The following is a 72089-nucleotide window of genomic DNA, read 5'->3' as shown; positions in this document are numbered from 1 at the left end:
GGGAAACTCCTTATTTTACCTTCAATTTTAATTGAGAGCCTTGCTGGGTAGAGTAGTCTTGGCTGCAGGCCCTTGCTTTTCATTATTTGGAATATTTCTTGCCATTCCCTTCTGGCTTGCAGTGTTTCGTTGAGAAGCCAGCTGCTAGCTGTATTGGGGCTCCCTTGTATGTTATTACCTGTTTCTCCCTTGCTGCCTTTAGGATTCTCTGCTTGTCTTTGATATTTGCAATTTTAATGATGATGTGTCTTGGAATGGGCCTCATTGGGTCCTCTTGCATGGGACCCTCTGTGCTTCCTAGACTTGTATGACTTTGTGTCTCCTCAAATTAGTGAAATTTTCCATCATTACTTTTTCAAACAGACTCTCTATCCTGTGTTACTCTTCTTCTGGTATCCCTACTATACAGATATTATTACATTTCAGGTTGTTCTGCATTTCCCTGAATGCCTCTTCATTCTTTTTGAGTCCTTTTTCAATTTCTTGCTCTTTCTGGAAGCTTTTTTTCTACCTTGTCCTCCAGTTCACTGATTTGATCCTCTGCTTCATTGAGCTGCTTTTGATTCCTTCTACTGCGTTCTCCAATTCAGAAACTGTATTCTTCATTTCTTTTTGCCTCTTGTTGATAGTTTCTATGCCTTTTTTTCATGCTGATATAGTTTGCAAAAAAGTTTCTCATAGTTTCCCTGTAGTTTTTGGTAATTGTCATTGACCGCTCTGAGCTCACTGAGCTTCCTTAGGACTGTTGTTTTGAATTGAATATCTGAGAGTTTACTTGTCTCTATTTCATTTAGTTCTCTTTGTGGGGATTCCTCTTTTCCCTTCAGTTGAGGAGTGTTTATTTTTCTTCCCATTTTTGTGAGACTCTTCTTTCTTGCTTCTGCTTCTTAAATGGATCTGCCTTGACTTCCTGACTTTGTGGTGTGAACTTCTATGGTAGGAGACCACTTTTTTTTCTTTCTTTCTTTCTGGATCTGCCTCTGATGATGTCAGCTGTTGACCACATCTGACCTTAGGCAGTCTTTAAGAAACTTCCAGGAATCTACTGTCTGTGTCTGTCTTCTCCAGTTGTTTATCTAGTCACTCTGCCCTCAGCAGTCAGGGCTAGGCAGAGTCCCTCCTGTGGGTCGGGCTATTGTGTCCTTTCACTTTGCTGCCACTCAGGGGATTAGTCTGCCTGAGCAAGATGGCTGCTGCTGTATGGGGGAGCAATCAGCACTGGGATCTCCCAGCTACTCCCTCAGTTCTCTCCCCAATGCCTCCATCTCCAGAATTTCCTCAATTGTCTCTAGATCACTCGGCATCCCCTTTAGACAGGGATCTACTATCTGTGACTGCTGGTCTATACTCAGTAGTCAGTCTTGCCCAACACTGGGTGGGGTCCGAGCCTCCTGGAGGTTGGGCTATTGTATCCTTTCACACTACTGCCACTCAGGGGAGTGGTCTGCCTGAGCAAGATGGCAGCTTTTATGTGGGAGAGGAGTCAGCATGAGGATGCCCCCGGCCACTCCCTCAAGTCTCTTCCCAATGCCTCTGTCTCCAGACCCTCTTCAAGCATCTCTAGACCACTCTGTGTCCCATTTAGCCAGCGATCTACTATCTGTGACTTCCACTCTGTACTCAGTACCTGGGCCCGTGCAACATCGGGCCGGGGCGAGCCTCCTGGAAGCATGGCTATTGTGTCCTGTCACACTGCTGCTGCTCAGGGGAGTGGTCCGCCTAAGCAAGATGGCAACTGTGGAATGCGGGATGAGTAATCACTGGGATGCCGCAGGCCACTTTCTCAGTCCTCTCCCCAAAGCCTCCTTCCCCAATCTCTTCTCAGGAGGCTCAGCCTACTCTTCTCCTGCCTCCGCTGGAGACCAGGTAAGTGGCTGCCACTACAATTTTTTGCGTTGGCCCTTTAAACAGCTCCTTACATCTCCAGCCACCTGCCTCTGGCAGAGAGCACAGCTACACTTTTTACAGCTGGCTATTGTCTGTGTGCTTTTTGGGCTCTGGTGCTATAGGCTGGAGATCCCACTTATGGTATAGACCCTGCTCTTCTCAGGGGGGTCCAACTGGCTGTTTCAATATCACTCTGGTGCTGCCGCCTGTGGCTGCCTAGCCCATCTTCTCAAGCTTCTACCTCACTCCTTACCAGTTAGGTTGAGCTAAAGCCAATTCCTCTGTTGGTCCAAGGTTTTAAGGCTCCTTTCTCACTATTGTTTGGCTGTTTTCCAGGTGATTTCTCCACAATTTAGTTGTAATTCCAGCTTGGTCCTGGGAGGAGATCAGTGTGACTTCCACTCACTCTGCCATCTTGAATCCTCCAGCTGTGGGTTTTTTATATATGACCTTTATTATGTTGAGGTACTTTCCTTTTATACCCATTTTATTGAAAATTGTTATCATAAATAGATGTTGTATCTTGTCAAATGCTTTTGTCTGCATCTATTGAGATGGTCATATAATTTTTATCCTTCATTTTGTTACATGGAGTATCATGTTAATTAATTTGCAGATATTGAACTATCCTTGCATATTTGGAATCAATTTCAATTGGTGGTGATGTGTGGTCATCTAATGTATTGCTGTATTGTTTAGGATTTTTGCATTTCTTTCTGTCAGAGATATTGGACTGTACTTTTTTCTTGTGTTTTCCTTGTGTGGTTTTGAAATCAGGATAATGTTGGCCTCATAAAATGGGTTAGGAAACATTCCCTCCTCTTCACTTTTTTGGAAGAATTTGAGAAGATCCTGAATGTTCAGTTGAATTCATCAGTGAAACCATCTGGTCCAGGATTTTTGTTTCTTGGGGTACCTTTGATTACTATTTCAAATTCCTTACTACTGATATATCTGTTGGATTATCTATTTCTTCATGATTCAGTCTAGGAAAGTTAAATGACTCTAAGAATTTATCCATTTCTGCTAGGTTGTCCAATTTGGTTGTGTATAGACATTCATTAATATTTTTTATTATTCTTTGTATATGTATGTGATACCCATTGTAACTTGTCTATAATTTCTAATTTACTTGATTTTCTCTCGTTTTTTCCTTAGTGAATCTAGCTAAATTTTTGTCCATTTTACCTTTTCAGAGAACCAGTTCTAAGTTTTGTTGTTCTTTTCAATTGTCATTTTAGTCTATATTTTATTTATTTCTGCTTTTATTTTTATCATTTTCTTCCTCCTATGGACTTTGGGCTTTGTTTGTTCTTTTTCTAGTTCCTTAAGGTGTAATGTTAATTGTTTATTTGAGATTTTTCTTGTTTCTTGAGGTAGGCCTATATTGCTATACACTTTCTTCTTGGGACAACTTTTGCTACATTCCAAAAATTTCAATATGTAATATCTTAATTTTCATTAATCTCTATATATATTTTGATTTTTTCTTTTATTTCTTCACTAACCAAATAGCTGTTTAGTAGTATGTTGTTTAACCTTTACACATTTGTGATTTTTGCAGCTTTTTTCTTGTACTTTATTTCTAATTTCATACTTTTGTTAGAAAAGATGCTTGATATGATTTCAATCTTAAGTTTATTGAAGCTTGTTCTTTGTCCCAACATATGTTTTTTCCTTGAGAGTATTCTATGTGTACTTGAGAAGAATGTGTACTCTCTTGCTTTTGGATAGAAAGTTCTGTAGATATCTATTAACTGTATCTGGCCTAATATGTCACTTAAGGTCAATATTTCTTTGATGACTCTCCATTGGTATAAGTGGGCTGTTAAAATCTCTTACTATTTTGTTTCTATGAATTTTTCTTTAAGTCTGTTAATTATTGCTTTATATATTTTGGTGCTTCAAAGTTGGTTGCGTATATATTAATATATGTTATGTTTTCTGATGGATTTATTTATTATATTTGTCTCTTGTTACCTTTTTTTTTTCTGTCTTGAAGTCCCTTTCATCTGATATAAATATGACTATACCCAGTGTCTTCTGATAACATTTGCTTGGAATATCATCTTCTACCATTTCACTTTGAGCTTATGTTTGTCTTTAGACCTGAGATGCATACTCTGAAGAGACAGGTTATAGTTGGGTCTTTCTTTTTTATCCATCTAACTACTCTGTGCCTTTGATCAGTGAGTAGAGCTTATTTTCATTTGGAGAAATTATTGATATATGAGGACTTACTAATGCCAATTTATCTTTTGTTTTCTGATTGTTCTGTAGCTCCATTTTCCCCCTTATGCTTCTGTATATTTTAGTTTGGTGGTTTTCTATTTTTTTTTTCTGTTTTCTCTTTTTTTATGTTTTGTGTATCTGGATTTTTTTAATTTTTTTTAGCTACCACGAGGTTTATATAAATGTCTCATAGACAAAATAGTCTTTTTTCTTTTGATAGCACCTTATCTTTATTCGCCTATACAAGTTTTGTCCTTTTCCTACTCCTCTTTATATGTTTTTGTTGTCACAAATTATCTTTTTTATGTTGTATGTTTATTTCAAAATTGAAGTAGCTATAGTATTTTAATGCTTTTTCCCCTTTAACCTATATGTTATAATTAAGTGTTTAATCCCTTATCCTGAAATAGGGTTGCTATTTTCTGCCTCTGTTTGTCACCTTACTCAAAATTCTGTGTACTTTTGACATTTTTGTTTCAGGTAGAAGAGCTCTTTTCAACATTTCTTATAATGCAGATCTTGTGGTGGTAAATTCCTCAGCTTTTGTTTGTCTGGAAAAACTTTTATTTCTCTTTCATACCTAAAGAATAATTTTGCTGGAGAGGGTTTTCTTGGCTAGTGATTTTTATTTCAATATTTTAAATATATAATTTCTCTCTCTCTCTCTCTCTCTCTCTCTGTCTCTCTCTCTCTTTCTCTCCTGCAAAGTTTTCCCTGAGAAATCTGAGGAAAGTCTGATGGGGTTTCCTTTGTAGTTGCTCCCTTTCCCCACCTTTCCTGGCTGCTTTAAGAATTTTTTATCATCATCTTTGACAGTCTTCTTTTTTTAAAATTTTTTAAAAATCATGTTTAATCTATTACAGTTGTCTCAATTTTTCCCCCTTCCCCCCTCTACCCACCCCATCCCCATCCCCCCCTTTGACAGTCAATTCCCATTCTGTTGTCCATGTCCATGTTCTTTGCCTAGTCCCTTCCCCTTCTTTCCACCATTGTCCTCTTTCCCCATCACCCCTGGTCTCTTTCAGTCTGCTCCATGTTCCCATGCCTGTGGTTTATTTTGTTTGTTTGTTTATGTTGTTGAATAGAATCCACTTATAGGTGAGCTCATATGGTATTTGTCTATCACCAACAGGCTTATTTCACTGAGCATAATATTTTCCAGTTCCATCCATGTTGTTGCAAAATGTAGGATTACTTCCTTCCTTGTTTTTCCTTTCTTTCTTCCTTTCTTTCTTCCTTCCTTTCTTTCTTTCTTTCTTTCTTTCTTTCTTTCTTTCTTTCTTTCTTTCTTTCCTTCTTCATTCCTTCCTTCCTTCCTTCCTTCCTTCCTTCCTTCCTTCCTTCCTTCCTTCCTTCCTTTCTTTCTTTTAAAAAATGCATATTGATTTTATTTTTTTAAATTTCAAAATCCATTATAAAATATTAAAACATTTAAATCCATTATAAAGTCTCACCAATTAAAACAACATGACACCAGCAGAGGAATAATCCAGTGGATCAATGAAATATAATGAGTCTTCTAGAAATAAACGTATATATCTGTCTAACAATGTAATATATGATTAAATTGATATTTCAAATCAGTGGGGAAAATAAGACTTGTTCAACAAATAAGGTGCATGGATCATTATTACTTTAAATGGACCAAATATAGAGCCCTATTTCACACATTATACAAGAAATATTCACATAAGTTAAAAATCAATATGTAAAATCTAAGGAGTTTTAGGAGAAAATACAAAATAATATTTTTCTTACCCTGAAGCAAAATATTCAAACCCAGAAGCTATAAACATTGACAATATGACTATATTAAACATTTAAGACTATATAGTAATATACATATAAAAAAAGTTAAAGGACAAGTAATAGAATAGGAAAGTATTTGCCATACATCTAAAAAAAGGTTAATAATTTCGTTTTTTTTTTTTTTTTAGGGAAAAAGTTATACAAACCTTTAGTCAATAAATGGATAAAGAATACCAAAAAGTCACTTTAAGCTTTTTAAAAATAATTGAAATATGCAAGAAATATACAAAAACAGGTTTAGTTTCAACAAATAATGAAGGAACAATTAAAATAACATCATTCTCACAATCAGATTAATAAGTATTAAAAATATTGGTAGTATTGAATATTGGCGACTGTGAAAGGCACTGGGTATTCATAGACTTCTTTTTTCATGTTAAAGCAGTCCCTTTAGCATACTTTACAATGCTGGTTTGGTGGAAGTGTATTCTTTTAGCATTCTTCTGTCTGGGAAACTCCTTCCATTTTAATGGAGAGCTTTCTGGGTAGAGCAGTCTTGGTTGCAGACCTTTGCTTTTCATGACTTGGAATATTGCTTGCCATTCCCTTCTGGTTGCAGTGTTTCTGTTGAGAAGTCAGCTGCTAGCTGTATCAGGGTTCCTTTGTATGTTACAACCTGTTTCTCCCTTGCTGCCTTTAAGATTCTCTGTTTGTCTTTGATATTTGGCATTTGAATGATAATGTGTCTTGGAGTGGGCCTCGCTGGGTTCCTCTTGAATGGGACCCTCTGTGCTTCCTGGACTTGTGTGACTTTTTCATTCTTCCAATTAGGGAAGTTTTTTATCATAAGTTTTTCAAACAGGTTCTCTGTCTCTTCCTCCTCTTCTTATCCTTCTGGTATCCCTATTATATGGATACTGTTATGTTTCAGGTTGTCCTGCATTTCCCTGAATGCCTCTTCATTCTTTTTGAGTATTTTTTCAATTTCTGGCTCTTTTTGGGAGCTTTCTTCTACACTGTCCTCTAGTTCACTAATTCGATCCTCTGCTTCATCTAGCCTGATTTTGATTCCTTCTACTATGTTCTTGAGTTCAGAAATTGTATTCTTCATTTCTTCTTGCCTCTTATTGATAGTTCATATGTCCTTTTTCATGCTAATATAGTTTGCAGTAAGTTCCTCATAGGTTACCTGTAGTTTTTTGTAATTCTCTCTGAGCTCACTGAGCTCATTGAGCTTCCTTAGAACTGTCCTTTTGAACTCAGTATCTGAGAGTTTACTTGCCTCATTTCATTTAGTTCTCTTTGTGGGGATTCCTCCTTTCCCTTTGACTGGGGATGTTTCTTTGTCCTCCCACTATTTGTGAGACTCTTCGTTTTTGCTTCTGCTTCTTAAATTGATCTGTCTTTATTTTCTGACTTTGTGGTGTGAATTTCTATGGTAGAAATCTGCTTTTTCTTCTTTTAGATCTGCCTCTAATGAGGTCATATGTTGATCCTGTCTGATCTTAGTCTGTTTGAGACTTCTAAGAATCTACTTTCTGTGGCTGTCTCCTTCAGCTATAATGTAGTCACTCTGCACTCAGCAGGCTAGCTTAGACAGCCAGGTCAGGGTGGAGTCCCGCCTTGGGGCTGGGTTATTGGGTCCTCTTATGCTTTTGCCCCTCAGGGGAGAGGTCTGCCTGAGTCAGATGGCTGCTGTTGAATGGGGAATGAGTCAGCATCAAGATCCTTGTGGCTACTCTCTCTGTTCTCTCCCCAAAGCCTTCTTCCTCATTCTCTCCTCAGGTTTCTAGCCCACTCTGCCCCGTCTTTCCTGGTGACCAGAGTAAGTGACTGCAAATAAAAATTTATGCATTGGCCCTTTAAATGACTCTTTGTGCCTCCAGCTGCCTGCCTCTGGCAGAGAGCAACCCTGCCACTTTTTGCAACTGGTTGTTATCTGTGTACTTTTTGGGCTCCGGTGCTGGAGACTGGAGATTCCCACTTACGGTTTAGACCCCGCTCTCCTCAGAGGGATCCAACGGGCTTTTTCAATATCCCTTTGGTGTTTCTGCCTGTTGGTGCCCCACCCATCTTCTCGAGTCTCTACTGCACTCCTTACCAGTGAGGTGTGATAAAGCTGATTCTTCTGTCTGTCCAAGCTAATAAGGCTCCTCTCTCACTATTGTTCAGTTTTTTGTTCCAGGTGGTTTCACCACAATTTAGTTATAATTCCAGCTTGGTCCTGGGAGGAGGTCAGTGTGACTTCCACTCACTCCTCTGACTTCTTGATTCTCTCCTTTTGACAGTTTTAATATAATATATCTTGGAGAAAGTCTTTTTGGCTTGAGGAGATTAAGTGTTTTCTTAGCTTCTTGTACTTATGTGTCCAGTTCCTTTCCCAGGTTTGAGAAATTCTCAGCTTTTATTTCTTTGACAAGGTTCTCTTCCCTTTTTCACTTTTCCTTCTGGGATACTAATTATCCTTATTTTCCCTTTTCTAATGGAGTCAGATAACTCTCATATGTTCTATTTTTTTTTAAATCTTAGCTGTCTTTCCTGTTGTTCCTGAATCAATTCTAAAATTATATCTTTGAGCTCATGAATTTTGCCTTTCATAAGATCCATTTCATCTCATTTATTCTCATTCTTAAGCTTTAAAATTTCTGTTTAGTTCTTTTTTTGGTTTCTATATTCTTGGTAAAGTACTCTGGTTTATAAATTTTATTCCTGAGTTTGTTGAACTGTCTTTGTGAGTGTTCTTGTATTCAGTTGAGTTTCTTCTTTACTGCTTTTTTGAATTCTCTATCATTTATATCACCATCTTCCATGGCTTTGAATTGGGTTTCTGGATAATTGTAATGTCCTTTTTGTAATAACTATGTTACCTTGTTTGTTTACAGTGTGTTGCTGATCCTCTTCAAGTGCATTTGAAGTAATGAACACTTTTCTTATTTAGGTATCATTTTGTTTTTGCCAATTCAGTAAGTTGATGAAAAGCTTTTTTGTTTGTTTCCCAGTAGATGGTGCTATAGTGCAACTTTTTCTTTTATCTATTTACTACTTCTGTCTCTGAGATCCCTGGTGCCCTGTTGTCCTGAGAGTTGCTGTCTGGGTGAACAAGGTGATAGGTGACCTATCTGTGTCTGGGTTGTCTGGGTCTTGGGGCACCACCACCATTGGGAGGGGGTGTGGATGTGACAGTTGTTTCTGTGGAGGAGCCGAGTTTGCAAGCCTGCCATGGTGCTGCCTGGTTTACCATGGCCATTGGTGCCACTGTGCTGTGGCTAGGAGTTTGGAAATGCATCTCTACTGCTGCTACCAGGCTCTCTGGAGTTATGAGCACCTCTGCAATCAAGGGAGGAAGCCAGATCCTTCTGTGCTGACACTATTCTGTCCTCATTACTCTTTGATGAGCTGTAGTGTTGGGGCTACACAACAACTCCTTCACTGTCACACTTGTTGGGCCTGTGGCTGAGCCAGGAAAACTGGGTAAATGGGCTTCATCCCTTTCTTTTCCCTATTCTGCTTCAATTACATGTGCCAAAACACCCACCTCCAGATGTATTGATGTATGGATCAGATGACTCAGTGTGCTGAGCAGAAGAAACTTGGTTGGGTTTTAAATGTCCTACTAGCTGTAGATCAAAGGGGAGATACAGAGGAGTGATCTCACGTCCCCATGATGGTGATGTAATTTTATCTACTCTATTGTTGATGGCAACTTGGGTAATTTCTAGTTTTTGACTATTGCGAATACTATTGCTATGACCATTCCAGCAGATATCTCTTTTTGTGAACATAAGAATGAATTTCTTTCTGAGTTAGCTGTAGTAGATCATACCAAATAGTTTTCCTAAGTGTTGTACATGTCAACTTCAGTTGTTCCGTATTTTCTGTAACACTTGGCATTGTCAGGTGCTGTAATTTTAGCCATTTTAGTAGGGTTTTAATGGTTGGCATGATATATTTTTAAAGTAAATTGGATTATATCTCTTTTATGCTTTAAATTGTCTGACAGTTTTTAATTTTGACTAGAATAAAATCCAGTCTTCTTGTTATTGCCCACAGGCCCATGGACTTTTTCCTGTCTCAATGACTTTATTTACTCAACACTCCTGCTTATTCACTCTACTCCACTGACTTCATTTCTGTTACTTTGAATTTTCAAAACTCTTTCTTCCTTCAGAGATTTTTCTTGTTTCTTCTGTAAGGAGAGCTCTTCCCCTAGATGTCTACCTCTCAAAAACCCACACAAGAGGATTTGAAACAACCTCAATGTACAAAGATAATGGAAATATAAATTGGGTATATTTATGCAATACTGTAGTGACCTTGAGTGAATGAGAGCTACACATTTAAAAATATTTTTTAAAAATTTTATTTTACTTATTTTTAGAGAGGGAGAAGGGAGGGAAAAAGAGAAGGAAATATCAACGTGCGGTTGCCTCTCACATTCCCCTTAATGGGGACCTGGAATGCCACCCAGGCATGTACCCTGACTGGGAATTGAACCAGTGACCTTTTGGTTCTCAGGCCTGCACTCAATCCACTGATCCATACCAGCCAGGGTGAAAGCTGCACTTCTTTGAAGTATTTGAATCTCACAAATATAATTTTGAGTCAGAAAAAGCAAGTATAGGGTACAGTGTTTTTTATGTAAAGACTAAAAGATCCTGCACAAGAATACTTTCTATTACTTAAGGAACACACTCTCACACACACATATACATCAGGGTAATAAGCACTAATCTTCGGACAATGAGTCTAGGGAGTGGGAGAAGTATATACAGAAAAATTGCTACCAATTATTTCTGTAGCTGGGTCTTTCTTACATAACTTATGCCCTGTTTTGAGTTATTTAGCTCTCAAATATTGTATGATATGCACATTTAAAAATACAAAAAGTGAAAATTATAAAATAAGATAATTCAATTTAGGAAATTTCAACATAAAAAAGCATTTCCTTGTGGTCATAACAAAGCAAACCTGAGCATTTCCACCTGGAACCTTCATAAATAAACTCTGTTTAACATAGTGCAAGTTACACTATGCACAAAAAATAAACTCAAAATGGATAAAAGACTTAAATGTAAATTGCAAAACCATAAAACTTCTAGAAAAAAACTGAGGGAATAAAATATCAGATATTCGGGATAGAAATATTTTTGATGATGTATCTCCTAAGGCACTAGAAACAAAGCAGAAAATAAACAATGGACTCCACCAAATTAAAAAGCTTTTATACAGCTAAAAACACCATCAACAAGATGGGAGAACATTTCCACCAATGATACATCTGACAAGGGATAAATCTCCAAAATATACAAAGAACTAATATCACTCAAGGCCAGGAAGACAACCCAGTTAAGAAATGGGCAAAAGACCTATATAGACACTTCTCCAAAGAGGAGTAGGTTCATAGGCATATGAAAAAAGTGCTCAACATCATTAATCATCAGAGAAATACAAATTAAAACCTCAATGAGATATTTATTTATACCTGTCAGAATTGCCTACCATCAGTAAGTCAACAGACAATAAGTGTTGGCAAGGATGTGGAGAAAAGGTAACCATAATGCACTGTTGGTGGGAATGCAGATTGGTGTGGCCACTGAGGAAAAAGCAGTATGGAGTATCTTTAAAAAATTAAAGATGGCGCTCCCTTTTGACCCAGCAATTCCACTTCTGGGATTACACACTAAAGATCCTGAAACACCAATACAAAACAAAAAATGTACTTTTTTGTTTATAGCAGTGCTATTTACAATAGCCAAGATTTGGAAACAGTCTAAGTGCCCATCAGTGGATGAGCAAATAAAAAAGCTCTGGTACATTTACACAATGAAATACTATGCAGCAGCAAAAAAAGAAGGAACACTTACATTTTGCAATGGCATGGATGGACCTGGAGAAACTTATCCTAAGTGAATTAAACCAGTCAGTGAAAGAAAAATACCACATGATCTCACTTATATGTGGGATCTGATGAACACAATAAACTAATGAACAAGAAAGCAACAGAAGTTTAGAGACATAGAACAGCCTGATAGCTGTGGGTAGTGGGGGGCAGGATGGGATGAAAGATGGTGCAGGGATTAAGCAAAGAACATTTATACACAACCCATGGTCACTTGACAACAATGTGAGGATTGGCTTCAGGTGGGGAAAGGGTGGGGCTGGGTGAGGGAAGGGAAGTGGAGACAGTGGGGATGACTGTAACAGCTTAATAATAAAAAAAAAGAAAAATGTTTAAAAATTCTTCATTTAATTTTTAATACAGTAAATTATGGCAGACAAACCCACATAAACAAAAGGACTTCAGAACCCTCAATAATTTGGAACAATGTAGACATTTGCAAATGACTGGCCACCAGCCTCTTCCTGGAAGTTCTGCTGACAATGCAATTGCTTCATTCCATTGCTTGCTCCTGTGGTCGTTTCTGTCTCACTTTCTCAAATCCAACAGAGACCAGAAATCTCTTGAATGGCAATTACAATTTATATTGTAAATCTAAGTCTCAGTGCCATGAGAGATATCTCTGGGGTGTCACTTAACTGGCCAGGGCAACAGGTCCCTGTTGATAGCCTCCTATTCTGAAGTTTCAGACCAGAGCAGTCTTTGTGCTCCAGGAATTTGAGCATCATCATGGGATGCCTGATTTCCATATTTAACAAGTGTGTTCTGGCAGAAAAATTATATTTCTTACAAGCCAAATGTTCTTACTAACATTTGGGTACAATGCAGGTCATGCAATTACTGCTCACTTGGGGTTTGGAAAGGAATGAATAATTAATTTACAAGGACAATTCAGAATAGACTTAAGCAGACATTACCGGTGAGCTGCCAGAAAATTAGGCAACAAGCCTTCAGAACCACTTCCTAGTGTGATACCATGTTCCTTCGTACACTTCCCTTGGGGAAGGTAAACCTGCCCCACCCACGGTGGCAAAGAAACAGCCTTGCGAAAATGCGAGACCCGGTTAAGTCCCTGGGTGTCAGATCCTCCGCTCTCCAGAACTTCTGCACTCTCAGATCTCGTCCCACGGGTAGACACGCGTCTGGGAGTCCGTGGTGGAGCCGCACACGGGTGGGCACCGATGGTAGGTGTAAAGGGGGAAAGGTGGCAAAAATGTGAGCGACCTGGAAGCCAGAGAGTGGGACTCCTGGGAGTGTCCCTACCACCGGGGCGACCTTGGGAGAGCAGATGTCATCTCTAGGAGGTGTGGAGCTTGCGTCTACCTGCCAGTTCAGACGCATTCGTCTTTCTCCCTCTTTTCCTGCCGGCCTTTCCCAGGTAGACCTAAGCTGGCTTCTTTCTGGTGAGCAGGTATTTGGAGTGTCGATTTAGATAGCTGGCCTTGCGGACCCTGAAGTCGAGGACGTGCAGGAGAGTAGGCTATGTGCAATGCAGGATGGGGACCCCGGGAGCCAAACCAGGACCAGGGGCCTCGGCTGAGGGGGGCTGGGAAGCGCGCCCTCTCACAGGGTGCAGGATGTAGATTCTGCCTCGCTGTGCCAGATGGCAGAAGGGGATGTCATCGCGTCCCCACAGGGAACGAAGGAGAGTCCGAGGAGGGAACCCCGCTCCTCCAACAACCATATCCATACTTCCCCCACTGCACCCTTGTAGCCGACCCACGGACACCTCTCCACCTGAGATACTGAAGGTCGGGCCCTGAGGAAAGGAAGGGGATAGGGGAGGGAGCAGTTTTTGCGCAGGGTACTTCAAGGTAAATGTGGGGCCAAAGTTAGAGGGCTTCAGGCGAAGAAGGGAAAGTCAGTGGCCTGACTTGGGGAGTCTGATGTTCAGAAGTCGCAGGATTAGGCCCCCGCCTCTTCCCCTCCCACCCTCTTCTCTCTTCCTAGAAGCCTGATGTGGAGACGGTATTCCTGCTGCTGTGCTGTGTGTTCATAGTGCTTCCACTTCAGATTAGAGGTATGTTGGATTTGTTCTCAGGTCTCGGAGGTGCCCCTCACCCAAGTGCCTCCTTGACGCTCTGCGCGAGCTTGCTGTGCAGACCTGGGCGGTCCGTGGGACTCTGAGCCTTGCTGATTACACTCTCCCAGTGGAACAGGCAGAATTCCCTAAATGGGAGTTTCATTTCCAAGTGTCTGATGCTCAGTCCCAGATGTCACCTGTGAGCTTTGAGGTGACTTTCATGAAGAGGAGGATGAAGAAAATTTGCAAGTCAAAACTTGAGTTAATGGGTTCACATGGATGTTTTACATGGCAGAGTCATTTTATGACCCAGGATAAAAGCAAAGAAACCATCAAAAGACAAATTTCTTCCAAGAATGAAACTAAGCAATTTGGTAGAAACGAACTTTAAACTGAGTAGTTTTAAACAATCCTTTTTGGAATAAGGTACACATTTTATATGGCTTTTATTTAAGACAGAGTGAAATAGCTGAGTGGCAGAATAAAAGGAAAACAGGAAAATTAAGACTGAGAAGGAACATTTCCTCTGACCCAAAAGGATGAAAGAATGAAGTGGGAAGGAAAAGGGAATCAATCATTCTAGATGCTGAACAAGACTGTGTGGTACAAACAGTAAATTCTGTCCTATGAACACATAGGAAGGACTTTGATGCTTTCAAATCAACAGACTACTTATTTTTTTTTTAGGTGAGCCCCACACTGAAAAAACTCTCAAATAAAATTGGCTAGGAAATTGAGACACTTGTTAAAACTACTAATAAACAAACATTAAATTTCTCTTTCATTATTATTTTTTCTCTTTCATTTCCTAGATGAATGTCGGGACATTAGTGTGCAAAATGAGACACCTTCAGTAAACCAGCCTTTTGCTTTTAATTGCACATACCCTCCATTAACCTCTGGGAAAGCACATGTAACTTGGTATAAATATCCTAGCAAAATTCCGATATCCAAAAACATGCAGACTAGAGTTTACCAGGATCAAAACTGGATTTTGTTTCTCCCCTTGGCATGGGGGGATTCTGGAATCTACCAATGTGTTATAAAGTAAGTTCTTCACTGAAATAGAACTAGCACTCTCTCTCATGTATATATATATACATTATATATATACATTATATATATAATTCTTTTAGGAAAATTCTTAAGAAATTATTAAGTATAGAAAACTCAATGAGAAGAATATAACGTAGTTTTACAATTGCTATAAGACAATTTCCAATGAACACACTTTAAAACCAAACATATTTGTAAATCAGTTGTTGGAATATGAAATGCAGCTTTTTCCATGGAAGTGATGCACAGCCAGACCAGCTTACAAAAAAATCTGTGTATTCCAATATTATTGTTGCTGCCTACTTTCTTGGAATGCCAGTTTTTGTGATAAGTGGCACATCCAGATAGGAATAAGCCTCCTTTGAGCACTTTTTTGTAAAGCATCTGCAATGGAAATTTAACAGTGGCTAAGCACCATGTATGTTCCAAACCCAATGCTAAGTCCTGTGCTAGAAAGCAACTGTATAAGTGAATGACACAGGTCTGGTGAGAGATTACTGAGCCTGGTGGGGACTGTAGTGAACTGGAAAACATGCCCCACCAAAGGCGGCAGTCTATTCAGCTCAAGTATATTTTGTAGTTTTTCAAGAAAACCTGGAAATTAGTGTGTGTGTGTGCGTGCACGCGTAACTTTTTAATAAACTTTTTGTGTGTGTCTCAGATAAAACACATCTGTGGACCAGATTTTGCCTGAGGGCCCCAATTTTGTTGCTTTCCCTTATTAACATTCATGACCTTAACCTTAACAAATTATTTGACCTCTCTGAGCCTTGGTTTTCTTATCTGCATAGTGGAAGTCACACAGGCCTGATACGGTTGAAGTGAAAAATAGCTGAGATCATGTGTGAAGTAGGTACCCCTGAAACAAAGTTGCATTCTCTCTTGTTTTGTTTCTATGGTATTTCCTGGTCCCTTTCTCTGTCCCAGGATGGCCTGTGCCCCACTCTGGTTCATGTCAGATTCCTCATTTTCATATGTCAGGTCAACTTGAGGGCCAAAATTTCTTAGTGGTACACAAGTAGAAGCGGCCATTAGCCCATTTGCCTGGCCTCTTTCCACAATTTTACTTGCTGACATTTTAGGGAGGTCTGCCCTCCTGTTTTTATTCTCAGCTACAAATAACTAGAGTTGGAGATTGTTTGTCATACAAATTCACTTTTAAATCTAGACCAGATTTAAAATATTTAAATCTGGGAGCTGTGAAATGTGGAAAATCATCTTTCATAGAAAGAAATTATAGATATTGTCTGTCATGGAAGAAAATAAATATGAATTTTCACAAAATTTTAATGTATAGATATGATACATGTTTAACTATATATTTTTACTTTGAAATAATTTCAAGTTCACAGAAAATTTACAAGAACATAATAGAGAATTCTCATCTATCCTTTATCTAGATTCCCTAATTATTTAACATTTTTCCACATTTACATAATTCTCTCTCCATATATATGTATATTATACCCAATATTTTTCCTAAATCATTTTCCCCACATCATTTGAGTTGTTTGTATCATGTCTCTTGACTCCTTAATATGTCAATGTATATTCCTATCAACAAGAATATTTTCTTACATAATCACAGTATAGTTAACACATTTAGGAATTTTACTGCCATACAACATTTTAAAAATCTAATCCTTGATCCATATTATAATTTTATCAATAGTCTTAGTGCTGACCAATATAAATATTTTTCTTTCCTTTCTAGCAGAGGATTCAATTCAAAACCAAGCATTGCCTTTGGTTGCCATGTATGTTTAATCTTTTTCATGTGGAACAGTTCTTCAGTCTGTTTTTCATGACATTGATATTTTGAAGGAGTACAGGCAATTATTTTATATTATATCCCTTAATTTGGGTTTGCCAGGTATTTCTCCATGAGCCTCCATGGTTGGAACACTATGAAAGTTGTGTCCTCTTCAGAAACCTCTCAGAGGCATATTTGCCCCTCATTGGTGATGTTCATTTTGATTACTTGGTTAAGGTGTTACCCAGTGTTTCCACTATATAAATAATTTTTTCTTGTAATTAATGATTTGTGAGATATGTATTGTCTTGTGTGAGGCAGAGGGTTTGCACAGTACCTTGAAGATTATTTTGATTATATTTGAAGATATACAGAATCATTTGATTTTGTAATTGTTTGAATTTATTAGATTTTAATTTGTTATTTTCTTCCAGTAATACAAATATGTGTCACCGAATACATGTAAACTTAACTGTGTTTGATGAAAATCAGTGTGCTACTTCCAGAAACAGTCAAATGAATTTATCAGATGAGTACAAACAAATATTACATGTTGGAAAAAATGGCAGTCTTACTTGTCATCTGAACTTCCCAAAGAGTTGTGATTTGGATTCAGTAAAGTGGTATAAGGTAAAAAATTTTTAAAAAATCCTATTGATACTTTTTCTCCTCTTCTTTAAAACCCACTTCTTTTTTTCAACTTAAGTTGTATTTTTAAGGCAGGGTTAGTAAAGAGATATGTGTACCTAAGACAGATCTGTCAGATAGCTGATTGCTATTGGTAAGTTTACTTGTTAATTACTTATTTTTAAATTTATAGTTATTATAGCCTCATATATTTTATTATTTTCATCTACTACCTCCCCACTATTATCCCTATTTTTCAGACTCTCCTTGGCTATTTTCTTTTACCCTAACAGATTAGTTTGCTTGAATGGGCACTGCATGCACATCAGTTAATAACCACAAAGTATAAAAAGCCACCCTCTGGAAAGCCTCCCTTCCACTCCTGATCCATGTTTGTCCTGGGTGGGCCCACGGCACCTTCCCTAACATGTAGCTACTACTACTAGTTTCCTGCATTTTTTGCGTTTTCTTTGTATAATGCTGTATAAGCAAATGACACTATACATCTTATCCCTTTCTTTTTTATGCAATAAGGGAATCCTATACTCACCTTTCTGCACCTTGTGTCTTCACCTTCAGAGATTCTTTTTTCTTGACTCTGTTGGCAAATAATAATGCATAAGACAGAATTCTTGGTGTGGGGGAGCACTGACTAGTCATTTATGGCTGAAATTAGTTTTCCGCAACCCTGCTTGCTGGCACTTGCTAGTACAACCATCTAAGTAAGGAGTTTGCTTTGCGGGAAGATTTCCACCTATTAAATCAAATTCTTAAATGGTGATAGGATTATCCAAATTTCTTATTTTTTTCTTGAATGAGTTTGGGTAAGAACTTATTTTCAAGGAAATTGTCCATTTCATTAATACTCTGGCAAGGAATTGTTTATCTTCTCTTTTAATATCTGATTCTGCAATAAGCTTTCATCTTTTAATACCCATTACAATGTCTCTCCTCTCTCTGCCTGTCTGCCCTGCCCCCCATATTTGCCAGTTCTTTAACTTCTATCACTTCTTTCAAAGAACCATTCTTTTTGACTTTATTCATCCTCTGTACTATGTTTCACATTCCTTAATATATAGATATGATACATATTTAACTATATATTTTTACTTTGAAATAATTCCAAATTCACAGAAAATTTACAAGAACATAATAGAGAATTGCACAAAAAGTGAAAAAATGTAGCAATGAATGCCCTTATTCCTGTCTTTAAACACACATTTGCCAGTATGTGAGGTTTTTTCTTTTTCCTTTTTTTTAGGATTGGTATCTTTAAAGTTTTGAGTCTTGTAAATGATAAGCATAGTATATCCCTATATTTGGTTTTCTTTAATTTCTCACAATGTTGTATAATATTTTTGTGTAGACATCTTGCATGTTTTCTATTAAATAATTTTTAGAAAATTGATGTTTTCTGATGTTATTGCAATGGATGGTTTTATATAGCAATATTCTATTTATTGTTTCTTTATCTCACAATGTTGGTAATTTCATCTGTCTATTTTAATAATGGATCTATAGGTTCTTTTGTATATCATATGTACATAAATCATGTTGTTTGTGGATTAATGACAGTTTTATTTCGTGCTTTTTTGCCTTTGTAACATTGATGTTTTCTTTCATATTCAGTGAACTGGCTAGGACCTTCAGAGTGATCTAGAAGCTATTACCATTCCGGTGTTATTAATCTACTATAGTGTTATCACCACTCCAGAAGTGGCAATAACAGCATCTTTGTGTCATTATATTGGAAAAAGCTTTCAATATTTTTCCATTAAGTGTGATGTTTGTTTTAGGATTAAATGGCCTTTATCAGATTGAGAAAGTTCTCTTAGTTTGCTTGAAATTTTATGAATGGATGTTAAATTTTATCAGTTGCCTTTTCAATATACCTATAAATTCTGTTGCTATACTGAATAACAAGAATTGATTTGTGAATGTTATACCAATGGTGCAGTACCAGAATAATCTGAAATGACGTGTAACCCTTTTTATACATTGCCAGATTTGGCTTACTGATATTTTGTCTAGGATTTTTTTCATCCAAATCATAAAGAGATTGGTCTGTAAGTTTTGTTTCTTGCTTTGTCCTTGTCAGATTTGGGTATAAAGGGTATGCTGACCTTATAAAATAAATTGGGACGTAATCCTTACTTTCTTCTAGAAATGTTTCAGATTGATTTTATTTCTTCTTATACATGCTTTTATTTTGTTTATTTTTTAAAGGTTTTCTTTATTTATTTTTATAGAGAGGGAAAAGGAGGGAGAAGAAGAGGGGGTGAAATCAGTTGCATCGATTTCCTCTCACATGCACGCCGACAGGGGCCCCAACATGTGCAAACTGGGACCAAACCTACAACTCAGGCACATGCCCTGACCTGGAATTGAGCCAGCAACCTTTTGGTTTGTGGAATGATGCCTAACCAACTGAGCTATACTTGTCCGGGCTCTTTTAACATGCTTTAGAATTTAGGAGTAAAATTATGTAAGACTGAGACTTTCTCTGGGGGAAGAGTTTTCAGTTACAGATTCAGTGTCTTTAATTATAGAATTACTCAGATTTCCTGTTTCTTCTTATAGCAGATTTAGCACATTGAGCTTGTTTAGAAATTTTCATTTTATCTACATATTTTTTAAAAATTATTGAGCTGAAATTGTTCATAAGATACTCTTACTATCTTTTTATTGTTTATAAGATTTGTAGTGATGACTTCTTTTTCACATCTGGAGGCATTTATTTCCATTTCTCTCTCTCTCTCTCTTTTTTTTTTTTTTTTGTTGATTATCTTTGCTAGGGGTTTATCAACTTGAAGAGTTTCTTCAAAGTGCTAATTCTGAAATTGCTCTCTCTCATTAGTTTTCTGTTTTATTAATTTCTGCTCTTATCTAATTTCCCCCCTTTATTTTTATTTTTGGTTTTAATTTGCTGTTATGTTAATAATTTTATGAAAAGGAATTTTATTCATTAATTATAAGCCTTAAAATTGTCATTTCCCTTTAAACTCAGTTTAAACTGCTTTATACTTTTGATATATTATATTTTCATCATACAGTTAAAAGTAATCTTTAGTTCTTAAAGTTATTTTTTCTTTGAACTCTGGATTATTTCTAAGAATTGTCTGATTTACAAATATAGTGGATTTTTTTAGTTACTTTTCTGTTTGTGATATTAAGCTTAATTGCACTGTGGCAGAGGATTCACTCCCTATGTTGTAAATACTTTGAAATTTGGTGGGACTTGCTTCAGGGCCGAGCATACGTTTCACTTTTGTGAATGTCCCATGCTTATTCAAAAGAATGTAAATACTGCAGTTTGGGTTTGTTAACTGTGCTATGCAAGTCTACAAATGTACTTTTTTCGTTCTTTTTCTTTTAGTTACTTAGAAAGATATGCAGAAATAACCCAGTGTGATTATAGATTTTTCTGGGTTATTTAGAAATAACATCACTCCATTTCTAAAGTCCAGCTTTGAACTTCTCAGAATATAGTGTTACACATTTGTCTGTGTGGCTTCTTCAAACTCTATTCCTCAGGCCGCTCAGCCTTCACCTTGCAGCCTTGCAACTATATTGCAACTAAATAGCCTCTTGGCATCAATATTATGACCCTTTAGGGTCTTGACAATAGGAGTCTTCTGGCAAGTTTCTCTTGACCTGGACCTGTTTTGGTCATAGATGTGAAATCAGTTGATATTTGTAGAGAAGTAGATTTTTAGAATCAACTCTGCCCCTACCCCTGTGTCAACATACAGATATATTGAGTCTTAATTTTCTCATTTAGAAAATGAATGAGAGTTTAGGCTACATGATTTCAAAAGGCTTTCCAAACCTTAAGGCTACTAGCCTGATAATAAAACCTATTATCTCCTGTTCCATTATTGTCAGACTTTGAGTAACTGGGTGACTTTTAGCAATTTAAGAAGTGTTATAATATTTATAATTATTTGAAATAAATTTCAAATTCTATAAGACTTGCAAATGAACTCAAAGCTGTGATGACTGGTCTTAAGTGGACATCAAATTTTATACTATTGACCTTTTTAAAAAGCAAATGCTTGGCCTCATTCTCTACTACTGAATCAGATTATGCATGAGTGAGACTCAGGCATACTCATTTTTAAAATAACCACTCAGCTTGAGAAGATAGGAGGAAGCAAATAATATAAGGAGAGATAATTCTGCAGTGTCTGCCTGCTTAGATTCAGTAGCCTCAGTTATTCCTCTGTTTTTGCCACTAACTAGTCATGTTGGATCAGTCCTTGGGCCTCAGTGTTTTCATCTGTAAAATGAGAGGGTTGGGATAAATTATCAAAATATTTAGAACTTATTATTTGCCTGGTGCTATGCCAGCCACTGGGGATACAATGATGAAAGAGACTCCTTGCCTTCAAAAAAAGTTATAATTCACCAAGGTAAAGGGGACTAATTCAACTTAAGATTTTAAAAATGGCTTAGACGGATAGAAAGTTCAGGTAGAGAAATATGATGGATATAGTGGTAAATGCTCACTATCCATGGTGAGCCTCTTTATCCTACAGAGACTATAAAGCTGAATATAAGAGCAGAACAGCCAAAGACACCCTATGCTATCCAGAGCTGCCTCCAGTTAAGGTTCTGGATGTGATTCGCTCTCTCCTCTGGCTTCACTGAAAGGCTAATGTGAGAATGGTGAATCTTCCTGCTTTTGCTACTGCACTGCATGCATGGCACTGAGTACTTTCTTCAGGGTCCAGTACCCAGGTTTGTGGGAGCAAAAAAGCAGTGTGTATGTCTTCTTAGTCATTTGTTGGTTTGTCTGTGTCAGGTGTGGCAAGACTTCACACCCTGTAGTTGCATAAGTAGCAGTTCCTGTACTCTGCTTTGCAGGTGATATATTTCCAAACCTTGATTTCCACCACCATGATTGTGATAGAGGTAGCAGCTCTAGGTGAGCTAGTCTTAGAGTAGTTCTGGACTAGACCTCATTCCTTGAATACTTAATATTTTGTAAGCACCTAATATCCAGTGTTGAATCTTTTTATTCCTAAAATAGCTAGAATGACTCTTGTTTCCTGCAACTAAATCCCCTCTAAGAGACATGACCTCATAGAGTTTGAAAGATTAAATAATCTATCCACTAGTTCAGTGTGGGTGCATAGTAATTACTTAATAAACAATTATTCATATTACTGTTTAGTTAAAATAAAGGAATGGAAGTGGTGGCATAATGAAAAATTGTAATCAAGATGTATATTTGATTTTAAGAATTTAGAGACATAGATATTATGGACAATGACAAAGTCCAAGTAGTGGCTGGAGAATTGAAGACTGAGAGGAATAAAATGGAAATTGAAGGGATTATGGAGGAGAAATTTCAGGTATTAAAACATACAATTTTAGAGATAAAAAAAGAAATACCTACACTTGGAAAATCAGTAATGTCTACATTTTTTTTTTAGTTCCAAATTACTCCTCGGTACAATGATTTCTGCTTTACCACTGTGCTGGATATGTACTTGCTGAGGTTACTGCTGGCTTTCCAGCTGCCAAAATCTAACATTTATTTTCAATCCTGAGCTTGATCTCCTGTGGAATTTATCACTGCTGGACATTCCTGTCAGCTGAGAACTCCATTTTCTTTCTTTCTTTTTTTGATTTTCAGTTAATTTTTTCTTTTTTCTTTTTTTACATTTGTATCTGCTTTCTCCCCACCACTTTCCCCTGCTGCCTCCCTCTCCTCGATCCTTCTCCTTTGGTTTTGTCCATGAGACCTTGCTACACATTCCCCGACCCTCCTCTTCCCTTCCTTTTCCTCCATACCCCCCCACCCCATCCCTCTTGTCTCTGTTGGTTTCTTTTCCTTCCAGTGTTGCTGGTCTTATTTTCCTTGCATCGTTGTATTGTTGGTTAGGTTCCGCTTATAGGTGAGATCATATGGTATCTGTCTTTCGCCCCCTGGCTTATTTCACTTAGCATAATGCTCTCTAGTTTCATCCATGCTGTCGCGAAGTTTAGTAGTTCTTTTCTTCTTTCTGCTGCATAGTATTCCATTGTGTAAATGTACCATGGTTTTTCGATCCAATCATCTAGTGATGGGCATTTAGGTTGCTTGCAACACTTGGCTATTGTAAATTGTGCTGCTATGAACATTGGGCTGCATAGGTTCTTTTAAATTGGCGTTTTGGAATTCTTAGGCTATAGTCCCAGCAGGGGAATTGCTGGATCAAAAGGCAATTTGAAGGCAAATTCCATTTTCAGCTTTCTGAGGAAATTCCACACTGCTTTCCACAATGGCTGCACCAGTCTGCATTCCCACCAACAGTGTACTAGGGTTCCCTTTTCTCCACAGCTTCTCCAGCATCTGCTGTTTGTTAATCAGTTTATGATGGCCATTCTGACCAGTGTGAGGTGGTACCTCATGGTGGTTTTGATCTGCATTTCTCTGATGGCTAGTGATGCTGAGCATCCTTTCAAATGTCTCTGGGTCCTCTGTATATCTTAGTTGAAAAAGCATCTGCCCAGGTCCTTTGCCCATTTTTTGATTGGATTGTTTGCCTTCTTGGAGTGGAGTCAAGTGAGTTCTCTATATATCTTGGAGATCAAACCTCTATCTGATGTATCATTAGCAAATATATTTTCCCATACAGTTGGCTCCCTTTTCATTTTGCTGATGTTTTCTTTAGCCTTGCAGAAGCTTCTTATTTTGATGAGGTCCCACTTGTTATTCTTTCCTTAATGCCCCTTGCTTTAGAGACATATTGGTGAAAAAATTGCTGCGTGGGATATCTGAGAGTTTCCTGCCAATGTTCTCCTCTAGGACTTTTATGGTGTTGTGACTTATATTTAAGTCTTTTATCCATCTTGAGTTTATTTTTGTGTATGGTGTCAGCTGATGATCCAATTTCAATTTTTTGCATGTAGCCGTCCAACTCTCCCAACACCATTTGTTGAAGAGGCTATTATGGCTCCATTTTATGCTTCTGCCCCCTTTGTCAAATATTAGTTGCCCATAGAGACCTGGGCTTATTTCTGGGTTTTCTATTCAGTTCCAGTGGTCTATGGGTCTATTCTTGTGCCAGTACCAGACTGTTTTGAGTATAGTGGCTTTGTAGTATAGTTTGATGTCCGGTCTTGTGATCCCGCCTACTTTGTTTCTCTTTCTCAAAATTGTTGCAGCTATTCGGAGTCATATATCGTTCCATATAAATTTTTGAAATGTCTGTTCTATTTCTGTGAAATATGTCATTGGTATCTTAATAGGGATTGCGTTGAATCTATAAATTGCTTTGGATAGTATGAACATTTTGATAATATTTATTCTTCCAATCCATGAGCACGGTATATGCTTCCATTTATTTGTATCTTCCTTAATTTCTTTCTTCAATGTTTTATAGTTTTCTGCATACAGGTCTTTTACCTCCTTGGTTAAATTTATTCCTAGGTACTTTATTTTTCTTGATGCTATATCGAATGGTATTTTTTTCCCCCCTGATTTCTTCTTTCATTGCTGGTGTACAAAAATGCCTTTGATTTCTGAATATTGAATTTGTGTCCTGCTGTTTCACCAAAATCACTTATTATGTTGAGTAGTTTTTTGGTAGAGTCTACAAGATTTTCTATGTACACTATGATGTCATCTGCAAACAATGATAGTTTTACTTCCTCCTTTCCTATTTGGATGCCTTTTATTTCTTTTTCTTGTCTGACTGCTGTGGTGAGGACTTCCAATACCATGTTAAAGAGAAGTGGTGAAAGCAGACATCCTTGTCGTGTTCCCGCTCTTTGTGGGAAAGCTTTCAGTTTTTGCCCATTGAGTATGATATCGGCTGTAGGTTTTTCATATACGGCCTTTATTACGTTGAGGAATGCCCCATTTATTCCCATTTTGCTGAGCGTTTTGATCATAAATGGGTGCTGTACCTTATCAAATGCTTTTTCTGCCTATATCAAGGTGATCATGTGGTTTTTGCCTTTTCTTTTACTTATGTGATATATTACGTTTATTGACTTGCGTATATTGAACCATCCCTGGATCCCTAGGATGAATCCCACTTGATTGTGGTGGTTAATCTTTTGCATATATTGCTGGATGTGGTTTTCCAATATTTTGTTGAGGAATTTGTCAACTATTTTCATCAGCGAAATTGGCCTGTAGTTTCTTTCTTTGTAGGGTCTTTATCCAGTTTTGGGATTAAGGTGATGCTGGCCTCATAAAGAGAGTCTGGGAGTCTTCCCTCCTCTTGAATTTCTTGGAATAGTCTGAGAAGGACAGGGGTTAGCTCTTCCTTAAATGTTTTGTAAAATTCTCCTGTGAAACCGTCCGGCCCAGGGCTTTTGTGTGTTGGGAGTTTCTTGATGACTGCTTCAATTTCCCCAGCTGTTATCCGTCTGCTCAAGCTTTCTGTATCTTCCTCCTTCAGTGTTGGAAGATTATACTTTTCTAGAAATTTGTCCATTTCATCCAGGTTTTCCAATTTCTTGGCATATAATTGTTCATAGTAGTTTCTGACAATCCTTTGTATTTCTGTGGTATCAGTTGTTATTTCTCCTCTTTCATTTCTGATATTATTTATTTTGACCTCTTCCTTTTTTTATTGATGAGTCTGCTTAAAGGCTGGTCGATTTTATTTATCTTTTCAAAGAACCAGCTCCTGGATTGGTTGATCTTCTGAATTGTTCTTTTTGTGTCTATGTCATTCAGTTCTGCTCTAATCTTGACTATTTCCTTCCTTCTACTTGCTCTGGGATTTATTTGTTGTTGTTTCTCCTGTTCTTGAAGTTGTAGTGTTAGGTCTTTTATTTGAAATATTTCTATCTTTTTAAGGTAAGCCTGTATTGCTATGAACTTCCCTCTCAGGACTGCCTTTTCTGTGTCCCATAGATTTTGGACTGTTGTCTGTTCATTTTCATTTGTTTCCAGAAATTTTTTGATTTCTTCTCTTATCTCATTATTGACCTATTCATTATTTAATAGTCTACTGTTCAATCTCCATGAGTTTGCAAGTATTTGAAGTTTCTCTTTGAGGTTGATTTCCAGTTTCAAACCCTTGTGTTCCGAGAAAAAGTTTAATATTATTTTAATTTTCCTGAATTTGCTGAGGTTTGCTTTGTGTCCTATCATGTGGTCTATCTTTGAAAAACTGCCATGAGCATTTGAAAAGAATGTGTATTTTCCTTCTTTGGGATGTAAGGTTCTATATATGTCAGTTAAGTCTATTTGATTCTGTGTGTCATTCAGCTCTACAATATCCTTATTGATGTTTTGTTTGGAAGATCTGTCCATTTTTGCCAGTAGGGTGTTCAAATCCCCTACTATCGGTGTGTTGATGTCTTTATCTTTTCAGAAGTTGTCCAAAATTTTCCTTATATATTTGGTGCTCCTAAGTTGGGTGCATTTAAGTTTACAATGTTTATGTCTTCTTGATAGATTCTTACTTTAAGTATTATAAATTGCCCCTCTGGGTCTCTTTTTATGGCCTTTGTTTTGAAATCTATTTTGTCTGATAATAGTATTGCAACCCCTGCTTTCTTCTCTTGCCCATTTGCTTGGAATATTTTTTTCCATCTATTTACTTTCAATCTGTGTGGATCTTTTGTTTTGAGGTGGGTCTCTTGTAGACAGCATATGTATGCGTCATGTTTTCTTATCCATTTAGCTACCCTGTGTCTTTTGATTCGGGCATTTAGTCCATTCACATTGATAGTTATTACTGATAGAAACTTACTCATCTTTTCTCTTTATACCTGTGTTCCTCTCTTTCTCATTCTTTTCCTTCATCTTCTTAAACCAGTCCCCTTAGCATATCTTGGAGAGCTGGTTTGGTAGAGATGTATTCTTTTAGCCTTTTGTCTGTGAAACTACTTATTTCTCCTTCTATTTTAATTAAGAGCCTTGCTGGGTAGAGCAGCCTTGGTTGTAGGCCTTTGATTTTCATGACTTGGAATATTTGTTGCCATTCCCTTCTGGCTTGTAATGTTTCTGTTGAGAAGTCAGCTCCTGCCCTACTGGGGGCCCCCTTGTGTGTTACTTTCTCCTTCTCCCTTGCTGCCTTGAGGATTCTCTCTTTGTCTTTTACATTTGCCATTTTAATGATGATGTGTCTTGGAGTGGACCTCCATGGGTCCCTCTTGAGTGGGGCCCTCTGTGCCTCCTGGATCCATGAGACCTTTTCTCTCCTCAAATTGGGGAAATTTTCCATCATTACTTTTTCGAAGAGGTTCTCTATCCCTTGCTCCTCTTCTTCTCTTTCTGGTATCCCTATTATGCCGATATTATTGCATTTCATGTTGTCTTGCATATCCCTAAATGCCTCTTAGTTCTTTTTGATTTTTTTCTCCCATTTCTTGTTCTTTCTGGGAGCTTTTTTCTACCTTATCCTCCATCTCACTGATTCGATTCTCGGCTTCATCCAGCCTGCTTTGGATTCCTTCTACTGTGTTCTTTAATTCAGAAATGGTATTTTCATATCCTCTTGTGTCTTCTTGGTAGTTTCTATGTCCTTTTCCAGGTTTATATAGTTTGCTGTAAGATCCTGAAAGTTTCTGTGCAGTTTTTCATAGTTATCTTTGAGCTGGCTAAGCTCATTGGGCTTCCTTAGAAGCATTGTTTTGAATTCAATATCTGATAGTTCCCTTGCCTCTATTTCATTTAGCTCTCTCTGTGGGGCGTCTCCTTTTCCACTCATTTGGGAGGATCTTTTTTTCTTCCCATTTTTGTGAGAGTCTGTTAAGTAAGTAAGTAAGTAAGTAAGTAATTTTTGCTTCTGTTTCAATTGATCCATCTAGATTTCCTGACTTGTGGATTAAACTTCTATGGTAGTAGGCGGGTCTTTTTATGTATGTATTTATTTTTTCTTACTTTCCTTTCTGGGCCTGCCTCTGATGATGTCAGTTGTTGACCCTATATGACCTTGGGTTGTTTTTTTTTAGCCTTCCAGGAGTCTACTGTTTGTGTCTGACTCCTGCTTTGGGCAGCTTTGTGACCCATTCGGCCAGGGATCCACTATTTCTGTGAACCGCATTGTAATCGTGGGCCTCTGGCTCATCTGGGCCCTGCTTCTGCTTCTTTGGGGGTGCTTCCTTCCTGCGCAAAATGGAATACTGAATGGGGAGGGAGTCAGGACTGCCCAGTTCCTCCTCCCATTCTTTCCCTAACTCCTCCATTTCTAGTCTCTTCTTAAGGCTCTGTATGCAGCTGTGTGACCCCTTTGGTCAGGGATCCTCTATTTCTTCCAGCTTGTCTGCACTTAGCCCCCTAGCTCACATGTGCACAAGCTGTGTGCGGAGGGCACAAAAGGCAGGTTAACTGATTCCCTTATGCCTGAGCAAGATGGTAGCTGCAGAGTGGGAGGTGAGTTATCATCAGGGCTCCACTGGCCGCCGTCTCAGTTCTCTTCACAAAGTTTTCCTCATCAATCTTTTCCCAGGCACCAGCCCACTCTGCTGCCGCCTCCACCCAGAGATCAAGGAGGGCGGCTGCCACTGCAAATTTTTGCGTTGGCCCTTTAAATGTCTCTCTGCATCCCTAGCCACCTGTCTCTGGCAGAGAGTGCCCCTAAGCTTTTCGGGGTTGCATTTCATCTGTGTGTTTTCCTGGTTTTAGGTGCTGTAGTCTAGGGGTCCCTGTTTATGGTTCAGACCCTGCTCTTCTCAGGGGGATCCAACTGGCCGTTTCAATGTCCCTCTGGTACTAGTGCCAGCGGGTGCACAGCCCACCCTCTCCAGCCTCCACTGCACTTCTCACCCATTGGGATGTGTGAGAGTTGAATCCACTGTCTGTCCGTGGCTCCAAGGCTCCTTTCCCTCTATTGTTCCATTGTTTCCCAGGTCATTTCTCCACTATTTAGTTGTAATTTGGTCTTGGGAGGAGGTCAGTGTGACTCCCATTCACTCTTCCACCATCTTCCTTTCTCCTCCATTTTCTTTCTCTCTGATACTCAATTTTTAATCTCCATTCCACTCCTACCTTGTCCCCCAGTTCTTCCTTAGTAATCATCACGGGATTCTCATCCTCTATGTTTGAGTCTGAGATTTTTGGGATTCAATTTCAGCCATGGTCATCTTCTGTTCTTGCTTTGATTACATTCAAATGGGGATAGACATAGAGCCATCCATATACAGATGGCTCCCAACTCTCTCCCACTTCTACCTTTCTTTTAACCTCTGGATACTTTTTTCAATAGCCTAATATGTATTCTACTTAGACCTTCCCATCCTTACAACTCCCAATAGTCACCATGTTTAGAGCAACTTTTTATCTTAACTCCAAATCTGATCATTCTTTTTTTCTTTGTCTTTCTTTTTTTTTTTTTTACACTCTCTCTCCTTTCTAACAATACCTTTGTGTAAAGAAGCTGGGATCATGGAAGTCCTGTTCCTTCTTCATATTCCAAATTTTCACTAAATTCTGTAGATTAGAACTGCTTAAAATGATTGTTGTTTTTTTTTTTTTTTTTTTGTCCTCTTCTTGCTGTCATCACTGCATTGCCTTACTTAATGCTCTAAGTTAATGGAAATAACTTCTTAAATGTTTTCATAGTTTTTGGACTGTCCTACCTTTCTTTCCCATACAGCAACCAAATAGATTACTCTCAAATGCAAATGCAATCTTCTTATTCCCTTGCTTCAAAAGCTTCCAATGTTCATCCCTTTCTATGATTTTCTATGACTGGGCTCCTGCCTGTCTTTCTGGTTTCATCTTCATTATTCTCCCACAGTTACAGCATCTTAGCCAGAGGCTCTGGACTATTTTATTATGCTTCAGAACTGTTGTACATACTGTACAAGGAGTGGGTTTTTTTTGTGCTTGAGATATGAAATATTCAAATATTGGCTACTGGTATTATGAATATTTTAAATCTTATTAGTGACCTATCACCTGAGAATTGTTAAATAAAAACCTAAGCCTTCTGAGAATTTAGACTCTAAAATAATGCTTCAGTGAATTATGGTAGAAGCTGTCCTGGTTTCAGTAAAAGCATAGAATGGCTCTTAAGCTAGCCTGGCTAAACTTTAATATTGTTAAATATTTGTATGTACTTCTTAAAAGAAAGGATGAGTCAATTGAAAGGGGGACTGGTCAATGATGGAAACAGAAAGAAAGACCCAGAAATTGTGCCTATCTCAGCCATCTAGGGAAAAGGTTTTCACAGTCCAAGGGTTTAATTTTTTGTTGTTGTTGTTTCTGCTCTGAAGAAGGCAACATTACATTATCAGAGGCTTCACTCTTCTGGCTCTTATTAATTCCTATTTCATTTGGTAGCCATTGTACAATTACAATTAAGTTTTCCATATGAGGTGTTTATACAGAAATAATGTAAGACTTCTAGAAAGTTGTAGTTTACGTTGTAGTCATCAACTGTTTGCTCTGGCATTATTGAATTTCACCTTTTGAGATCCATTTGTTAACACTGCTCTAATGACAGAGAATGAGATCTAAAACTTGGGCAATTAAATCTTTATTTATAAATTAAGAGTTTGCATGTTTTTCTTCTGTGTTATCATGATTATGAGCTTTTGGAGGCCAGGGACTACATCTTATTTGTGTAAGACCAGAGTCTCTCACAATGCTAGCAAAGAGCAGGAACTTAAGTGTTTGAATGAGTAAAATGGACTCAGTTGTCCAAGAAGTTACCCTGTATAATGGAGCTTCCTGAAGAGAGGGTAAAAATTTGAGAGAGAGTTCAGAAGTGGGCCTGTGAGATGGAAGAAGTGGTAATTAACATGAATGAGAATGTGAGCTTCTGATAGGACAGATGAATAGTGAGACTTGCAATCTGGATGGATGCTAATGATCCCTGAAACTAACCAGCGTTCTAGTTTTTTTGGTGTGGGACTGTTTCTTTGTTGATGCAGTGGAAGCATGGGAGATATGAGAAGTGACAAGACACTTGCTGTTCCTAAGCCTAGTCAGCATCCTTCCAAATAGAATGTCAGTCCACTGGGAGAGATGGGTCCCTGTAGGTAGAGGATCTTTCCTGCCCGTTCACATCCTTCTACGAAACTCCTTCGTGGCCCGCATCAGTCTTCTTCCATGAAGTCTTCCTTCCAGCCTGTCCATTCAAATTCTATTAGATAATATATATAACATTCATTTTACCCTGTTAAATATTCTTTGTCCCTCAGGCTGGTGTGGGTCAGTGTATTGAGTGCTGGCTTGTGAACTGAAGGGTTGCCAGTTTGATTTCCAGTCAGGGCACATGCCTGGGTTGCTGGCCGGCTCCCCAGTTAGGTGTATGTGAGAGACAAATGTATATGAATGTTTCTCTCCCTCTCTTTCTCTACAAAATAAATAAATATTTTCTGTCAACTCTTCTGGAGAGTATACATATATATCTGTTGGATAATAAACTACTTAATGTCCAGGGACCTAGGGACCACATAGGTTTCTTGTATCCCCTCACAGTTTACAGAATGGTGTCAACTAGGAATATCACTGATACCCAAAATGTTCTTTGAACTTTTTTTTTTTAAGGACTGTAAGGAGATTAAAGGAGAGCGCTTTGCTTATTGGGAAAGAAAAAGAAAGCTGTCAGTGAGCAATGTCTCGGCAGAGGACAGAGGGAACTATTCCTGTAAAGCCAGACTGACTCATGCAGGAAAACAATACATGGTTTTACATAGAATTACTGTGAATGTCAGTAAGTATGTGTGTACTAATTGCGGAACTTCCTCTCAGCACTGACGTAAGACAATTTCTGACTTGAGAGAAATGATTCTTTATATCAATTTTCCTGAAGGTTAGTAGGCTCAAAAACTTGTCATTATTAGAGTCGGAAGGTAGAAAGAATGAGGCAAAAGAGCATGAGCAGTTTAATTTCCTCATCTGAGAAAACAGAATACTCAAAACTGTTGGTTAACTGTATTGGGGAAAAAAATAGAAAAAACAGAAAATTCTTCATTTATTTATGAAAATTGAGATTATGTACATAGAGCAGCTACTGAGGTGCCTGGCCAAGAATAGGTATTTAGTAAGTGGTGGATATTTTGTGACATGATGCTTCAACTTTTTTCTTGACAAATGTTTTTTTAAGGTCTGCTCTGTGCCACGTGTTTGTTTGCTTGTTTGTTTTATGCTATTATCACATTAAAGTAGTTGGGAATATATCGTGATTCTAATGCAATATCATATGGGTATAATTTCTTAGCAGAAAATGTTGGACATGGAGGAATAATCCCTAAAATAACTTATCCAACAAACAATACAATCGAAGCACAACTTGGTGAGTAAAGTTATGAAAGCCACTGAAATCACTAAGGGCAAAAATAAGTATGACCACATATTCTAGTGAATTTTTTGAATTTCAAGGATGAAGCCAACTTCCATACACATCTAGCTGCCAGCTTCAAATGTACCTGCATTCATCAGAAAAGTAATAAAAATAAAAAGACAAGAGACCTGGATCCTGGGGAAGTTATAGTATCAAAGGTCTGGCAGTGAGCACTATGGGTCTAAATCAACTATTTTTCAACTGATATGTGCAAGAATTTTTAAAACGTGCAATAGCTGACTATTGAATCAGGGACACTAACCTCTTTTTCTTTTATTTGTCAAATAAGAAAATGACAACAGGCAACACAACAACAGAGGTCTGGTGTGAATGAATCAAAATTATACCCATTTATTTTGTCAGATCAGCAAAAAAATATATTTTCTAGTGTGTGGCAAAATTTTAGTAATCAGTTTATGTGTAATCAGTTCATGAGATGAAAAAGGTTGAAAATCACTGGTCTAAATGATTAATGTAAATTTGTTTATGCAAAAGCAGTGAAAATGTAAAAATAAGTCCTCAAAGAGATGACACATAATATAAAAGTACTACTATAATGTTGGTCAAGAATTCTGAATTATATAGTCTTAAACTGGAAAGTATATTTAAAAAGTAAGGAGAGTTATATTGTTATATTACTTATTTAACATAGGAAGTGATCAGTAAACATTGTCTCAGTTTGTGATCTAAGTGGAAAAGAAGGAACTCAAATTATTTTTTCAATTTTAAAAGGTAATCACAGCAAAATAAAAACATGTTGAGTACTTTCTGAAGAAAAAAAGTAAACTAAACAAAATTTTATTAAAAGACAAATTCTCAGGTTGAGTCAAATATTAAAATATGATTACATATTGTTTTCAAAAGAATATAGATCTAAAAATACATGACCTAAACAATTAAATATAAATTCATAAGCATACTATGTCTTGCAAAAATTAACACAAATAAATCAGATTGGCAACATTAATCATTCACTCTGGTAAATATCTTTCAATGCAAACAATTAAATGACAAATCGAATTATTTGGTACTAATAAAATTACAATACCTCCTAAAATAAAATATATTATATATATATGTATGTATGTCAAATAGCAGTGCATTAGAATATTTGAAACTAAAACTCTCAGATATACAAAAAATATATAATAAGACAATACAATTGCTTTAATTATAATGGGAAATTTTAACATACTCTGAATTTGACAAATTTCTTAGTCAAATCAGGATCTAAAAGATTCTAATAATAAGTCCTGGCTGGCAGCTCAGTTGGCTAGGCCAATATGCCAAGGTTTCAGGTTCAATCCCAGTCAGGGCACATACAAAAATCAACCAATGAATGTGTAAATAAGTGGAAAACTAATTGGTATTTCTCTCTCTCTCTCTTTCTCTCTCTCTCTTTTATCCTCTATTTTCCTCTCTCTCTCTCTCTCTAAAAGATCCTAGTCATATGATAAGAATAATATATTAAGTAAATCACAATCATAAGTATCTATGAAAAACTCAGAGTCCCAAAAGAAGAAGTTAAACAGACCGTATGGTGCAATCACAATGCATTAAGTCTAGAAATTTACAACTAAAGTTAAAATAATAATAAACTCCACAAGAATAAAATTAACTGATTTAAAAAATTAGGCAATGACAAGTATATATTCTAATTATTTGCTTTGCTGATTAGATTTAGTTCAAAGCCATAGTTACAGATATTTAGAAAATAATGGCAGTGAAGACAAATCAAGCTTCATGAAATGTGAGCAAGGCTGAACTCTAAACAAGGTACAAGTATCATCATTTTTAATAATAAGTGTAGAAATAATTAAAATGCATAAACCAACCATTTAACTCTATTTTTAGAAAAGCCACTTTAGAAAACAACATGGAATTTCCTCAAAAACTAAGAACGGAACTGCCTTTTGATCCAGTGATCCCACCGCTGAGATTATACCCTAAGAATTGTGAAACACTCATTCAAAAGAACCTATGCACCCCAATGTTCACAGTAGTTTTATTTACAATAGCCAAGTACTGGAAGCAGCCTAAGTGCCCATAAGTGAATGAGTGGAGCAAAAAGCTGTGGTACATTTACACAATGGAATACTACCCAGCAGAAAAAAGGAACTCCTACCCTTTGCTAAAGCATGGATGGAACAGGAGAGTATTAACACCAAGTGAAATAAGCCAGGTGGTGAAAGACAAATACCATATGATCTCATCTATAAGTGGAATGTAATGAATAAAACAAACAAATGAACAAAATAGAACCGGAAACATGGAAATAAGGAACAAACTGACAGTGACCAGAGGGGAGGGAGTAGGGGGATGATGGGAGAAAGAAGGAGAAGGGTCAAGTCAAGGAACATGTATAAAGGACTTACGGACATGGGCAACAGGGTGCGAATTCACTGTGGGAGAAGGGAGGAGGGGAGTGTAAGTTTGGTCAGGCCAGGGGAGAGCAACAGGGGAAAATTGGGAAAACTGTAATTGAACAACAATGAAAAAAAGGTAAGTAAATAATTCCATGAAGAAAATAACAAAGATAAAAGTTTAAAAAATGAATTTATTAAGTGATAATTTCCAGAGTTCGTTCTGGGAAAGATGGGCTTGGGGCAGGGTGGTGGGGGCAAGGGGCATCGGAATAGAAAGAGAAGACAGAGAAACCTCCAGCAAATATAATCCCCCAAAAGTAGAGGAACTCAAAAGAAAAGAAAGAAATGAGAAAACTTAGAAAACAATAAGTAGAAAGGAGATGAAATCTGTTTTAAAGGCTTTACACCTACATGTTTTAGTAAAGGTCTTGTAAACTTTCAAGGAAATAATAATTTCCATAATAGAGGATTTGTTTACATATCACTTACCATGTGACTTCTCTAGTGGATTTCATAAACACCTAGAAAAGATAAGTATTCCTGTTATTAACTCTCTTAATTAACTTTGTTCACCATTCTTGTCTTTACAAATTCTAGCCAATGTGTTTAGACAATAAAGAGACAAGAGATAAAAAGCCTTGAAAGAGGAGGGTAAACATATAATTACTTTAAATGATCTATGCATATCTACTTGGAAACTCTAAGAAAATTCTCTAAAAACCTACATTCACTGGCAATTCTTCAGTAAGGTATTCCAGTATAAAATACACTTTTAAAGCTAAGAGCATTTTTATATGCCTGAAATAATCATATATTTTATAACTGGGGAAAATGACATAAGTGGTGAAAGGGAAATACAGTATTATATGTGATGTTGGTATAACTTATTAAATTTGAAGAATATGTAGTTTATTCTACTTCATATCAGACACAAAATATATTTTTGATGAATTAAGTACATATAAAAATAAAACCACAAAAGTGAGATAAAAAATAGACAAAATTTATTTAATGTTAGAACGATGTACTTGTGAAACACAAAATAAGTGGAAGAAATCACAAAAAATCAAAAAACTAGATTAGCATAAAAATGTAAATATGTGTGTAGATGAATGGTAAGGCTGCAAGATCACGTGTCCTTGTCCAACAAAGTAGATTAATATTGACCTCAGGAGCATATTTTTGGTAAATCAAAAGGCATTCAAGGTTCAAAAACAAGATGTATTTCTTAACCAGGTCATTTTTGGTAGAATTTTTATTTAATTTTTGTGAATTTGATTTTTATAGGCTCCACCCTTATTGTAAACTGCAACATAACAGACACAAGAGATAATACAAATCTACGATGCTGGAAAGTCAGTAGCACATTGGTGGATATTTACTACAAAGAATCCAAGCGAGTCCAAGAAGGAATTGAGTAGGTGTTTTGTTTTTCTGGCTTCTCTGAAAGTTAGCAACATTTTTTCCATTTAAGTGATTTGGTATTAGTACTGATTTTTAAGATGATTCTCACTGACTCATTATTCCTTTTGACTTTCTCTTTAAAGATCTTCTCAGAGTTACATGTGAGTAAGCAACTGCTGCAAAGAAGTGTGAGATGCTAACATTATCAATCACTCCTAAGTCTTAATTCAAGAATAAGCGCAGCGTGAAGTATGGCCTATAGTCAACAAGATCAATTTCTGTCAGTTGCTGCTTAAAACTGATCTCATTCCCTGTTAGTCATATGATGAACAACAAACCTTCAAGGCTTAAGTAGCAAAACAGGCATTCTTAGAGAGACAGTGCATAATCATTAGCGGATAGGCTGTATGAACCAGGTTTATGATGGTATGAATCAAGTGTATAAAACAAGACTCATTAAGTCAGAGGGCCAAAGAACTTCTGTTGGACCTTACAGTTTAGATAAGTCAGGGTAAGTGGAGAGGAAAAGGGGAAGGTCCTCTCTGGGCATCCTTAGGGCTTAGGTTGGTGTCTATGAGGAGAGACTTCAAAACTCTCGGAATTTATTTATAAAAAAACTGTGTATTTATTCTTACATGTTTAAACTTCAGTCACCTTCAAAGTACTCTTCATTTGCTGCAATACACCTATTGAGACATTTTTTTTCCACTGCTTGAAACAGTTTTTGAACTTGTTGATTTTGATGCCTTTTATTGCTTCTGCAGTTTTTTGTTTCAACTCTTCCTTATCAACAAAATATTCTTCTTTGAGTACTTCTTTTTAATTTGGGGAAACAAAAAAAGTCACTCAGGGTGAGATCAGGTGAGTAAGGAGGGAAGGACATGGGGGTCATGCCATTTTTGGTCAAAAACTGCTGAACACTAAACGCAGTGTGGATAGGTGTGCTTGTAAATCACCCATCATGAAATGGGCAAGTGCACTGAAAGAATCTTCAAAAATTTCACTGAAGCTGAGCTCCTGCTCTCCCAATGGCCAGCTGGTATGCTGATACAGATGAGTTCCTAGAACACTCACCTAGAGGGGGAAGCCTGTACTGCAAGGGGCCCGCCCTCCAGAACATTTGGATCCCTTCTCCCTGTATAATGAACAGAACCATGCTTCCTTGTCACACTGCCCCAAAGATAATGCAAATTGGGAACTACAGAATGCACACCTCAATGAGACACTCAGTGAAGTACTCATAGCATAAAGTGACTTAGAGTGTCCCTGGGAAAGAACTTTATTCTCTAGACTAAAGATTATAAAATATGTTGGGTAAAATATGACTTACGTATTAATGATTGGCTCTTTTCTTTTACAGAAATCACGTTTCTTTTCAGGAACATAATTTTTACACAGTGAACATAACCTTTCTAGAAGTGAAAATGGAAGATTATGACCATCCTTTCACATGCCATGCTGGTGTGTCTGCAGCGTACTTTATTTTAAAACCCCCAGGTAATGTTCCTGTGGGTTAAATACTGTTCAGAGTGTTCAAAATGATGTAAAAGAAACGCTTATGAAAGATAAGAGATCCTAAATGTTTGGTGTGAGGCAACAGAGTGGTGTTAAACAGACAAACTCACTATGAAATCTGGGGAAGAGTTGATGTCACGTCTGATAATGCTCTTGCAGTCAGGTGGGGACTGCAATGCTGTATGCTTTGAAAGTGCTATGTTAGTGTACATTGAGGTTTTATGGATCAAAATTCTAGAAAACAGAGTTGTTCCTTTATTAAACCCAGTTATTCAACATTTATAATCATGTGCTTGTGAATTGCAGCTTTTAGATTATTTGTTATAAATAATTTGATATGAAAATAAAATGTTTGTGTATATTCTGTAAATTTGTAAAATTTTCTGTAAAGGCTGAACTCTGATATTAAGCATAAGACCTTCAAACTTAATGTATATACACAAATTGCTCTCTTAACTTTTTGCAAAGTATATGGAGTATCCATTGAGGTAAAAGAACCAAAGGGTAGATAGTGATGGATATAATCATAATCTGGAGAACAGCTTTAAATTCTTAATGTATCAGTGGAAGTGTTTGAAGCACCTTCTAAAATGTTAATGTGTGGCTTACCAAGACAGGTTTTCTTTCTTGATTATATTAATATCAACTTCTTTTCTTGGGTATCTACCATGCAAGAGAAGAGCGAGCTTGGTTTTGCCAGTATCTCTTAATAATCAGTTAAACCCATGTTTCCATGTATCTACCTAAAGTTCTACCAGAAATGCTTTTCTAGAGCTTACCATAAAACATTAATCCAGTGGATGCTGTATGGAGCTATCAAATGTGCCTTGGCTCCTGTCAAGTTCCTGACCTCATGAGGGTCCATCACCTCACTTCTAATAATAATGAATGGGCATATGCCCACAGAAGCTTGCATCCCTGAGTTCACTTCTATGACCTGGAAGCCAGGGTCACTCTGTACCCAGCTGCTTTAACTGTGAGTGAGCATGCAGCACTTCCTCTCCTCATTTGGACCTATGGGAAACCCTCTTGGGTAGCAACAGGTAGAAGAAGCCTTGGGTTTATCAGCCACCACTGACCATTTTCCCTTCTTTCAAGGGCTTTCCCTTGTCATCGAAAGTCATTTTTGATCACTTTCCCCTCATCACTCCGTGCATCTCTCAGTAACACATTTGGGCCATTCCTGAAGTTATATTATCAGTGCTGCTCTTTCTGCATGCTCATCTCTGATAACTTTCCTATTTGCATGGCTTCAACTGTCATTTCTGTGCAGGTGTGATTCCACATCTCCAACTATATTCTCCCTTCTCATGTGCAGCCCTGCACTTCCAGCTGCTTACTGGACTGATTTTGAATTTTATATGAAAGAGAATTATATAATATGTTTTCTTTTATGTGTTGCTTCTTAGGTTTATGGGGTTCATTGCTGCATCAGTGCTGCAGCATGTAGCTGTAGTTAATTTTTATTGCTGAATCCTTTCCATTGAATAACTAAATCATAATCTATTTATTCTACTATATGTCATCATTTGAGTTGTTTTCAATTTGCAGTTATTCACAAATAATGCTGCTGTGAAAATTCCCATATGTGTGTGCTGATATTCATGGAGAAGCATTCCTCTATGATATATCATTAGAAGTACAATTAATTGCTACAGAGAGTACTCAGGGTCTCCCCAACTCCAGAAAAAAAAGAGGAGCTGACAATGGGAAGTCTTGGAGACTGCACAAGACCAGGAGTATTTAAAATTGAAATCTGCCACAACCCAGAAGTTTGAGTTTTTTGTTTAGTAACCTTGAATGAAAATGACCAGCATAGATTTTCATGTCAGTACTGTGTTATAGATACTGACTACCTGGAAGCACTGGGTTCAGAAGGATTCTGAGCCAAAGTCCAGGCTTAGAAGAATAATGCTATTATTATTTAACACCTGTCAATCATGCAGTAGGGAAACGGGGTAGTTTTTCTCCTTTGCTGTATGTCAGTTAAGAAACTTGTGCTTACCATATATATCTTTGTTCCTATCTATACTTTTTTTCACATTTCACATACAATGTATTTTTAGAGACATGCATTTTGTTTTGTTTTTCCTGAGTTCTTATGAACATTACCCTCTTAAATCCAAGCCTCTGGTTTGGATTTACGTGGGACCAGAGGTAAGGTTATAACTTCTTCATTTGACTTCCTTATTTTTGTTGAATTTTATTTAGTTTGTCTGAAGCAAGGTTCCTATAAAGCTGTTTGGATTGGGTGTACCTTCTGTAAATTTCTTTTAATCACTATTTTTAGCTCCCATCTCAGTTTAAGGCTGGTAGCAGTCACATGGACCCAAATACCACCCTTATATGGTCTTAAACAAGCATCTTGTCTCAACAGTGTGTGTTCCACTATTTCAATTTCAAAGCTCATTCTCTCTTTGAACTCACTCATTTATTTTCTATTTCCAGTTCCTTCATTTTTTAGCTCATTTACAGAACAGAAGATATCAACACTCTTGAATGCAATGAATGATCAATTCAAGAATTTCAGACCATCAATCCTGTCTACTTACCAGGAGTGTCTGAATATCATAAATTTTGTGGGCATGGTCTCCTTTTCATGACCATTTATAATACCAAGGCCCCTTAAGTGTACATTAAGGGTTCACGGACATGGATCCTCCCAAAGGGAGAGGTGGCATTGGTGTTCCAAGAGTTTGGGAAGGGCAAAGATGCTTGGAAAATGGAAGGGAAGGGAGACTCCATGTACGAGTTAGAAACTAGAGGTTCAAACAAGTCAAGATCAGAATGGGCACCAGCGGGCAGAGCTGATCCACTAGGCTGCGCTGGGACTTAATGGACTGATATATTTTTGGCACAGATGCATTTATATATATTGTGCTTCATTGTGCCACTTATTTGAAAACACACAGTTGTAGTTAGGGATGTCTTGGACTCAAAATGTTTGCAACATGGTGTGGCCTAGGGCAGGTTGTGACAAGCTCTTTAATGAGTATTTTAGAAGTGAAAGTGCACTGAGAATTAAAAGAAAAGTGACCCTCCCCTTAAACATACCTTATAGTGGGGACTAGAATGTCAAGAAGGGGTTCATGAAGAAAGTTGGGTATGTGGTGGATTCTAAGAATAAAGAATTCTCTTCCTCTCCCTTCCTTCCTTTTTTGAATTCTCTTTTTTCTTAGAGCCTCCTTCTTTGGTAGAACAGGTGGGTGTTGTGGTAAGGAAGAAAGCTGTGCTGTTCCTCTTGTCAGATATGTGGGAAGGAATGCTTTTCTTGTGGACTTGGAGTTCCAGAGGAACTGGCTTATCTCTGCAGTCATCTTCTACCTACAACTTTCCCCATAACTGCTTTGCAGTGTGCTCACAAAGCCAAGCAGGACACAAACACCCTTCCTGAGACTGCATCTCTCAGATAGACACCAAGCTGGACTCTGTTGGCACAGGGAGGTTGAGGTGGCAGTTTGGCTCTTGGCCAGTCTTGTAGAACCAACAAAAATGGCTTCCAAGAGAGGCAAAGGATGGCTCTTCATTTATGACATGAGTCCTGCTGCTCAATTTTGAGTAACTGGGAAAGCAGTTACAACAACATAATCAAGAATATGTGGCAGTACCACCTAGGGGAACTTTCCCAACAATGTGCTAGGCTTCACATCTGAGTGCTGATTAAGCAGGACTTAGCCATGTGTGTTTTGACAGCAGTCCTAATGAGATTGGAGGTATGTGGTATCTCTCTCTGGGCACTAGGATTCTACAGAATTTCCCTCCTCAGATTCCAAGGGCAATTTGCTTCCTAAAATTCATGGGTCAGACCAGATTATTCTAACTCTCATACCTACAACTTAACTATAAAGAAATACTTAAGCAGTATCCTCATTGACATCTAATATATTTCCATATGACATTTGTAATGTGATTTGTATAAGTGTACAATTGACACTTTCTAATATTATTATTTTGCTGTCATTTGCAGTGCCAGATTTTCGAGCTTACTTGATAGGAGGGCTTCTGGCCTTTGCAGGTACGGCAGTGTTTGTCATGTACATCTACTACATTTTTAAGATTGACATTACACTTTGGTATCGAAGCGTCTTCTACTCTACTAAGACTATAGAAGGTAAGTGTGGGGAAATACTGAAAACTTCCTCATTATTGCTAGTCACTCATTTGTATAACCATTGTAAATATACTTCACCACATTTTACTTAGCTTGCCTTTTATGTTGGCAAATTTAGAGGAAGAAAATCTCCCTGGAACTTTCCATACTTCTGAGAAATGATTTTTTCAAGACTACAAGCATTGTTCAGTCAAATCAGGCTTACAGGCTGATTGTAACTGAGTGACTAAATCCTCCAGGTCCCACTGCAACCATTTAGGAATGGTTCTCACATCCATGGGTATAAGCAAAAGAAGACAATTTCTCCTTAGCAAAGTTCTCTTCACCTGGTTACATGCTCAGTACATGGATGCTTGAAAAGAACATGTGTTCTGGAGGTCCACATGCTGTCTGTGGTTATAGCACTGATACTTGGTGCCTGAAAAACTTAAGTCTCTAACTCTCAAGTTGGGGAGGGACAGACCTGAGTTTGAATTGGAGTTCTCCATGTACTCCTTGTGTGGTCTGAGAAAGGTATTTAATCTTTTTATCTTTCTTAGCTATGGAATGAGGAAAAAATAAAAGAGGGAAGGGAGGGAGAGAGGGGGGAAAGGAGGGAGAGAGGGAGGAAAGGCGAAAGGAAACAGATTAAAGCCTGAGTCATACAATGCTGTGTGAGGAACTGAGTTGAAGTCTGAAAAAGCACTGGAGTCCTGGGGCACTGGAGGGCTGCCTTGTTGCTTGGAGGCCAAAGCAGCTATGCTGCTGCTCTGTCTTGAGGTTTCAGTTTGGTTGGGGGAGTCAGCCTCCATTGTTAGCACTATTCAGCACAGAAATGTCTAAATATGATCCTGAAACTCCGAGGAAGCATTTTACACCATTGTGATTTTAACCCTGCAATATACAGGGTGGGGCAAAAGTAGGTTTCTGAAATGAGTTTATTCTTGTATTGTTATTTATTATTGTATTATTTTCCATATGAACAACTGTTAACCTACTTTTGCTCAACCCTGTGCATTTGTTTCAGAATGTATATGCTCTATCAAGGCCTTGAAAAAAAGTAATAAATCTGTTCTTAAGTACCCTAATTGGATGGAAAAAATAAATAGAAGGCTGAAGAAAGGCCTGTGTTGCTCATATGCATGGAGATACACATATTTATACCTTCGAAGTCCAGAGGATTGCAATGCTAACAAAAGCAGACACATGGGGAATATAGGTGTAGAGCATGTTTAATGAGTCCCTGTTACAGACAAGGACATTGTTTACACTAAGTACCTGCTTTGAATATTAAAAAAAAAAGCATGGTTGGCGTTGTTGTCCACAAGTGTGATAAAACACAGATGGCCTAACTTGGACTTTATTCTACAATGAATTTTAGAATTTAAACTTGGCAGCCCTTGAACACCAAAGAAATTTTGTTTGGTGACAAAATTCAACTGTGAAACTCTGGCTTTGGGTTTCCAGTGCAACCTGAAGAGCTTCGAGTGCTGGGGACAGACAGCTAGCTGGACATGGGGTTTCTGTTTGGCTCTGCAGTCCCTACAGAGGCCATTACTTGTAAGCCTGCCTGTGATTGAGCTCCAGACTGTGTCTGGTTGAGAAGAAGATTAAATGAACCACCGCTTGTCCTTTCTAACACACAGATGTAAGTGGTTTGGCTGTTCTCTATTGATTGAAAGGGGACTATATTGACTTAGATGGTGTTCCCAGAATTCTGGCCCCTTGACATTTGTTACTCCCTGACTCACTGCAGCTCTTGGGAGCATGAGTAATGAGTGGGTGGTGAAGTTGCTTATTAGTGAGGTGAAGTTTAGCAGGAAGAGGGAAAAGGAATAGTGACTCACCCTGAGCTACTGGGGCTGAGCAGAGGAGAGGCCCAGGGAGCCCCACCCCCTGCTGAGCCTGAGCCGCAGGCCAAATTCAGAACCAGCGGGCTGAGGATTTGGAAATGGAAGCCTACAGTCAGTCAGTGGTTCTCTTTCCTCTTTTTTTTTTTTTAAATCCAGAAAAGTCTATGTGCACTTTGTAATTAAATTCTCGACAGCTGAGTCTATGAGAATTATCCTGTAATATCCTTTGGAGTACTGGCTTTAACAGTGAGCTAGTGATGATACTGGAAGATGTGTCCCATACACTGTCTCCAGCCTTGCTTTCCTGGAGGGTTAGTTTTTGGTCATTTGGGAGCATGTGGAGTAATGGATGGCAAACACAGAGAAGAGAGATAAACTGTGTCTTCTTATGATAAAGTGTTTATCCCATAGATTAGTCAGGCTTTACACATGATTACTACTTACATGTGTGTAACTCACAGTTTTATTGAGTTATTAATAGGTCTAGTTAGAGCTCATGAGTTCTGTATATTCTCTGTTAAGTCTTATGGGTACTTTATACATTCTCCTGCCAGGTGTGCATATGTGTACAAAAATATAAGGATCAATTTACAAATCTCCATAAGTGATGCCTCACCTTATTTCAAATAAATTTGTGGGGGAAGTTCATGTAGAACAGAACAATTAAAAACAAAACCAAAATAGGTACAATGAACACAGGAAAATAAAGAAAGAAAGGTAAAATAAAGCCAGGGTAGAGTTCATGACAAATCTTGGTCAGGTTTTAAAGATGAGCTTGTTTTAGAAGCAAAAGCACAAGCAATTACAGGATTCATTATGTGCTGTTCCCAGAAACCTTTTGGTTGCTCCTGAGAGCACATGGCCAGTCTTGGGACAATATTCTTAAGAAGTATATTTTTTTGTGTGTGAGGAGTCCTCATTTTTAAAGGATGTGATGCAGTGAACCTTGTGTGCAAAAAAATTTCTAATATCAAGGTAATAGGTTTTATGTGGCTTTTCTTCTAGTGTCGCCTGTGCATGTTAGCACTATAGCACCAAGCCTCATGATCTTCAGTAAAAGCACTTACACAAAAGCCAAATAGATTGTGTAATTTTTCCACTGGTCCACTTTGATTAGTTTTAAAATTTAGCAATATCATATCAGGAGAAAGTAAGGAATTGAATAATTTTTATACCGTCTTTCATAAACTCACATACACCTAGGCATATTGTTTTCAAACTACAGAAAATCAAAGATAAGGGAAAAAAATCCCAAAAGAAGCCAGAATAAAAAAAATACCTTACCTATAGAGAACAAAAGTACAAATTATATTCGACTTCTCAGAAACCGTCAAGCAAGAAGAGAGTGAAGTATATTTTAATTATTAAAAGTGGGAGATGCCGAGAATAGCAATGCTTGACACCAAGTCAGCCAACTGGGTGTGCTGAAGCAAAAAGCACATCATGGTAGCAACTCAGATTTTAACTTTGTTTATGTAGGAAAAATTTGATAGGAATCATTCCATGAGCTTACCCTATTTCTTTTTCAGATGGGAAGCTGTATGATGCATACGTCTTGTACCCCAAACCTCGACAAGAAAGCCAGAGCTATAATGTGGACACACTGGTATTCAAGGTTCTCCCTGAGGTGCTAGAAAGGCAGTGTGGATATCAGTTATTTATATTTGGTAGGGATGAGTTTCCTGGACAAGGTATGTTTTAAGTGATGTAGAAAAACAACAAATAAATTTTGAAAAGTAAAGGAAACTTTCTCTTCTTTCACTTTGCAAATGGTAGACTCTGCTTGTCTTCTGCACAAAACCACAAGAAGTCTTTTACCTTTCCAGCCCTCAGCCCTTGAGCTGAGGAGGTTAGAACCAAGCTCCTTTCCTTTATTAGCTTTATCCCTGCAACAGGATAACTGGGATCCTTGTTGAAATAACATGACTATCACTTTGAACAAGGATATGGGTAACCCATTCATTTGAACAGGTGATAGATGACATAACCTTGGTCAAGAGAATGACAGTGGTCACTTGCCCTGATGTCCTTGAGACTAGCTGCTGAGTATTTTCTGTCAGTTTTAATATGTAAATCAGCTCATGTTTAAAGCTGATTTCCTAAACCTGAATATCCTAATCTTCTCCTACCTAAATAAGTATTTACTTCTCATTTAATAACTGTCTAACTTTGGGCAATGAAGTTAATATCTTTGAACATCAGTTGTCTCATTTGTCAAATGGGGATAGGAATGTTTCCCTGACTTGACTGAAAGTTTTAAACCTGAGAAGGGACCAGTATGGAGCTCAGACACTCAATGGATGAATGTTTCTCCCTTTGAAGGCTATACAGCCAATGGCTGAAATTTGTAATAAACATCCTTTTCTAGTTACCAGGAAACCAAGATTACTACTTTATGGTATTTGGCAGTGGCTTATTCTAGGTTGCTTTAAAATGGTTTCTAACTACTTTGGATTTATAAGCTACTCATATCCACAGTGAGACCACCCTAATATCTCAGTCCAGATCTTTTCAAGTTATGAAATCATCCTCTACAAGAAAATGATAGTTTAGTCCAGTGCTTGTTATAAACATGTGGAAGAGCTCTGATTTCATAACCATATCAATATTCACTCATTCATTTATTCAACAAATACTTATTGAGTACCAGCTATGTGCTCAATAATTCTCAGGTAATTTTCTAGGCTTTAGAAATATTAAAATAAGCCAAAGAGAAAAAAAGTCTGCTCTTGGGTAAGCTGTTGCCTATTTTTATCCTAAGTATAAGAAGGATATAAAATTTGACCTTTATTTCTTTAAAAAAAAAGAAGTTTTTTTCATAGCTGGATATTTAAAGAACTCTCCCCTTCCTGCTCCCAGAAATCATCAGGCTATATCATCTGGTTTTTAGTTAGTCCTATAAATCCTGGCCATTTAAATAGCTTTAAAGCATAAGAGGAAAACATGAATAAAGATTAATATGTCATTTAAACTAACTATATTTTTCTTATCCTTTAAAAGTCTATTTTAAAAAAGATCTGTTTATCATCTTATATCAGACCTTCAGCTAAATCTGGGGATAAAAAACTAGGCATGATAAAATCCTTGTTGTGAGCAGTTCATGATGTGTGGGTGGAGCCAGTGGGCTGAGGAAAGTGACATACCAACAACTAACTGCCAAAATACATATTTCATGAACACAAAGGACTAATTTTTCAGGGAAAGTAAGGAAATTTTCAGAGGAGATGATAAATGTTTAAAAAGAAAGAACTCTCATGTTGCCTTGACTGGTGCGGTTCAGTTGGTTAGAGTGTCATCTCATAGACTGAAAAGTTGTGGGTTCAGTTCCCAGTTGGGGCACATCCAGGCTGCAGGTTCGATCCCTGGTCAGAGCACATATGAAAAAGCAACCAGTTAATGTTTCTCCCTCTCTGTTCCTCTCTAAAAGAAACAAAAAAATGTCCTCAAGTGAGGGAAAAAATAAAAACCTCTTGTTAATCCAGTCCTAAGTCATGTTTATTTTAAAGTTCCTTTTTAACATCCATTTATAATATTCTCAAGAACATTAAGATCTGGGCTGTTTCAATAATGAGATCTTCTGTTCCTTCTTTCTCTATTTGCAGCTGTGGCCAGTGTCATCGATGAAAACATTAAGCAGTGTAGGAGACTGATCATCATAGTTCCTGAGTCACGGGGCTTTGACCTACTAAAGAACATATCAGAACAAATTGCTGTCTACAATGCTCTTATCCAGGATGGGATGAAGGTCATTCTAATCGAAGTGGAGAAAGTAAAAAACTATACAGTCATGCCAGAGTCAATCCAGTACATCAAACAGAAGCATGGGTCTCTCCAGTGGAGTGGGGACTTCACAGAGGAGTCACTGTGTGCAAAGACCAAGTTCTGGAAAAAAGTGAGATATTGCATGCCACCCAAAAGGTTTCCACCATCTTCTCCTGACCAGCTGCCGAGGCATACACCCTGTGACCTTACAGCTAGCAACTGGAAAGCCAGAATGGGGTTATTGACCCCGTGATGCAGTTTGTCAGTAGAAAGTGGCTCACATTTAGACAAGAGGCATTGCATTTAGGCCATCCTCTTAAAGTGAATCATTGTGTGCTTATGTGAAGGACTGCGCTTGTTTACTTGTTTTAATCAGAGATACTTTGGAAAAAGACATCACCTCTAAAGAAGGCCCCCATTAAGTTATTGGCTCTGAACACTCATGAATATTTGCTGAACATAGGCTAAATTTAGCATTTGAGCCCCTGAGGAATAGGACACAGGGGGTTGCAGAGTTTAGTTCAGATGTCAGTAATTTGGCACATGGTGTGGCAACTGTAGGGCCAGACATGGGAGCTTGAGTAGTCAGTGGATTATAGGAAGGCAGTCTATGGGCTTGGAGAGGGCTGGCAAGGATAATGAAAGTTTTTATGCCTGACCAGTGTCTATAGGACCCTGGTCCTTGGGGTATATTTGCAGTGTCTATGAGCCCTTCTCACTCCCCTAGTACAAATAAATAACCATGACCACAGTCTTAGTAGGTTGAGACTGGAAATGAGTTAGACATCATCTATACCAGTGGAACCAACAATGGCAACACTGGAATTGCCCATTAATCTCACTCCTGGTGGGTCCTATGCTTTGAAACACTTTATCTTTCAAACCAAAATAATTTATAATTCATTTATTTTTCTAGCTGGCCTATGTCAGCCACAATTCTGAGCAACATGTGAGAGACATGGTTAACACCCTGAGATGATGTCATTATAGTTCAAGTAAAACAAAGGAATCTTTCACTTAGTCAGTGCACTTTCATCACAAGTTAATTTATGATTTAAAAAGTCTCAAAGACTTTTGATACTAAAAATTAGCTGTAAACTCTTATCACAACTTTCAAAGACCCTAACCTGAAGAGTAGATATAGTCCAACACTCATTCTGTGGCTGACAGCACTGAACCTTAAAAAGTGACCCACTAAGTTACAAAATTAATATTCAGAAGTGGTGGCATTTTTATACACCTATAGTGAACTATCAGAAAGAGAAACAAATAAAATAATCCCATTTACAATTGCAACAAAAAAATAAGATACCTAGAAATAAATTTAACCAAGAAGGTAAAAGACCTGTGATTAGAAAATTATAAGATACTTAAAGAAAGAAAAGGAAAAAGATACAAAACAGTGGAAGCATAAACCATGTTCAGGGTTAGGAAGAATTAACATTTTTAAAAATATCCATGCTACACAAAGAAATCTGTAGATTCAACACAATTTTTATCAAAATTCTAATGATGTGTTTCACAAATCTAGAACAAATATTCCAAAAATTTATATGGAACCACAAAAGACCTTGAATACTACCCAAAGCAATCTATGGATTCAATGCAGTTCCTATTACGATACCAATGGAGATCTATAAGAAATACTCCAAAAATTTATATGGAACCCCAGAAGATGCAAATAGCCTCAGCAATCTTGAGAAAGAAGAACAAAGTTGGAGGTATCAGAATACCTGATATCAAATTATTCAACAAGGCCATTATAATCAAAAGAGACTGGTACTGGCATAAGAACAGACATATAGATCAATGGAACAGAACAGAGAGCCCAGAAATAAACCCATGCCTTTAAGGTCAATTAACATTTGACAGAAGAATCATGAGCATACAATGGAGTAAAGATAGTCTCTTTAATAAGTGATGTTGAGAAACTTGGACAAGTACATGCAAAAAATGTAACTAGAGTACAACAAACACCATATACAAGAATAAACTGAAAATGAATAAAAGACTTAAATGTAAATCATAAAACCATAAAAATCCTAGAAGAAAACATAGGCAGTAAAATTTCAGACATCTCTTGTAGCAATATTTTTGCCTATGTCTCCTAGGGCAAGGAAAAGAAAGAAAAAAATAAACAAATGGGACTACATCAAATTGAAAAGCTTTTGCACAGCTAAAGAAACCATCAACAAAATGAAAAGGGAATCCACTAAATGAAAGAACAAATTTGCCGATGATACATCTGATACAGGGTTAATTTATAAAATATATAAAGAACTTATACAACTCAACAGCAGGAAGACAAACAACCCAATTAAAAAATGGGCAAAGGACCTGAGTAAACACTTCTCCAAAGAGGGCATACAATGGCCAATAGATTATGAAAAGATGCTCAACATCACTTGCCATCAGAGAGATACAAATTAAAACCACAATGAGATATCACCTCATACCTGCCAAAATGGCTACAATAAATAAATCAACAAACAAAAAATGCTGGTGAGGATATGGAGAAAAAGGAACCCTAGTGCACTGCTGGTGAGAATGCAGACTGGCGCAGCCACCATAGAAAACAGTATGGTGTTTCCTCAAAAAATTAAAAATGAAACTGCCTTTTGACCAAGCAATTCTACTTCTGGGAGTATATCCTAAGAACGCTGAAACATCAATTCGAAAGCATATATGCACCCCTATGTTCATTGCAATGCTGTTTTTAATAACCAAGATTTGGAAACAACCAAAGTGCCCATTAGTAGAGTAATGGATAAAAGAAGCTGTGGTATTACACAATGGAATACTACAGAGCAAGGAGAAGCACTTACCTTTTGTGACAGCATGGATGGACCTGGAGATTATTTTGTTAGCAGAAATAAATCAATCTGAAAAAGACAAATACCATATGATCTCACTTATATGTGGAATATAATAAACAAAATAAACTGAAAAACAAAACAGAAACAGAGGCATGGTGCATGGAACAGACTGATGGCTGTGGAGGGGGGGACTGGGTGAAAGAAGGTAAAGGGATTAGCCAAAGAACATGTATGCATAACCCACATAGCCCACTGACACATAAAACAGTGTGATGATGGCCAGAGTGAAGGGGACTGGGGGGTAAGGGTCAAGGGAAGGGGGGAAAGGGAGGGAAAATGAAGCCATCTGTAATTGTGTAAAAAATGAAAAATAAAGTAAGAAAAAAACAAATAAAAGAGTAATTCCTTTAAAAAATTTATTTTTCAATTACAGTTTAATTCAATATTCTTTTGTGTTGGAAATCTTTTAAAAAGTCCATGAATAGCCTCAGCAATCTTGAGAAAGAAGAACAAAGTTGTTGGAGGTATCATGTTACCTGATATCAAACTATATTACAAAGCCATAGTAATAAAAACATCATGGTACTGGCATAAGAACAAGCATTAGATCAATGAAACAGAATAGAGAGCCCAGAAATCAACCCATGGCTTTCTGGTCAATTAATATTTGACAAAGGAGGCAAGAACATACAATGAGGTAAAGATGGTATATTTAATAGGTGGTGTTGGGAAAATTGGACAGCTCCACCTACACACACACACAAAAGAAAATAGACCACTTGCTTATACCATACACAAGAATAACTCAAAATGGGTTAAAGAATTAAATGTCAGACTCGAAACCATAAAAATCCTAGAAGAAAACATAGGCAGTAAAACCTCAGACACTTCTGGTGGTACTATTTTTTCTAACATACCTCCTTGAACAAGGTAAACAACAATAGCAACAACACAACAAGCAAATAGGACTACATCAAACTAAAAAGTTAATGCACAGCAAAGAAAACCATTACCAACAAAATGAAAAGATAACCCACTGAATGGGAGAACAGATTTGCCAATGATATATCTGATAAGGGGTTAACATCCAAAACTTATAAAGAACTTCTATAATTAACACTAACCTTCCCCAACCCCCAAACAATCCATTTTAAAGATGGACAAAGAACCTGAATATACACTTCTCCAAAAAGGACCTACAGATGGCCAACAGACATATGAAAATATGATTAGCATCACTTATCATCAGAAAAATGCAAATGAAAACCACAATGAGATATCACCTCATACCTGTCAGAAGGGTTATCATCAATAAATCAACAAACAAGTCTTAGTGAGGTTGTGGAGAAAAAAGAGCCCTGATACATTGTTGGGGGGAGTGCAGATTGGTGTGGCCACTGTGAAAACAGTGTGGAGTTTCCTCAAAAAATTAAAAATTGAACTATCTTATGACGCAGCTAGTCCACTTCTGGGAATATATCCAAAAATACCAAAAAAACTGATTTGAAAGAATTATGGACTCTTATGTTCATTGCAACATTATTTATAAAATCCAAGATATGGATGTGGCCCAAATGCCCATCATAGATAAGTAGATAAAAAAGCTGTGGTACATTTACGCCATGGAATACTACTCAGCCATGAAAAAGAAAGAAATGTTACCTTTTGGGACAGCATAGATGGACCTAGAGAGTATTATGTTAAGTGAAATAAGTCAGTCTGTAAAAGATAAATACCATGTGATCTCACTTATATGTGGAATGTAATTAACAAAATAAACAGAATAGAATCAGGCTCATAGATAGGACACACTGACAGCTATCAGAGGGAAGGGGGACTAAGGGGCTCGGTGAAAAAAGTGAAGGCATTAAGCAAAAGAAATATTGGCCTGCTGTAGTCAGAATGTTCATGCCCCACCAAATTCACATGTTGGAATCCTAACACCCAATGTCACTGTATTATTTGGTGGGGCCTTTGGGAGGTGATCAGGTCATAAGAGAGGAGCTTTCATGAATGGAATTAGTGCTTTTATAAAACAGCTCCCAGAGAGCTCCCTTGACCCTTCTGCCACATGAGGGCACAATGACAAGTCTGCAACCAAAAAGAGGGTTGTCACACAACCATGCTGGCACCCTCATTGCAGACTTCCAGGCTCCAGAACTGTGAGAAATAAATTTCAGTTCTATGAAGCAACCCACTCTATGGTATCTTGTTTAAGCAATCTAAACAGACTAAGGCATGGCCCTTATAGACAGCAGGGCCTGGAAGGGCATCTGCCCGTGGACAGGACAGGAGATGAAGGCAGGGTCTAGGGGAGTGGGAGAGGTGAGTTGGAAGAACAGTGGTCCCAGTATGGAGGGAACAGCTGGATGTATTGGGGGAACAAGTTCAGGTAGGTGTGGTGATCCCTTCTTCACAGGCTATAGATGGTATATAGTGTCTACTGGGATGTTAAGTAATAAGAAGCGCATTCTGGACTTTAAGAATTTATGTTGTGAAGATTTCAAGATGGTCGAGGAGTGAATGGAAGTCACACTGACCTTGTCTTAGGACCAATCTGGAATTACAGCTGAATTGTGGAGAAATCACCTGGAACAAACACTTGAACAATAATAGTGAGAGAGGAATCTTATTACCTTGGACACACAGAGGAATCATCTTTACCCCAACCTAACTGCTAAGGAGGGCGGCAGAAACTAGAGAAGGCAGGCTACTGCCCACAGGCGACAGCACAGGAGGGATTTTAAACAGCCAGTTGGATCCCTCTGAGAAGAACGCGGTCTGAATGATAGGCGGGGATCTCCAGCCTACAGCATCAGAGCCCAAAAATTACGCAGATAACAGCCAGCTGCGAAAAGTGGCAGTGTTGCTCTCTTCCAGAGACAGGCAGCTGGAGGATCAAAGAGCCATTTAAGGGGACAACGCATACATTTTTGTTTGCAGCCACTTACCCTGGACTCTGGCAATGGCAGGGGCAGAGTGGACTAAAGATGACTGAGGAGAGACTGGAGATGGAGGCTTTGGGGAGAGAACTGAGAGAGTAGCCAGTGGGATCCTGGTGCTCACTCTTCCCCCAAACAGCAGCAGCCAACTGACTTAGGCAGACCACCCCCATGAGTGGCAGCAGAGTGAAAGGACACAATAGCCACACCCCCAGGAGGGACTCTGCCTGGCCTTGTGGTGCCTAAGTCAGACTGCTGAGGGCAGAGTGACTAGAATGACAACTGAAGGAGACAGCCACAGACAGTAGATTCCTGGAAGTCTCAAAAAGACTGCCTAATATCATACAGGGTGAAGAGCTACATCATTAGAGGCAGATCCAGAAAGTAAAAACAGCAGTCTCTACCACAGAAGTTCACACCACAAAGTCAGGAAATAAAGACAGATCAATTTAAGAAGCAGAAGCAAAAAAGAAGAGTGTCACAAATAAAGGGAAGGGAAAGAAACACCACCCCTTTAGTCGAAAGGAAAGGAGGAATCCAAGAAAGAGAACTAAATGGAATAGAGGCAAGTAAACTATCAGATATTGAGTTCAAAACAATTGTTATAAGGAAGCTCAGTGAGCTCAAAGAGAACTACCAAAAACTATAGGGAAACTGCAAGGAACTTACTGCAAACTATATCAGCATGAAAAAGGACATAGGAATTATCAATAAGAGGCAAGAGGAAATGAAGAATACAATTTCTGAACTGAAGAATACAGTAAGAAGAATCAAAAGCAGGCTAGATGAAGCAGAGGATCAAATCAGCAAGCTGGATGACAATGTAGAAAAAAGCCCCCAGAAAGACCAATAAAACAAACAAAAAAAAAGACTCAAAAAGAATGAAAGGGAGTTGAGGGAAATGCAAGACAACCTGAAATGTATTAATATCTGTATAATAGGGATATCAGAAGGAGAATAAGAGGAGGAAGGGATAGAGAACCTCTTTGTAAAAGTAATGATGTGAAACTTCCCTAATTTGATGAGGGAAAACGTCACACAAGTCCAGAAAACACAGAGGGTCCCATTCAAGAGGAATCCAATGAGGCTCACTCCAAAACACGTCATCATTAAAATGGCAAATATCAAAGACAAGCAGAGAATCCTAAAGGCAGCAAGGGAGAAACAGGTAGTAACATACAAGGGAGCCCCAGAATGGCTAGCTTCTGACTTCTCAACAGAAACACTGCAAGCTAGAAGGGAATGGCAAGAAATATTCCAGGTCACAAAAAGCAAAGGCCTACAACCAAGACTGCTTTACCCAGCAAGGCTCTCAATTAAAATGGAAGGTGAAGTAAGGAGTTTCCCAGACAAAAGAAGGCTAAAAGAATACACCTCCACCAAACCAGTACTGCAATATGTGCTAAAGAGATAGCTTTAAGAAGATGAAGAAGAATGAGAAAGAGAGGAACACAGGTACAAAGGGAAAAAGTAAATAAGTACCTATCAATAATAGCTTTAAATGTAAATAGATTAAATGCTCCAATCAAAAGACATAGGATAGCTGGATGGATAAGAAAACATGACCCACACATATGCTGCCTACAAGAGACCCAGATTAGAACAAAGAACCTACCCAGACTGAAAGTAAAGGGATGGAAAAAAAATATTCTAAGAAATGGACAGGGGAAAAAAGGCAGGGGTAGCAATACTTATATCAGAAAAAATATAAATTTCAAAACAAAGGCCATAAAAGGAGACCCAGATGGACACTTCTTAATAGTCAAAGGAAGAATCCATCAAGAAGACATAAACATTGTAAACCTGTATCCACCCAACATAGGAGCACCAAATATATAAGGAAAACCTTGGAGGACTTCAAGAAAGATATAGACAGTAACATAATTCTAGTAGGGGATTTTTAACACCCTACTGTCAACAATGGATAGATCTTCCAAACAAAACATCAAGAAGAATATTGTGCAACTGAACAACACATTAGATTAAATAGACTTAACTGACATATATAGAACTTTTCATCCCCAAAAAGCAAAATGCACATTCTGTTCAAAGACACATGGAGCATTTTCAAAGATAGACCACATGATAGGACACAAAACAAACCTCAACAAATTCAAGAAAATTGAAATCATAACAAGGATTTTCTTGGATCATAAGGACTTGAAACTAGAAACCAACCTCAAGGAAAAAAATGAAAAATATTCAAATTCATGGAGACTGAATAGCATGCTATTAAACAATGAATGGATTAATAATGAGATCAAGGAAGAAATCAAAAGGTTTCTGGAAACAGATTAAAATGAACTCTCAACAGTCCAAAACAGCAAAGGCAGTCCTGAGAGGGAAGTTCATAGCAATACAGACCTACCTCAAAAAGATAGAAATATTTTAAATAAATAACCTAACCCTACATCTTCAAGAACTGGAGAAACAGCAATAAACAAAGCCAAAAGGAAGTAGAAGCAAGGAAATAATCAAGATCAGAGCAGAACTGAATGACGTAGAGACTAAAAGAACAATTCATAGGATCAACAAATCCAGGAGCTGATTCTTTGAAAAGATAAACAAAATCGATAATCCTTTAAGCAGACTTATAAACAAAAAACGGTAGAGGAACCAAATAAATAATATCAGAAATGAAAGAAGAGAAATTAGAACTGATACAACATAAATACAAAGGATTGTGAGAAATTACTATGAACAATTATATGCTAAGAAATTTGAAAACCTCAATGAAATGGGCAAATTTCTAGAAAAATATAAGCTTCCAACACTGAAAGAAGAAGAGGCAGAAAGCCTGAACAGACCAATGATAGCTGGTGAAATTGAAGCAGTAATAAAAAGCAAAAACAAACCCTGGCACAGAAAAGCTCCGGACTGGATGATTTCACATGGGAATTTTACAAAACATTTAAGGAAGAGCTAACCCCTGACCTTCTCAGACCATTCAAAAAAAATCCAAGATGGAAGCCTCCCAAAATCTTCTTATGAGGCCAGCATCATCCTAATCCCAAAACCAGATAAAGGCAGAACAAAGAAAGAAATCTCTTACACAACTACAGGCCAAATTGCTGATGAACATAGACACTAAAATGCTCAACAAAATGTTGGCAAACCACATCCAGCAATAATTAAAAAGATAATATGCTGTGATCAAGTGAAATTCATCCCAGGGATGCAAGGATGGTTCAATATTCACAAATCAATAAACATAATACATTACATAAACAAAAGGAAAGCTAAAAATCACGTGATCATGTCAATAGATGCAGAAAAGCATTTGATAAGGTATAGCACCAATTTTTGATAAAGACACTCAGCAAAGTGGGAGTAAAGGGGCCATACCTCAACACAAAAAAGGCCATATATGAAAAACCTACAGCCATCTTCATAGTCAATGGGCAAAAACTAAAAACTTTCCCACTAAGACTGGGAACAAGACAAGGATGTCTGCTTTCACCACTTCTATTCAAAATATTATTGGAAATCTAGCCACCACGATCAGATAAGATAAAGAAATAAAAGATATCCAGATTAGAAAGGAGGAAGAAAAACTATCATTGTTTGCAGATGACATGATAGTATATATTGAAAACCCCATGGCCTCCACAAAAAAACTGTTTGATCTAATAAGTGAATTTGGCAAAACAGAAGGATACAAAATCAATATTCAGAAATTGAAGTCATTTTTTTTACACCAACAATGAAATATTAGAATCAGAAATCAGGAAAAAATATCCCATTTGCTCTAGCAACAAGAAAAATAAAATACCTAGGAAGAAACTTAACCAAGAGGTAAAAGACCTCTACACAGAAAACTGTATAACACTGAAGAAAGAAATTAAGGAAGACACAAAGAAATGGAAGCATATACTGCGTTCACAGACTGGAAGAATTAACATCATCAGAATTTCCATACTACCCAAAGCAATTGATAGATTCAACGCAATCCCTATTAAAATAGCAATGATGTATTTCACATCATAGTGGAACAGATCAGAGGAACAGAATAGAGAGACCAGAAATAAGCCCATGTCTCTTTGGTCAATTAATATTAGAGAAAGGGGGCAGAAGCATAAAATGGAAAAAAAAATAGCCTCTTCAACAAATGGTATTGGGAGAGCTGGACAGCTACATGAAAAAAATTGAAATTCAACCACCAACTTACCACCAAACACAAAAATAAACTCAAAGTTGATAAAGGACTTATATGTAAGTCATGACACAATAAAAGTCCTAGAGGAGAACATAGGCAGGAAACTCTCAGATATGCCACGCAGCAATTTTTTCACCAATATGTCTCTAAAGCAAGGGGCATTAAGGAAAGAATAAATAAATGGGACTTCATCAAAATAAGAAACTCTGCAAGGCTAAAGAAAACAGCAAAATGAAAAGGGAACCAACCATATGGGAAAATATATTTGCTAATGGTACTTTGGACAGAGGTTTGATCTCCAAAATATATAATGAACTTGCAGAACTCTACCCCAGGAACATAAATGATCCAATTAAAAAATGGGGAAAGAACCTGAACAGGCACTTCTCCAAGGAGGACATACACAGGACCCAGAGGCATATGAAAAGATTCTCATCATCACTAGCCATTTAGAGAAATACAAATTAAAACTATAATGAGATACCATTTCACACTGGTCAGAATGGCCATCATAAACAGATCAACAAACAAGGAGTGCTGGCGAGGTTGTGGAGGAAAGGGAACCCTACTACACTGTTGATGGGAGTGCAGACTGGTGCAGCCACTGTGGAAAACAGTGTGGAATTTCCTCTAAAAGCTGAAAATGGAACTGCCTTTTGACCCAGCGATTTCACTGCTGGGATTACACCCTAAGAATCTAAAAACACCAATTCAAAAGAACTTATGCACCCCAAGTTTCATAGCAGAAGAATTTACAATAGCCAAGTTCTGAAAGCAACCTAAGTGCCCATTAATAAATGAAGGGATGAGAAAACTATGGTATATTCACACAGTGGAATACTATGTAGCAGAAAGAAAGAAAGAAAGAGCTACTACCCTTTGCAACAGCATGGATGGAACTGCAGAACATTATACTAAGCGAAATAAGCCAGGGGGTGAAAGGCAAATGCCATATGATCTCACCTATAAGTGGAACCTAATCAACAAAACAAAGAAGAAAGGAAAATACAACCAGCAACACAGAAAGAAAAAACAAACCGACAGTAACGAGAGTGAAGGAGGGAGGGAGCTAATGGGGAAAAGGAGGGTAAAGGTCAAATCAAAGATTATGTATAAAGGACCCATGGACAAAGCCAAAGTGGGGAATGATTGAAGGTGGACAGTGGGGGTTGGTGGGGCAGGGGAAAGTGGTGGTGGGAAAATGGAGACAAATATATTTGAACAATAAAAAAAAAAATTTATATTGCAAGGTGGTCTAGTGTTACATATTGGTTTTCCATCATCCACTTGACATTTATCCTAACTTGACATCTATTCACTCTTTATTTTATTTAATATTTGCTCTTTAAAGATTTTAAAATAGTGATAAAATACATATAACACAAAATTTATCATCCCAGCTATTTCTAAGTATGTGGTTCAGTGGCATCAGCACATTCACATTATACAACCTTCAGCACCATCCATGTCCAGAACTTTCCATCTTCCCATACTGGAACCCTGTCCTCATTAAACACTAATGGCTCTATTTCTCTTTCCCCCCAGCTCTTGGCAACGTCCTACCTTCTGTGTCTATGAATCTGACTACTCTGCCTACCTCATATAGGTGGAATCCTATAGTGTTTGTCCTTTTGTGACTGGCTTATTTCATTTAGCAAAATGTCCTCAAGGTTAATCCATACTATTGGCTTTTTGTTTCACTATTCTTGCCTAGTCCTCCCCTCTCTTTTTCCCTTCTCTCTCCTACCCCTTGAAGGGTGCAGTGAGAAGAAAATAGAAGTACTCTATTTTAATACAAGGGCACGGCCCATCCCAGAAGTAATGAGCTCATTAGGGTTAGTTGTTTCTCGTTAGTTGTTTGTAATTTCTTTGCATGTTGGTTTATTTCTCTAATGTGGTGATCAGAATTCCACTTGGAAAATGAGCCAGTTTAAGTCAAATGAGCTGTTGCTCATGGCGTTTGGACCCAAGAGCAAAATGCTGGTCACTGGGGTGTCCCTCAGCCCCACTTCAGCTTTTCTTCTCTGGTTAGTGTTACTGGAGGCTGTTTCCAGTGCTGTGACAGGCTTTGAGGCTTGAGGAGGTGTAAATGACAGTTTGTCCTTCCCTTGGTCTTTTTTATGAAGGGAGAAGGGGTAACAAACAAACACACAAACAAACAGAAAGGAATCCACAGGAGTATACCTCTAGATGGTTTGGAGAAGTTGGAGGGTTTTTTGTCTTCCTCAAGAGGCTGCTTGGTTCCCAACTTCCACCTCCCTTCAACGCCGAAGAGAGTGGAAACCAGGGAGATGAGTGCATTTGCACACCCCATAAAACATGCTGTGCTAACACATATGCTGAAGTGTGCTTGTTTTCCTCTGTCTCTTTTTTTCCTGCATGGGGCAAGATGGGATGGGGTGGGATTGCAGACACCCAGTGGAGCTCAGTTATATAGGAGAGCTGGAGGGGTGAGAGCTGGGATGGGTAAGACCATGGGCCTTAGGGGGCTGAATCCCACATGACATCCTGTGCTGCATGGTGTATGCTCCTTTTCCTTTCTGCCCACAGTGAAAAATTAAGCTGTAACTATTGGCAATATCAGGAGACCATGAAGTATTTTCATTTTCAATTTTGTAATATAAATCGCAGTTTTATTTGTTTAGCACTCATGTAAAAATGATAATTTTAAAAAATCAATCTAGAAAATAAAAACCTATTTCTACTATAGCCAAGTAACTGTTTCATCACTATTCTAATAATTGTTCCTAATTACACTACCTGGGAAGTGGTGTCAACTGAACCATTGGGTGAGGTGCAACCTGTGATTATGGCTATAAAAAGTGTGAGGATGCGGTGCAGTGACTTCTCTTTCACTTACTCAATGGATGTGTTGTTTCTGAATCTGAGTCACTGACATTTCCTCTTTCATTTGATTTATTTCTATTGTCCCTTATCTTATCTTGATGTTCCTAGAGACTGAAGTTTACATCATGATAATGTTGTCATCTCCACAGATGTTACTCTGACACTCATCTCTCCCTATTTCCCTCCCTTCTCTTTCTTGTTATCAGTAGGGTTTGCTTGACCTTCCCCTAACCACCACAGTTTCTACCACCACTTCAGTTAGCACCTTTCTGGATAATAAATACATTGGTCAGGGGCTGGATGATTTTCAGTACATCTACTAAGTGTAGCCAGGTTGCAGACACATGTTTTATTCTTTGTCCATCTCAGACTGAGCCATGTACAAGACAGTCCAGGGTAGCTAAACTTAGGTTCCCAGGTTTTAGCTGAAGTGCTGGCATGTGTCCCAATGGCTTTCATATTTTTAAAACTATAAATTACAGGTTTAAATACATTTTATATTGCAACTGAGTAGGCACATACATATGTAGAAAAAAAGTGTTCTATATGATTTTTTTCTATTCTATTTTATTTCAGTGTTGTCCAATTTCTTAATGTTAGTCACAGCCCCAACAACTTCATTAATGACAAACTTACGTGTTTCTAAAGCAATTTGAAAAACACAACCCCAACTTCTGAGACTGCTGGCCACTCACTGATGATATTCTACTTTCTTCCACCAACAAGGCTGTTTCAGGAAGTGATAGCTCTTATTATTTAACTTCAGAGTCAGTTAATTTTGTTTCTTGTTTTAAGTGACCACAGGGCAGCAGGAGTCTTCCCAACAGCAGTTTTAAGTGAACATGATTTCCTGTCGGCATTAAAAGATGACATTAACAGGAAAAGAAAACAGCTTCCACTGGGTGAGGAGAAAAGTATTTACTTTCATGATACACAGAAGAAACTGAGGTCCAATCCTTGTCTTGACAATAAATAAATAAATAAATAAATAAAAATAAAGCCAATGCCATTCCACGGCTCTATTCCGCCCTCTGCTGGTGACTGAGGTCACACTCTCCATCCTGTTCTTAGCCCCTCTCTACCGGCCAAGTCCTGAAGCTGCAACCCACCTTAAGTGAGAGTGGATCTTTACAGGTGCACAGAGAGGGGTATACACCTCACTTCTCCAGGGTCTCCAACATAAGGCCAAAAATATTCTTCTTAGGCTGTGGAAAAGGTTGAGGTAGTACCATTTTCTAAGTTTGTCACTGTTTCCAATCCTTGCTTCAAAGACCCTAGTTGTTTGTCCAAGAGTTGTGAGTGGGGACCAGATAGTCCTACTTATGTACCCACAAGAGAGGGTTGTGGATGGAGTGGGTCCATAAAGTGGCCCTGATGGGAAGTTCCCTAAACTCTAATCACAACTCCACCACCTACTAATTGAGGACACTTGTTAAACTGGTGATTTCTTCACTCCTCAGGCAAGTCACAAATTCTGTGCCTTAGTTTCTTTATTTGTAAAAAGGGGATAGATAGTAAAAGTACTACTGACCCCAAGAAGAAATACATTTGCCAAGAAGGACTCCTTGTGGTTAATTGGGTCCATATTCATAATGAGAGCCTAGCAGCCATTGCTGACAGAAGTCTCTCACACAGGCTGCCTACCTTCCAGGGAAAAAGCTGCATGCAGAATGAAACTTCTCTCTGTTGCACTCTGTTCCTGCTGTCTGAGTCAGCCCTTATAAAAGGAGTTCCTGGCATCTGTTTGCACTAATGGACTAAGACCTGCCCTGTCTAATTGGAACTGTGCACCTGTACCCTCACTTGCATCTATACTGACCAATCACAGTGGCCCCATAATGACCAATCAAATCACAAGAAGACTGCTAATCAGAAGAGTGCTATTTGGAGCAATCAGACTGCACTAGTTTGTATTCTTCATTTGCATAAAAATGGGCCAATCAGGGAGTTGGGGGGTGGATTCTGTATAAAAATCAGCCTCCGCTTTGTTTTTTCAGGAACTGCACTTTTAGCTTCCACTTGAGGCTGTGTTTCTATGGTTTGCAAACTGTTTACCAGAATAAAATTTATCTTTTTATCACACCCCAGATTGGGGATTCCTATTGTTATTAGATTGGTGGAAGTGACAATTTGCTGACAGTTACTACATTGTAGGATAACTAATAAGTAAAATGCTTATTGGCACCTAGTAAGATGCCAATGAACATTAACTCATTATTATTGCATTGTAATAATATTTTTACTATGTTTTCATTTTTACTATAATTATTATTTTGCACTTTCTATTTTTATTACTGAATTCATGATAATGATGATGATAAGTAACATTTGCGAGCACTTACAACATTTCAGATATTATTCTACATGCCTTACATGCATTAATTTATTACCAGGTCTATGAAGTAGGCATGCTGAGAGTTTCTATGTTGCAGATGGAGACACGGTGTTAGAGGGTGCTCAGAGGTAGAACCTGGGTTTAAAGTATCTAATCTTTCTGTCCATCAGCCACAGTGTTCCATCTCTAAAGTCCAGGTGAGAATAATACATCCTTGATAGGGTGGCTATATATAATAAGTGCAATATGTAAAAAAAGTACTTTAAGTCCTAGATAAAAATTTGTTGTTAGTATTATTATGAATAGAGTAAGCCAAAGATTACCTTACATAGCTAAGTTAATTTATAGAATAGTTCCACTGTTAAAAAAAATTGCTGATTCTATAAGAAATATAAGGTCATAAATTTAGTGATTGATTACATTTTTGCTTTTTAAATGAAAGAATCAGTTACAGAGATTATTTAAAGAGTGGTTTTCAAAGTTTATATGAACTAAATAAAAAACATGAAAACATAAAACACTAGAAAATATAGATGTATACTGCACTGTATCAGAACAAAGAAGAAATCTACATGTTTTACTATAAATTAGAAGTAAAATAAAAAAGCATAAAATAAACTGGAAAATGTGGGCAAAGCTATGAAAGATAGGGCTTAAATCTTCAATGTCCACTAGAAAAGCAATCAACAGGTATAAACAGGAAATTTGCAAAATGCCTAGTCAATGAGAAAATTTGTAACATCACATATCCTATAATGTTTCTATTGATCGTTAAGGATGTTTACAATATGCTAGACTCTATGCTAACCTCTTTAAGTATATTATCTCATGTAATACTCTCAATATATCCTATATTTTCTTCATTTTAAAAATGAAGAAATTAAAGATGTAAGAGGTTAGGTTAACTCTCCCAGATGTAACACAGTTGTAAAAAAGTGGCCCTCAGAAATTTATCACTGAAGAGGTGTTTCATAATATTGTAGAACCACTGTTACATTTTTTGGTATGACAATGGTAGTATTGTTATGTTTCCAAAACAGTCTTTGTATTTTAGAGGTGAAATACTGCAACATTTACGGATGAAATACGATGATGTCTGAGAGTTGTTTCAAAATAATTGAGTACATGGAACAATTGATGAAATAAGATGGCCATGAATGAGACGATGGAGGTCCCCTAAAACTAAGAGGAAGTTTAGGATTTTAGAATATTCCTGGCTGGCTTTGATGTCACTCTCTGGATAGGCTCTGCCTATCTTTTTCAGGGTGAAAATAAGGAGTCAGTATCTCTCAACTCTTATCATCACAGTATTGCCCAAGAAGTATAGCCTCTGTCTTACCTGGAATTGAGGACCCCCAGCATGGTGCTGGCACCTGCAGGCCCTCCACAGAAGTCTGCCAAGTGAATGAATGCTGGTAATGAGGGCACAGGAGCTTCAGTGAGATCTACCTGTCATGTCCCTCCTGTCCAAGTTCGATTTGCAAATCTGCACAATGACTTCCCAGCAAAGTGAGGATAACCCAGCCTGATTTTAAGTCTAAGTTGAGATTAGGGTTTCAAGGACAAATATCAAGTGGGTGGCAGATTGGTGCAGCGCCTGGACTCCCTTCAGGACTTTGCTCAATGCTGTTCCTAGAAGAATGAGTGAGCAGCCAGCATTGGACAGGGGCTTTCTCTAGGCTGTGCCTGTCCCTCCTCTCAAAGGTGTGTCCTCAGCAAGTGAGAGAATCCAAAAGGTGTGCTTTGCCTGGGTTTCTGGACGCACTGCCCCCTCCTGCCTTGCAGCACACACACACTTGCTTCAGCCTTCACCTTCCTCACTTCCAGCAACAATGAGAGAACAAGGTGTAGTCATATAGCCGTGCTGTGACAAATGCCCCAAACTGGCCTTTTGTGGTTTTATTGTCATCTCCTACCACTCATTCAGCCAAAGGGCCTCCTGTGTAGCTACAAAGGAGATCAAAACAAGCATGGTCTCTGCCCTGATAAAGTCTCAGCCCATGCAAACTAATGGACAGTTGAGAGGGCAACACAAAGGGGAGGGAAGATGCAGGACGGAGAGAGGTAAGAAAAAAAATAAAATAATGGAAGAGAAAATGAATGGACTGGAGATCATATATCTACATGTCTGTCTTTTTATTTGTTTCTGTATTTGTATCTATACTTCTGTATCTGTATCTATAATCATCTCTATGTTTTTAATGTAATAGTAGTCATAAGGGATGTAGTTGACCTGAATGTGACCATGCTAAGTGAAGAGGCTGCAGTGATTCAGTTTTTTTTTTTTTTGTTTTTTTGTTTTTTTTTTTTTGACCAAGGTCACCCTGGCTGATGGTCTGGATCCCCATGGCCATCAGAGCTGAGCAGGGATGGGACATAGCTGTCATCAGAGGCCATCTGGGATCTTGGAGCAGAGTTGTGCTCTCTGCCAAGTTGGTTAGTTTAAATTAAAGCCAAGACCAAACCCTCTAGCGGGCATGTCCATTATGGAGGTCATTTGAATGTTCATTTTAGAGTATGTAGAATAAGTCAGTTACCATGGTTTTCCCTTACTACTCAGAGAAATTGCCACCCAGGTAACATTAGTCTAAAATGAACACAGAGAGCAGGTGTGGGGCTCCGGGATCATCTGTGGGAGAGGGGTGGTGGTGGCCCTGGAAGTGGAGGTAGATTTACTGATCTGGAGTTGGCTTGTCCTCAGGACTACCGTTGCCTCCTCAGTCATCCCCAGTTCCTCCTCCCAAAGCTGTTAACTGTAGCCCAGAGTGTCTGCCTGCCAGTTCGTGAACCCCGCCAACCTGGGAGACACCTAGTTGTCTAGCCTTAAGGAGAAGAGACTTAAACCCCCTGCAGATGAGCCGCAGGGATGTCCCAGACCCATAAACCCAGTGAAGTTGCAGGCCACCTAAGCAGCAGTGGTGATTTCTTGAAATGTCCTGCAGGGGGTGGCCTTACCTTTCCCCCTTCTATTTCCAAAGGCTTCTAAAAGAAATTGACTTCACACAAAATAATAAACATCTAGGGTGAATAACATATGTCGGATAAAAGACTGACGCATTGAATCTACAGCCTTTCTTCTTGTTTCAGAAGTTACAAATGATCCCTTAAAGACACAACACATAGCCTTAGGCTTCTTACATGAGTGACCCAGTAAATGTTTTCTAGAGATTCTCCATCAAGGAAGGAAAAGTGTAAAATGAAATCTCACTTTAGCATCCCAGCTACTCTGTAAGACTATTGTAGCAGATAGAAAACAGCTGTAGCCAGTAACTGAGCTCAGTGGGCATAATAAAAGCCTGTTTTTTGTCCTCAAGTGCTGAGCTCCCTTTCCCACAAGGTAAAAAGCTCACTTAATGATAATTTGGTTAGGTGGTCACTTTTGAGTGTTTGAAGAATCACTTGGGTTTATAGGACACTACTTGTTCATATTAAACCTTAAATTTTTAATTAAGTGTATTGGAGTAACATTGGTTAATAAGATTTTATAAGTTTCACGTGTACAATTCTGTAATACATCGTTTATATATTGCAGTTTGTGCTTACCACCCAAAGTCTAGTCTCCTTCCAACACTATATATTTGACCCCCTTGACTCTTTTTATCCTCCCTCATCCTCCTTCCTCTCTGGTAAATACCATATTGTTGCCTATGCCTATGAGTTTGTTTTGTTTGTTGCTTTCTGTTTTATATGTGATATATGAGTGAGATCATGTGGTTCTGTTCTTTTCTACCTGACTTATTTCACTTAACATCATACTCTCAAGATCCATCCATGTTGTTGCAACTGGCAATATTTCATCTTTTTTGTGGCTGAGCGGTATTCCATTGTATACAAGGTGGAGCAAAAGTAGGTTTACAGTTGTTTGTATGGAAAATAATAAATAATAAAAGAATAAACTGTGTTTCATATACTGACAATTGTAAACCTACTTTTGCCCTGCCCTGTATATGTACCACTTCTATATCCAGTAATTTGTCAATGGACACTTGGGTTGTTTCCATGTTTTGACCAGCATGGCTAATGCTGCAATGAACATAGGGGTGCATATATCCTTATGAATAAATGTTCTCAGATTTTTGGGGTCAATATCCAGAAGAAGGATTGCTGGGTAATATGGTAGCTCTATTTTTAATTTTTTGAGGAACATCTATACTGTTTTCCATAATTGCTGCCCAACTCACACCTCTATTATTAATATATGAGCGTTCCCTTTTCCCCACACCCTCTCTGACACTTATTTCTTGTCTTATTGGTAATAGTTATTTCAGCAGGTATATGATGGGGTATCTCCCTGTAGTTTTTCTTTTTCTTTTGTCCTTGCTTGAAGACATTTTTTCATTGCTTCTTCTTTCCAGACAGAGAGAGGAAGAGAGAAAGAGAAATATCTATGTGAGAGAGAAGCATTGATTGGTTGCTTCACATATGTGCCTGGAACAGGGATGGATCCCACAACCCAGGTATGTTCCCGGGCTGGGGATTGAACCCTTAACCCTTCAGTTACGGGACAACACTTCATCCAATTGACCCATACTGGTCAGGGCTCACTGTAGTTTTGATTTATATTTCCCTTATAGCTAGTGAGTTGAGCAACTTTTCATATATCTGTTGGCCATCTGTATGTCTTTCTGGGAGAAATGTCTGTTCAGGTCTTCTGCCCATTTTTAATTGGATTTTGTTGTTGTTGTTACAGAGTTGTATGAGTTCTTTATATATTTAATGCAAAGCCTTTCCTCTCCTCTTACCCTGTCAGGGAAGAAGGGAGCTGAGCTTCTAGTGGATGGCCTGCAGATGGGTTGTGGTGCTGTCACATACCTGTCCTCTTGCTGTCTCGCCCACTCTACCCCTGGCTGGAGCAGTGGGAGATGGAAAATAAAGATTTCTACATCCTTGATTGCTTAAGATGGCAGCTCTCTTCTTGGGGCCTCTCAATTACTGTCCTAGCTCATTGCCTGTGGGCCTCAGATTGATGAATGGTGACACCTTCATGTACTACTTACAAGGGCTCACACCTGCTATTCTTTCAGGCTGACATGCAGCAGGGACCTCATACCACTCATACCACTTATCTATGATGTTTGTGCTCTTTGCACCTGAAGCTCCCAGCTCAGTTTTCTGACATGGTCTATCTCAGGTCTGAAGGCACATGTAGGATCCATCTTTCTTACTTTTTAGAAACCAGAACCTCTGATGGTATGTGTATATGTGAGAGTGGGAATGTTTGTCCATGCCCACTCCACTTGGCAGTGCCCTCCAAGCTACCTCTCTTAAGTCTACTTTTCTCGAGTTCAAAGGAACAGAGGCAGTTCAGTAAATCTACTACCCAAGCGGACTGGCCAAGCAGACACAGCAGGAATTGAAATCCAATCTCTCTTTGTTACTAGAACTTGAAGTTTTAGGAATAATTTTTTGGATCCTCCCTCCCCTCAGAGAGAGGAGAAAAAATAAGCTCTTTTTGTGAACGAAACACTCCTACCAAAAGTGACCCATGACCTCTCTCCAGACATGGAATGGTTGTTCTTGCTCACTGGATGGAGCACTGGTGGTAAGGAGGGGTGCTGGCCAATTCCTCTGTGCTGTTGCTGCCACTAGGCCTTTGCTGGAGCTGTCTGCATTCAGGTTGTGGGGAAATAACCATGTTCTCTCTTAGTCTCAGGCTCCACTGAAAACCAGGAACACGAAAAAAATTCTGCTAGTTTCTTCTTCATATTTCCTCAGGTGGGGAAGACAGAAGGTCTTAGTAACACAGTCTAAGTAACTCCATGATCTAAGAGTTAGGTCTCTTGATTCAGTGCTCTTCATGGTATCACAGGCACAGTCCTAGAGATGGCTTCTCTTCCCTTACTGTTCACCCAACTCTGATGCTAAATACCTGTGAATGAGTATGGGAGAAAAAAAGATGAGAAGAATAGGGAAAGTGCTGTGGAGTCAAAGCCATATTTGAGGGAAGTGTTGACATGAATTGGAACAGCATTTAATGGGATAGTACTAATTAAGTGGAAGGTTTATGACTGAAAAGAAACTGATTTTCAAGTTACAGAAGCACAGACTCAGACCTGTGTTCTGGGTCCTCACTTAACAGCTATGTGGCCTTGGAGAAATCATTTAGCAAAATGGAGCATGGGTTCCTCATATGAAGCAGGATGATAGATTACTGTCACTGCAGTGTGCTGTGAAGACTGGATTTAATATGTATGAGATAGTTATCTGATAAAAGATATTTAGTAAAGTGTCTGTTTATTAATTTTTATAAAGTAATCAAAAGAAAAGTGCATTTTCATAAAGGCTTCCTCAAAGTCACATTTTTATGTTAAAAGGCAGATCAGGATTAGAAAATTCAGGGATTGGAAAGATGGCGGAGGAGTGAAAGGGAGTCACGCCGACCTCCTCCCAAAGCCAAACTGGAATTGCAACTAAATAATGGAGTAATCACCTGGAAAGCAGTGGAGCGATAGTGGGAGAGGAGCCTTGGGGCCACGGACAGTGGATTTTACTCTCACACATCCCAACGGGTGAGAATTGCGGAGGAGGCTCGAGAGGGTGGGCTGGGTGCCCACGGGCACTGGCACCAGAGGGACATTGAAAGGGCCAGTTAGCTACCCCCGAGAAGAACGGGGTCTGAATCATAAACAGGAACCCCTAAACTACAGCAGCTAAAGCCGAGAAAATACAGACAAAACGCAACCCCAAAAAGCTTAGGGGTGCTCTCTCCCAGAGACAGGTGGCTGGGGATGCAAAAAGACATTTAAAGGGCAAACGCAAAAGTTGCAGCAGCAGCCACCCTCCTTGATCGCTGGGTAGAGGCGGCAGCAGGGTGGGCTGGTGCCTGGGAAAAGACTGGTGAGGAAAACTTTGTGAAGAGAACTGACACGACGGCCGGTGGAGCCCGGGTGATAACGCACTTCCCACTCTGCAGCTACCATCTCGCTCAGGCATAAGGGAATCAATTAACCTGCCTTTTGTGCGCTCCGCACACAGCTTGTACGCGTGTGAGCTACGGGGCTGAGTGCAGACTGGCTGGGAGAGCCTTGAGGAGAGACTGGAGCCGGAGGCGTTGGGGAAAGAATGTGAGGAGGAACCGGGGAGTCCTGACTCCCTCCCCGTTGGGTAGTCTCCATTGTGGGCTGGAAAGGCGCGACCCCAAAGAGGCGGAAGCGGGGCGCGCATGAACCAGACTGCCTGAGATTGAAACGCAGTCCGCACAGGGGTTGGATCCTTGGCCGAAGGGGTCACAGAACTGCCCAGAGGCCCCTGAGGGGAGACTAGAAACAGAGGCATTGGGGAAAGAACGGGAGGAGGAACCGGGGAGTCCCGACTCCTTCTCCTTGCCGCAGTCTCCATTGCGCAGGAAGAGGCCACACCCCCAAAGAGCCAAAAGCTGAAAAGCAAACATAGACACCCCCAAAACACCCAGAGCAGGCGCGCACACTTGCGCCGAGTGACCGGCGAGGGTTGGAGAGCGTGTGTTTGACCCACATGGGCTGGCGAACGCTTGCACCTGCTGGCAAGGCCTCACACAGACTGGCACCCATATGGCCTGCGAAGGAGTGCACAGAGGGGCAAGGGCAGGCGTAAATTGACCTACCTGCCGCGATTGCGGAGCGGCCCACAAAATAAGTAGAGCTGCCCAGAGTCCCTGGAGGAGAGACCAGAGACAGGATTAACTGGAGAGTCCTAGAGCTGATTTCCTCCCATTTCCATAGTCCCCATTTGGCGAGGGCAAGCAACGCACCCAAAGAGCCAAAAGTGGGGAAAATACACAATAGAAGACCCTAAACAGACCAGTGCCGTGAAGCTCGCATGCCAGGGAGGCCAGATGAGTACGCGAGGTCGCGAATAAACCCCCTGGTCTGGGGCAAGCATATGCGAGCCCAGGCAGGTGGGGGACCCTGCCGCGCTGGGAACGCGCTCAAGGAGCCCGCGTGAGAGCGCAGAGAGATCCCAAAAAATAGCCAAGCCCTGACCGAAGGGGTCACAGAGCTGCTCCAAGCAGGAGTCAGACACAGGCATTAGACTCCTGGAAGGCTCAAACAAACAACCCAACGCCCTATAGGGTCAACAACTGACATCATCAGAGGCAAGCCCAGAAAGAAAAGGACAAAAATACTTAACAGACTCACACAAAAATGGGAAGAAAAAGAAGTTCCCCTCAAATGAGTGGAAAAGGGGAATCCCCACAGAGAGAGCTAAATGAGATAGAGGCAAGGGAACTATCAGATACTGAATTCAAAACAATGGTTCTAAGGAAGCTCAATGAGCTCAGCCAGCTCAAAGATAACTATGAGACACTGCAGAGAAACTATCAGGATCTTACAGCAAACTATATCAGCCTGGAAAAGGACATAGAAACTATCAAGAAGATACAAGATGATATGAAGAATACCATTTCTGAATTGAAGAACGCAGTAGAAGGAATCCAAAGCAGGCTGGATGAAGCCGAGGATCGAATCAGTGAGATGGAGGACAAGGTAGAAAAAAGCTCCCAGAAAGAACAAGAAATGGAAAAACGGCTCAAAAAGAATGAAGAAGCATTTAGGGAAATGCAGGACAACCTGAAACGCAATAATATCCATATAATAAGGATACCAGAAGGAGAAGAGGAGGAAGGGATAGAGAACCTCCTCGAAAAAGTAATGATGGAAAATTTCCCTAATTTGAGGAGAGAAAGGCTCTCATGGATCCAGGAGGCACAGAGGACCCCACTCAAGAGGGACTCAAGGAGGTCCACTCCAAGACACATCATCATTAAAATGGCAAATGTCAAAGACAAAGAGAGAATCCTCAAGGCAGCAAGGGAGAAGGAGAAAGTAACATACAAGGGGGCCCCGATACGCCTAGGAGCTGACTTCTCAACAGGAACACTACAAGCCAGAAGGGAATGGCAACAAATATTCCAAGCCATGAAAAGCAAGGGCCTACAGCCAAGGCTGCTCTACCCAGGTAGGCTCTCCATTACAATAGAAGGAGAAATATGGAGTTTCCCAGGCAAGAGAATACTAAAAGAATACATCTCTACCAAACCAGCACTCCAAGATATGCTAAGGGGACTGGTTTAAGCAGATGAAGGAAAAGAATGAGACAGAGAGGAACACAAGTACAAAGAGAAAAGATGAGTAAGTTTCTATCAGTAATATCTCTCAATGTGAATGGACTAAATGCCCCAATCAAAAGACACAGGGTAGCTGAATGGATAAGAAAACATGACCCACACATATGCTGCCTACAAGAGACCCACCTCAGAGCAAAAGACCTACACAGATTGAAAGTAAAGGGATGGAAAATAATATTCAAAGCAAATGGACATGAGAAAAAGGCTGGCGTTGCCATACTTGTATCAGACAAAGTAGATTTCAAAACAAAGGCCATAAAGAGAGACCCAGAGGGGCACTTTATCATACTTAAAGGAAGAATCTATCAAGAAGACATCAACATTGTAAACTTATATGCTCCCAATATAGGAGCCCCCAAGTTTATAAGGAAATTGTTGGATGACTTCAAAAAAGATATAGACAGCAACACACTGATAGTAGGG

At 38.5% G+C, this 72089-nt stretch overlaps 1 protein-coding gene across 1 annotated transcript; it reads left to right on the top strand.

Annotated features, from left to right (window-relative positions):
- Window positions 1–12818: 12818 nt before the first annotated feature.
- Window positions 12819–47717, top strand: IL1RL2 (interleukin 1 receptor like 2). Its single transcript, XM_054578034.1, is given in 13 exon segments — window positions 12819–12897; window positions 12972–13101; window positions 13103–13178; window positions 13718–13787; window positions 14603–14837; window positions 17034–17229; window positions 31679–31844; window positions 32352–32426; window positions 36128–36257; window positions 37605–37741; window positions 41727–41870; window positions 45232–45393; window positions 47305–47717. Coding segments are annotated over 13 exon segments (2013 nt in total).
- Window positions 47718–72089: the final 24372 nt, after the last annotated feature.

The sequence above is a fragment of the Pteronotus mesoamericanus genome, unplaced genomic scaffold (genome assembly GCF_021234165.1).
Source record: "Pteronotus mesoamericanus isolate MK-2021 breed Mesoamerican mustached bat unplaced genomic scaffold, CSHL_Meso_final contig_48, whole genome shotgun sequence".
Lineage (NCBI taxonomy): Eukaryota > Metazoa > Chordata > Mammalia > Chiroptera > Mormoopidae > Pteronotus > Pteronotus mesoamericanus.
The sequence above is the reverse complement of the archived record's forward strand: the minus strand, read 5'-3'. Positions and strand labels throughout refer to the sequence as shown.